We start from the raw sequence: 67790 nt of genomic DNA, 5'->3' as shown, positions 1-67790 counted from the left end.
TGTGGAAAGATTGATAGAATAAATGAGGATCCAGGAGACTTAGAGAGGTGATAAAAGACACAAAGAGGAGAAATAAAAGTTATATTATAAGCAACTACTGTGGATAATTACAAACCATATCAGACAGCAGACTGAGGGGCTTTTCGGTTGCAATAACTGGACAAACTGAGCCTTACTTGCCCAGGGTAAGTGACTCTATACACTGTGTCCAACATGGTAAATAATAGATGCAATGCAATGGAACTCTGCCACAGTAACCTAAATAGAACAGTGGGAAAGCAAGAAGTAACCATTTATCCCCACCATTCCAATAAGAGCAGTTTTATAAGGAAAAATTAGTGATTAGAGTTAAATAAGGAAATCTATATATGTAGGAACCAAGAAGAAGAATAACAGAGGAATTGAATAGAAGTTAAAAGATAGAATCTATGCTTTAATTAAAGACTTAGAAACAGGGAAGATATACACTCTCCACTAGAAATTTGGACTTTAGGAAATTGGGCTATAATTTTGTGTCACAGTAAATCTCAAGGCATGAATACTTGCACAAGATCAGGAAACATATCCAAGGAGAGACCATCAATCTGCTATGAATTTTATTTGGTGAGCAATTTAACTATAAATGGAAAGATCTGGTGCTCCTCAAGTATGATCGATACTGAAGGGTAGCTATTCTTCCAAGTAGAACTTTGGAATATGAACTTTATGATGATTCCACAGCAGATTAGTGTGAGCCTGTTAAAATTGTTAGTTGTAATGAAAGAACAAAATCAAGCATACTTACTCAGGCAAGTCATCAAAATATATCAAGCGAAATCTATGAGACTACTCCAGACATTGAAACAAGATAAAGCTTGAACCAGCCTATAAAACAATAGTCAAACATGGTCCTTAAGTGTCAAACAAGAAGCTGCTACAACCTTGTAATGTGTGGAACTGTCTAGCCTCCTGGCTACATGGGTCACCTGGAAAGATTATACCACAATGGCACCTCAAGATTAGATAAAAATACATTGCAATGTTTGCTTTGATTGTGTGATTGTATGTGTTAAGATGTGGGCTTCCCTGGTGGCTCAAGACGGTAAAGAATCAGCACGCAATACGAGAGACCTGAGTTGAATCCCTGTGTTGGGAAGATCCCTTGGAGGGAGGCAATGGCTACCCACTCCAGTATTCTAGTCTGGAGAATTCCATGAACAGAGGAACCTGGCAGGCTCCATGGGGTCACAAAGAGTTGGACACAACTGAGTGACTCACTTTGTTTTCAACCCTGCTCCAAGCAATGGATTGTTGTATTAAGTATGTTTGCTCTTATGGGGCAGAATTAGAATTAAAGTTAATAGTGATAAGAAATAAGAGTAAGAAATAAGAACATACTTAAGAATAAGAACTACTAGGGAAGATATTTTCAGAAGACAGAATTAAAGTAACAAGTTTTCAACAGTTATGCAGCTCTTGGGGCTTTTCCAGGTGGTGCTAGTGGTAAAGAACCTGCATGGAAATTCAGGAGACATGAGAGATACAGGTTCAATCCCTAGGTCAGGAAGATTCCCTGGAGAAGGAAATTGCAACCTGCTTCAGCAGTTTTGCCTGGAGAATCACATGGACAGAGGAGCCTGGTGGGGTACAGTTCATAGTGTTGCAGAGACGGACACAACTGAAGCAGCTTAGCATGCATGCAGCTGTTTATGGTGGCTTTGTCAGATAGATAGTCCTCAACAAATCTCTGAAATATACTCCATTCTTGTTTGTTAAATGATAGTTGCAATAACTTTTCTGCCTACTTTCAATGATGATAAGGAACACATAAAATGATACATTTTTCTAAGCTTTTGGTTGATATATCTGACAATGGGAAAGAGTATATGAAATCAGGACTTTTTAGGAAGAGTTACAAAATGTCTATATGAAAATACCTAAAAGTCCTATGTGACATGTAAATATTATCCAGTAGTTTTACATTCATTTTCAAAGAGATTAAGCTTTCTCATTTCATTGCTGCTGCGGCTAAGTCGCTTCAGTCGTGTCCGACTGTGTGACCCCATAGACGTCAGCCCACCAGGCTCCCCCATCCCTGGGATTCTCCAGGCAAGAGTACTGGAGTGGGTTGCCATTTCCTTCTCCAATGCATGAAAGTGAGAAGTGAAAGTGAAGTCACTCAGTCATGCCCAACTCTTAGCGACCCCATGGACTGCAGCCTACCAGGCTCCTCCATCCACGGGATTTTCCAGGCAAGAGTACTGGAGTGGGGTGCCATTGCCTTCTGCGTCTCATTTCACTGGATATCAGTAAATACACTGTTATAGTTGGAATAAGTTTTTGTTTCATTATTTTGAGCATTTTCTTCACCAAATTAAATTCTTCTTGGGAGTCTACTCAGTGCTGCTAGGAATAGTAATGAGGGAGAAAAAAAAAACAACAATGAAAAAGCAGCCTTTCAAGAAATAGTGAATTATATGCCATTTAAGGCTAAGATTTTGTTCCCAAGGGAGTTATGTAACTCTGTGCATTATTAACCCACTACTATCCAACTAGATTCATTTTTTACATCAAAGCTGGTGACTGTACTCTTGTATGGACAATCATATCTTAACACACTAGAGATATTTAGACATTTTCTCTAGGGTATATGTCTTATTTTCTCAAGGCTCCTATCCCTCCAGGTGCCCTGGAGGAGGGCATGGCAACCCACTCCAGTATTCTTGCCTGGAGAATCGCCATGGACAGAGGAGCCTGACAGGCTACAGTCCATAGGGTCACAAAGAGTCGGACATGACTGAGTGACTAAGCACAGCAAAGCACATCCCTTCAGATCACATTTAAAACTTGTTTTTCTCCTAACAGTATAACTCTTAGCTCACAAACCAACCAACCAACAAAATTGTCCAAAAAGAAAAAATAACCTCTAGTTCCTGACATTACTTGAGAGTTATTTGTATTGACAGATACAACTGTCGGTCTCAAGGGTCAAATCTCTTCAGGGTAGTAGTCTTTGAAGGTGATCTCCATTTATACCCCCGAGGAATGAAACTGCATTTTAGCAAGGTAAGGAAAACCATTGAACTCTTTACCCTTGTCACAGTTCCATCTTAACAACCCTAGTAAAATGCTGAAAGCATCTCCAAAGGTATTGTTTAGTTTAACACAAGTATTCATATAAAGTAGACCAGGCAGTCACAGGAAAAACAACTTCAGTGTTTCAGATTCCTTTAATCAAAGATGCCATTAACAAAATGTGTTGTTTAAAACACATGAATACACATGTCTCTAGATGATAAATTCTGGTAATACTAATCATTTTTAAATAGTTTTATTCTTAGTTAAACTTGGGGAAACTGGCCTTTCTTGAAACCATTATCTTCTCAATTTTTACTGTTGGCAACTCCTAACTTCCAGTTTTGGAAAATCAGTTGTGTTGCAGTTCATTTTATAGAGGAAAAATTGTTTGTTTGTTTTTTTTGAATAAAGCTTTTTGGCTCCAGGTTTAAGAGACATAGAGACATATTTTCTGTTTGAAAGTTTTGATGTGAGCAGGCTTATCTTTGGGTACTTTTTCCTGGTGTATGAGTCTCTGATACTACTCCCTTATAATACATCCACGTGTTGAGAAAAGTTCCATTAATACTGGGAATTTCTGCCCTCTTGGAATCACAGCATGCTTTGAAAGAAGACTGAACAATGTGTCAGCAGGCATGACACTATAAAGTGGAGAAGTGGTAGATCTGCTTTTTCCTACTCTTGAGTATAGAGACTGAGAAGTGACCTACCTGTTCTTAAAGATAGACTCCCCATGGTCCAACTGGAATCAAGCATGGAATCAAGTATGGAAAAGAAGACAAAATTTCTCTTTTAGCTCAGTTGTCCCATTCCCATCTAGAGGTTGTTTCTCCTTTGAACAGTTCTGGTCGTGGGAGATAATTCTTGTCTAGCCTTCCTCAGAGCCTCAAGGTTATCTGGAAAAACTGGCCTTTAAAAAAATGTCAATTTGTTTGGGGGCTTGCAACATGCAATTCTCCAATTGAATGTGTCCCATCAGACCCTGGAGGGTGACTCACTTAAGATATGAATATATTTTTCTTCTTGATGAGTAAGCATATATAAACTATATGCCTCTAAGGAATTTGAGGAATTTTATACAACCTAGAAAAGCTGAATTCATTTGCTATAGATGTAATAGAAGGGTAAAGTTTATATTCATTTATTTATGTCTATCGCATTCTGCATAAGGAGAATTTGTATGGTGAAAATTGGTGATCAAGTGTAGTGTATACTGTGATAAATTATCAAGACCATGACCTTTTTTATGCTTGTGGCCTAAGCACTGTATGTTTCACTTTTGTAATGACTGCTGCTGCTGCTGCTGCTGCTGCTAAGTCTCTTCAGTCGTGTCCGACTCTGTGCGACCCATAGACGGCAGCCCACCAGGCTCTGCCATCCCTGGGATTCTCCAGGCAAGAACACTGGAGTGGGTTGCCATTTCCTTCTCCAATGCATGAAAGTGGAAAGTGAAAGTGAAGTTGCTCAGTAAGTGTCCGACTCCTCCTGACCCCATGGACTGCAGCCTACCAGGCTCCTCTGTCCATGGATTTTCCAGGCAAGAGTACTGGAGTGGGGTGCCATTGTCTTCTCTGTCTTCCTTAGATCAAGAGCTTTTAAGGATGATGTGCTCACTGACACCTGAATTATTAGTAGCTCACCAGGTCTGTGTTCCTTCCAAACACACTAAACTTAAAATGATAAAAACACCCCAAAAATAAAGTCATTGCTGATTTGTTCAAGGTGAGAGTATACAGTCTTAAACTAGACACTGGATTTGAATAGAAAACAATTAGAGACTATACTCACTTGAGGCTCAATGGAACTGCAGATTAAGAAAAAAAAAGAAATTTTATTTCACAGATTGGGAAGGATTATAGAGTTGTTTAGTGGAAATCATAACTCAGAAGAGGTTTCTAGATTTTGATGAGTATAAATCATGTTTTACATTCTGGAAGCAGTGTCTTCAGAGTGCAAACCTTAAGATAGTGTCTTTAGAGTGCAAACCTTAAGATATATCTGAATTCTCAAGCTTAACCTGCTTTTGTAACTTTGAAAAGAAACTAAAGTAAAACTTATCTATGATCATTGTTAAGATAACTTACCTTTGAAAATGTGGAGTTAAATATATAAATTCTAAATTCTGAAGTCTCTGGCCATGGGACTAAATTTTGGGCCATATTTGAGTTTATAGACTCTATGAGGGTATATTTTTCATGATATCATTGACATTGAAGTTGAGAGTCACTCACTATCCTTGCTTTATTTGCCGCAAACCTGGAATTAGGGTTTGATGTGCTCTGACTGATATAGTTCAGTCTATCAAATTCCAAAGTTCTCACTGATTTGATTCACAATGATGAGAGAGTATCACCAGACCTAAAATTGTTTATCTTTGCAAAAATACAGTGCTTTTTGGATTACCTTTGTATTACTGCTGAATATCCATAATTTCAATAGCTAAAAGATGCTACTTTGCCAGTATTATGGATGAAAACTAATGTGGTCTGCAAAATATGAAACTCTGTATGGGCTCACTATTGAAAGAAAAAGTAGACACCCCTAAACTTGTCCATCTTCAAAAAATGACTTGTAATGGTCATGATTGCACAAGAACCTGAATGTACTTAATGTCACTGAACTGTAAACTTAAAAATTGGTTAAAGTAGTAAATTTCATGTTATGAATATTTTACCACAAGTAAACAAATGATACTTTCTACTTTAATGTACATAGCAAGTAGACCCTGAGACCAGTTTTGGGGTCTCTGATGCTTAACTGAGAGAGCAAAAAGAAATGTAACCTTTTGCCATATTCAGGTTGGTATAAGGATAGTTGAGAAATATATCATATGAATGTATAGAAACATGGAGGTATTCTGTAATAATTTAATAGTAATAAGAGAAATTATGAAATAAGGGATATAGGGGACAAAGTTTTAGAAAAGAAAAAGGGCTAAAATATGAGGGAAAAAATGATGAGATGGCTAATAAGGACTGGAGGACAGTGAATGTAGAACCCAAGGGTGATACCATGGGTATATGCTAAGAAGATTCCCAGGAGAGTGAGGAAGTCATCACAATGGTTTCCAAATGGAGCAGTAACTAAAATTGGAAAATGAAGATAATTATATGAGCAGAATGGATCAAGTGATAAAATAGTTGGGAGATGATCTACTAATACAAAATTGATAAAATATTATAATGAAACTGAAAATGCTTTGTCAATTTTCAGGCGTATGAGGGCCTAAAATTATGAAGTTTATCACTATCTAGTGAGGTAAGGAGTGCAAACTTTAGGTATATTCTGTAATATCTTGTTTTAACACTTCTATTCCCACTATCCGTCCATTTTGCCATCTGGAAGCAATTCATACTCTAAAAGTACTTGTGGTTTTTCTTCTTAAAGTATTATAACAATTTATGTAAAGTGAAAACTACACTGAAACCGTAATATACATCATTAATGGAAATACATATATAAAAGTGAAGAAAAGTCAATTTGACCTTACAGCAGACAACTGCTATTACATATCAATAGTAGGGCAATGAGAGGGAGGGGTAAGGAAGAGGATGACCATTACTATATCTATTACCTACAATTTTAGTACATAGAATCAGATCATATACCATGGGTACACAGTGTGTAACAATGAAAATTAATAATAATATTTATTGAATACCTAATATATACTGAATTTTGTACTATGCATGAGTACATTAGCTGTCTTATTTTACTTAAACTTTGTATTTCTCTAAGGAGGTAAGTAATCTATTATCCTATTTTTCAGAAGAGAAAAGTGAGGTTGAGTCACTTCAGGCTTAATTAAATAACTTAAAGCAAGTAATTGCAAAAACAGGATAAGGAGACTCAGGGGTGGGTCTATCCATTTACTGTCCCACCCAGTGAAGCCCTTTCAATCTCCCATGTTGCTCTTTTGTCATATCTTGTCCCCTTCAAGATCACCCCGGTACTCATGTCTGCCTCATTTCAGAGGGAGAGTATCTTTTTTTCTTGTCTGAGAGAAAGGGACCAAGTGAGCACACATGTAATTTGCCTCAGAGCCTGGACCCATGAAGGGATGGCTCTACTGACTGCCCTTCAGATAAGCACTTCTTGGTTCAACCCAATTGAATCTGACTCCAGGAACCATTGGAAGAGAGAGAGAACTGGACATTAAAGTAGATTTATTTTCATAATAGCCCTGTGAAATGGAGGAACAATTGTCACATCCATTTTATGAGAAAACTAATGTCCTGAAATTTGAAAGAGTTTCTTCAGGTCATAGAGCTGAAGGCCACTCCATCCCCGGCTGCTCTGGTTACACAGCCCCTGCTCTTTCTACCATGTTTCCTCCTTAAAGAGCTAAATGAAGCCTGCTAGAAGTCTTCCCCAAATTGTTTGATAAGATGGCAAAGAACTGCACTGGCTTGACTGTGAATGTGGCCAAGCTGGAAAGCAAAGCCTCTCTTGATGTGATCTGCTTGACCTGACCTGCCTCAAAGAGGTCAACCCTAACAGTTTGGAAGTCACACCATCAAAGATGGTACTCAGCCTTTTGTAGAACCACACACCCTGAGTGTGACTCCATCTTTCAAATGTGGATCTCAGTTTTCCTGCCAAAGGGCTGCCAAGGACTTAGTTCTGTTAACAACTACCAGCATGCAGACAGTGAGCCCTCTGTTATGACTGTTGCCCTGGTCCCAGTATATAGGGTAGGGTTCCTTTCTGTGTGTTCTCAGAAGTTCTTCCTCAGAGCCCTTATGTTAGTTTGTAATTATATATTCACCAACATGATCATTTATGTACTGTCTACTGCTAGCTTGTAAGTTCCATGAAGGTAGGGTTGTGCTTGTTTTATGTATCCTGAACCCCTAAAATAGTGCTGAATAAGCTTTTGTTGAATGAATGAATGCTTTCCCATCATAGAATCAGATTTTCCCCTAATTATCTGGCCATAAAGAAAATACTCAGAGGTTGTATGTGTCTTGGATAAATATGGACCTCATTGTTTTTGAAGCCTGTCTAACTATTTGTTTGGTGGAGAGCAAAGCTATAGGACAATGCTTATTCTTGCTCTGCCACTCTGAACTCTGGAGGACTTAAGCTTCTCCAAAAGCAGAGAAGAGCTCAGCTTACCTCTTTCTGGTGGTATTTGATGGCCACCTTCAGCTTGGCTAGATCATGGTACTTTTGAGGGTCAAGCTCTTCACTGTGGTCATCTCGATGGTTGAGGATGATCTCCAGTTCCCGGGAGCTCCGAGCCTGGTCCAGCAGGTCTTTGGCAAAGAGCTTGCACTGCTGGGAGAGCTCCTCGTACTCAGCCTTGAACTCATTCTCCACCTTGCTAAGCTCCTTGAGCTCCCAGCCCAGGCGGAAGGCAGTTAGGATGGGGTCCTCACTTGATAAGGCGATGAGTGAGGGACTTGCCAGGGCTTTATAGATGTTCAGTCGGGAGCGGGAGTGGCGCAGGCTGTCTACCTCTGAACTGGACACACACTCCACACAGTTGCAGCGTATCTGATGGGGCCGGGGAATAGTGACCCGTTTTTGGACGAGCAGTTTGATGATCTCATAGTTGTTGGTGTGGGCAGCCAGCATGATGGGAGTAATGTCCGGTGTGAACTCAGAGAACTGAGTGTCCATCATAAGAGTGGGGACCTAGGTACATGAAAATGAAAACAAACAAACAAACAAAATAGTGTAAGATTAAGGCTTGGAGCACAGAGCCCATCAAATGTTAATGATTCAGGAACTGGGGTCACCAGTTTTTCAGACAGTTCTTCTTATAATAGCTAGTTGTAAAATCCTTACCTGGTGGCTTAGATGGTAAAGAATCTGCCTGTAATGCAGGAGACCTGGGTTCAATCCCTGGGCTAGAAGATCCCCTGGGGAAGGGAATGGCAACCCACTCCAGTATTCTTGTCTATAGAATTCTACAGACAGATGAGCTTGGCGGGCTACAGTCCATAGCATCACAAAGAGTTGGACACAACTGAGTGACTAACACACACACACATGCCAGGCATACTTTGGATATATTTACTCATTTAATCCCCACAATGACCTTATAAGGTAAATATTCTCCCCAAATGAAGAATTTGAGGCACACCGAGTTTAAATAAGGTTATTCAGCTTTACATGCAGAGCCAGGATTCAACCTCAGACAATATGACCCTAGAGCTTGGCTCTTAAAATATGCCAGTTCTGTCTGAGGCACAATGAGAGATATGGGGCTTCCCAGGTGGCACTAGTGGTAAAGAAGCCACCTGCCAGTGCAGGAGATGTAAGAGACGTGGGTTCGATTCCTGGGTTGGGAAGATCCCATGGAGGAGGGCATGGCAACACACTCCAATATTCTTGCCTGGAGAATCTCATGGACAGAGGAGCCTGGTGGGCTACAGTCCATGGAGTCACAAAGAATCGGACATGACTGATGTGATGTAGCATACACATGCATGCCGGGAGCCATCGTGAGGAACTCCGCCCGTGGCAAAGGTCATGAGGAAGGAGGCTCGGCATACACAAAGGTGGGACTGAGCCTCAGAAGTCCCCCTGGAAATTCTCGAGCACCTACCCCCAAAACCAGAGTCTGCCTACTTTACTGTTTTGTGCTCTCACCTACACCTCTGACTCTACAGGGGGCTGTCCCCCACCACCTCTCTCTGAAAAAGAGTTAACTTACAGCTCCAGTTGATAAAGTTCCTGGGTGTGACAAGAATGTTTCAACCTACAAACTCCTTTGGAAGTCCTCTAGCCTGCCTGAACAGGTTCTTCCGGCCACATGTGATTGTTCACAGCCTCCCAACCGTGAGAGGTATTGAGATGTTCTAAACTGTCTAAATACAGATTTCTTTGAACAGGTAAAAGATTGATTAGAAATTGTATTGGTGAAGGGTTTTTCACTTTTTGGGCCAATGTTTGCTGCTAAGTTTCCATATCCCTTACCTACTGTGTCCCTGGCAGTGTATTGATTAATATAATTGGTGTATAGAAATGTAAGTAGTAGCTTTAATGTTTGTAACTTGGACCCTTGAGTTAATTCTTTTTCTTGTTATAGCCCACCACACCTTTGCCCTATAGGAATGCAACTTTATCTAATGCTTTCGGAGAGTGGTGCCTGACTTTAGAATAATCACCTTTAGAGAAAAATAAGTTTTCTGAAGAAAGGGTCATAAAATGTTAACAGGCCTCTTGGCCAGAAGATGATGTAAATCACCTAAATTTTGCATATGATAAGTTTGCAGGAAGAAAGCCTGGCTTACTGCTGACTCTACCCCTTCCCCCATTATACTCTATGCACAACTTAAGGTATAAAAATTACTTTGGAAAATAAAGTGCGGGCCCTGTTCACTGAAACTTGGTCTCCCCATGTCGTTCTTTCTCTCACCTTCTGGCTGAATTCCCATCTGGAGCGTGGAGGCTCGTCAAGCCTACTAATTATGCCTGGGCTTCTAAGATCTGACCAGGGAGGCCTTAGTGTCTCCTCTCCTTCAGGAGAATGGGAGGATGTCTGCGGCCTATGTAGGTGACATAAATTCCTTGCCTTGGAATTTTATTAGCTTTCCATGTAAACCAAGTTATTCAGCCTCTTTTCTCCACTGAATATTCCTGCTGAGCTATCCTTATTCTATTACTCTTTATATCTCTAATATTTAATTAAAGCTATTGTATCCAGTTCGCCGATGCCGTCCCCGCTTCAAATTCCCTGGATCCACCGGGGCTGGACCCCGGCACATGCATGCACAGAGAAGTGAAGGACATTTTTCTTGGAACTGGTTAGGTAGATCAGACTTACATATATTGGTAAGTAGGAGTATGTGTTCATTCCAAATGAGCAGTAGAGACTGCAGAAATATTTGTCTGAAAGGTTAAAGACAACCAGTGATCTTAAAGACTATGTCACTAAATCAAGCCCTGGGGGCTGAAGAGAAGACATTCCCAAATTGTGACCCTGACTTTGTAACTTGAGTGGATCAAAGACCAAGGCCAGACAGTATTCCTCCAGCTTCCTGTAGACCCCAGCAAAATAGAGAGAATCTGTTATTATCAGGGAGAATTACTCTGTAAATGAGGACCTCTAGGCTGGAGGGATGGGATGAAAGTGAAAGCCGCTCAGTCATGTCTGATTCTTTGCTACCCCATGGACTGTAGCCCTCCAGGCTCCTCTGTCCATAGAATTTTTCAGGCAAGAATACTGGAGTGGGTTGCCATTCCCTTCTCCAGGGCATTTTCCCAACCCAGGGATTGAACCTGGGCCTCCTGCATTGCAGGCAGATTCTTTACCATCTGAAGTATGAGTTACCAATAGCAAAAAGAGATCTGATAAAATTGGTATGTCCATGATGTGAGGCTTGGTGTAAATAGCAGCTATAGGTGAAAGGCATGGGGTTCTTTGGGTATTCATGATCATATACTTCTGGGTGAGTGTACAGATCCAAATCAATGAATTAAAAAAAGAATCTTTCAACTTGAAAATGTGCCTTTTGGGATATGCTACACCCAACAGAAGAGTCTCAGTGTTGTAGAATCTGGATCTAAATCACAAGGAGGACTGGAATAGTCTGAGAACATTTCATGGAGGGGTGGAGGGTCTGAGGATGCAAAGCATGGATAAAATTCCAGGATATTGTAAAATATTGATCTGAATACATTTTTTTTTTAAAGCAAAGCTCCAAATACTCAGTTTAACTGCAGAGAACAAAAGAATGTGGATAATGGAGATTCTCATAGAATAGACAAATACTATTTTAATTGCTACTTTCTTTTGATTCTTAAAAATAATTTTGGAAACCCATGGTTGCTGGCAAACTGACAAAAGGATGGGTTGTAATTTTCATCATCTTTGCCTCCTTCCCACCTTGGATGCGGCTTTCCCAAACAGGGCAGTGGCCAGAAACCTGGGAGTGGGAGAAAAATGGTCGAGAAGTTTGCCAGGAATCTGTTTCCTTCATGGGGTGGTTGCATCAGCCTTTGAATAGTAGAGAATTGGCTGCACATTGATCATCAATTGCTTGGATGGAGCAGCAAGTAAACATTGTTAAACATTTAGAGGGAGCAGCTACCAACAAGATAGCAGGAAGTGAGCAACTGGCTCATAAAGTAAATTGGACACAGGAAAGAATAATCTCAGAAATTAACATAAGCCTGCAGGCTAAGGAAGAAGTAGGTCTGAGTGGGCCTAGTAATGAATGTAAACACAACAACCGGCATAAAGCCTAGAATTGGGCCAGATGACAAGTGAGCCATGTATCATAGACTGCCTGGGAAGAAAGGAGCTCAGACCCAGAATCTGTCCCTCCTTGGTGCACAGGGGCATTTCTTAATCTCTGTCATGATCTCAAGGCTGGAGATGGGGGGTGGAGGGAAGATGGCTGGCAGCACAGAATTCCCTGGGTTAGACTGGAGGTACGAGTCTATTCCTTCTCACGATGTTCTTTCTGTTCACTCCCTCTACCCACTTCCTTGCTCTTTCTTTTCTTACTCTTTTTCCTTCTCCTCTATGTCAATGCTGACAGACGTGTCCAAGACACACAATGGTACTTGTGAATAATGCTTAGCCCCATTTGTGTCATGGAGCTGAAAGGTTGCTGTCTATGCCTAGAGTATGACATGCTTTCCAGAGCCATCTGAATCCATTGTCGTTGACTGGGTGCTCAACAAGGAGCCTCTGATTATCCATTTGTCTTTCTGGGTACAAAACAACAGAGAGTAAATTTTTTCAAAAGAAATTGGTCTTCAGTGGCCAACCATGTCCTCCTACCAAGATTGCCTTTTCTCCTCCAGTCAGCCTTATCATTCACAGATTGCCACACCCACCTCATTCGTTGCTCTCTGTATGTATATCCTTGAGGGATCCCCTGTGTGGATCACCACTTCTCTGCCAGTGAAGGGCCATTGTAAGCCCTGACTTCTTCCATAGATCTTCCCCTTAACTTGATCCCATCCCTCATTGACCACCCAGATGTTGTGGGCACTAGGTTACATCCAAGATACCACTCTTCTGAGGTGGGCTTATATTTGTCTATATTTCATATATGTATTTTTTGCTTCCTCAATAAGGTTGTGAGGTCTCCAAAGGCAGAGCTGTCTTAGTCTGCTATTGTTTTCCCCATAGCATCTAGAACAGTATTAGACATACAGCAGGCACTCAGCTAAAAGGAAACTCAGTGTCCTATTCTCAAATTAAGAAGCCGACTTTTGTTTACAAGCCTGGCTCCCACAATTGGAATCAATGTGAACTAGTGTCCTTGGGTCTTTTCTTTCTATGTTCAGCTAAGAAGGAAGACATTTTAAGACTCTAAGGAAGGTAAGTAGATAGGCTCTATATGGATGAGTCTATGACTTTCTATATGAATACCCCGAGGTTACAAACACCTAGGACAATCCCTGCTTGTCATTTTCACAATGCTATTACTCTAAGATGGAGCCTCTGATCCAAAGACTACAGATTTCTACTCCTCTTCCCCCCTCTGCATCTTCTCATTCTGCTACTCATCCCTCTCTAGACCGTGCAGGTACCATGGATTATCACCAGGACAACCATGTAAAGAGAGAGTCTATAATTAGGATCAGAGGTTTCTGATAATAATCAGGACTTTGTAATATGGTCTGCAACAAGGGCCAAAGAGATAACAGGTAACAGAATTAAGAGCTAAGTGAGGGTGCAGATGCATAATTTGCGTGAGTGAATGGTAGAAACGGGTGAGCTGTGGAGCACATGCCCTCTCAAAGGGGGCATCTGCCGCTCCATTCCTTGCTCCCATATGCATGAATGAAGGGCTGGTGTTGTAATTTTTCAAGAGAAGTCAGAAATGTGGATCTGGAGGTAGCTTTTCCTACAGTCTTCAATGTTGGCTCAAAAAAGTTAAAGATAGTGTGCAGGCCAAACAAAATACATGTATGATGCAATTTAGGCCAGAGTGAGCCAGTGTGTGACCTTTAAGCTAGCAGAGAAGTTGTGAGACTAAGGAGGGATGGGAGAGAATGCTAGACATTTAGGCCAGGGCCAGATAATAAAAGGCCTCATATGCTATGAGAAGGAACTTAATATGATCTGTTGACCATAGGGAGCCATTGAAGAGTTTTAATCAGGAAAGTAGCATGGTTGAACAAGTGTTTTACAAAGATCAGTTTGGCTAAAGTGTGGGGAATTGACAGAGGTATATGTGCTGATAAATATTTAACAAGTAGCTTTCCACTTTAAAAAATCTTGATTTATAGTGTTTGCCAATTTTTGTGGTGTAAATACTCCCACTGTGGCCAATTTCAAGCTACCAATATGACATCCTGGAAGACAGAGTTGGGAGAGATGCACACAACCAATCCTTACCAGCTGGTATAAGCCAGCTCCAGCAAATCATTGGATAAGTTTCAGAAAGATAAGACTAGTTAAAAGATATCCACAGACCAGGTGAAAAGATGGCAAGATCTTAAACTAGACAGTGATTCCAGAGATAGAAGAGATTTTAAGACATTCATTGGATGTATCAGGTAATACTGCAGGGAGCAGAAATCAAGGATGTCAGGTTCAGCATTGCATGCCTGATTGAATGGTGGTGTCACCATTGGAGATAGTGAATACAGGAGAAAAGACAGGTTTAAGGTTTAAGGAAAGTTCAATTTTAGACATGTTGAGTATGAAATACTTATTGGGAGAGTTGCAGGGAATTGTATAACTCTAGCATGAATGTTGAAGGAAAAAGGTCAGGGCTGAAAATGTAGATGTGACAGTTTTCAGCCTATAATAGTAGTTGAAACCAAGAGTGTGGGGGTTAACCTCTGCCCACCTTGGCTCATTTACACCTGGACCCATTGGTCTTCCCCAAGTTTCAGCCCTGCCCCAGTTTCCAGAGCAACCAGGCCTAAGGAAGTTTCCAAGTAACCAACCTCGGCCTCCTCCATTCCAATTGCCAATCTTTAAGGCTCTGCACTAGGGTACTTTCCCTTTTTGGATAGTTTCTGATTTCCAGCTTCTTCTCTACCTGTTCATAAAATAAGATTTCTCCCTAGATCCCTAGTCTTGAGTTTCTGTTTATATAACTGACCTAATAGCCCAGGTCTAATATATTTTCTGGATTATCTGTGTTGTTTTTGTCTTATTTTACAACTCTGTAAATTTTAATGAAAATAATTTCTGCCTGGAAAAATACAACTGACCTGTACATCTATACATCTATAAATTTCTTTGCATCTGTTTATAAATTTCTTTCATCATTCCCAATGGCTTATATCCAGGGTTAGCAAACTTTTCCAGTAAAAAACCAGATAGTAAATATGTTAGGGTCTGTGGACCTTACAACTCTGCCACTGTAGTAAGAGAGCAACCAAAGGCAATATGCAAATTAATGGGTGTGGCTGTACCCCATAAAATTAACTCACAAAACAGTTGACAGGCTGGATTTATCTTGCAGGGCATAGTTTGCAGATTTCTGACTTCCTGGTTTCCTCACTAATTAATGAGTTAAATAAAATCTTAGACATGTGTCCACTTGTGTTACCTTTAAATTTGTATGAGGATCATGATTTAACTTTTTTTATTTTTAAATTATCCTTTAACAGCCATTTTGTGTTCAGATTGAGGTTAGGTGGAAAATTGAATTTTATTCTTATCAAGTTTTGCCTTCACTTTGAACTCCAAAATTATACTGAATGATCTTGAGCTTCCCATTAAAAATCATGTTTTTTTTTTTTTAACAAAGTGAAGAAGGTCAGGGGTGGGGGGAGAAAGAAGAAGGAAATTAACACACCAATAAATTATATTTGGTTCATATTATCTACAACTGTATTTCTAATGAAACCTGGTACATGAACTGACTGGATTGAATTTTTAAAATTTGTAATGATGTGGGCTTAGGGCATGGCCACTAAAGCAGTTACATTGCCTGCATCTCCCTGGGGCTTTACCTTCAGGCCCTAATGAGTTTGCTCCTGGATTTGCCCTAGGTCGTCCAGTTGAGAAGCTGGTGTTACAGTCTAGGGCCCTTTTGGATTAATGAGCATGAGACAGAGTCACTCGGCTCAGAGCTCATCACACAAAACACTTGCAGTACAGTGCACATTGAGAAAACGCCAGCTTCTTTATATTTCCAGCTAAATTCCATTGCCAGAGGACACAACAGAGGAACAGCTGATGCTCTACTTTACCCACTCCCAGGACTGGCCAGGACTTTTGCAAGGTTATTGTTCTCAAGGGACCCAAATGATACATTCATTTCCATTAACCTCATCACTGGACACAATCTGCTAATTGGAATTTCTGATTCCTATTGTTACCAGCTTTAAGCACCAGCCCTTGCTGGAGTTTATCATAGGCTTCTGAAATTAAACCCCCCATTTGTAATTAATGGGCAGACCCTTATCAGGAGCCACCTCATTCATACCCACAATGCTGTTTGGTCATAGGCTGAACCTCTCAAATTGGCACTTCCTCATACTGCTGGCCTGATAGCATCATGTTGGAAATGAATCTCCCATCTGTGCCAGGATTTAGTGAAACTGCAATACCTCTCTTCAACCTGCTAGGTCTCCTTCTCCTCACCCTAATATGCCAGTTAAAAATCAATGTTCAGTCTTTTTCAGTCCAAGAGACTGTTGAAAATGAATTTCATTTCCCTGTAGTACTCAGAAATGAAGAACACTAGCATCTAATCACGTCACATTACCAGCTGCCCACTCTGCTGTACCTACAAGGTCAGTTAGCTAAGTAATGGTGATGCATGGGCTACTTTGGAGCAGCCATTGGCATCAGATGGGAAACAATTTGTTTCCCAGACTGTGCTAAAAACAGAACCATTATAATCAGAATTTGCTGGATCATCTCAGCTGATTTCAAGGCCAAAGTGTATATAGATTGGAAGGCTAAAATGGACAAAACTTATTTGGGTACAATATCACAGAATGCACCTGATGTTTTTTAGAAAGTCAATATTTATATGTAAAAAATAAATAATGTATATAACAATGGCCAGCATTAGCCTGATTATTCTAAATGGCTAAATTTAGATAAATTCTAATGGCTATTGGTTACTCAGCACTTCCATATGCTAGGCACCATGCTGTAGTATCTCATTTAGTCCTCACCATGGCTCTATGCTGTGGGGTTCCCAGGTGGCACTAGTGGTAAAGAACCCGCCTGCCAATGCAGGAGACATGAGGCAGGTTCCATCCCTGGGTCAGGAAGATTCCATGGAGGAGGGCATGACAACCTTCTCCAGTATTCTTGCCTGGAAAATCCTATGGACAGAAGAGCCTGGTTGGTTGCAATCCAAAGGGTTGCACAGAGTTGGACTGGCCTGAGCAACAACATGCATGCATGACTCTATGCTATAGGTGTAATAATTATCCTCATTTTACACCTGAGGAAACTCAGCCTTGGATAAGCTAAGTACCTTGTCCAAGGTCACATATCTAGGAAGAAGGGTGACCAGAACTTGAACACAGGCAGTTTGGCTCCAAAGCCTGTATTGTTAACTATTATACTACTTGACCTCCAACCAGCAAAACACCAACTATTTATTACATCAATAAAGAAATCTACAATCCCAACACTGCATATTCAGACACATAAAATTGCAGATTTCATTGGATATTGATTAAACTCGTCAACTAATGTTCTACCTTGTGTATGTGCTAGGTCACTTCAGTTGTGTCCAACTCTTTGTGACCCTATGGACTGTAGCCTGCCAGGCTCCTCTGTCCATGGGATTCTCCAGGCAAGAATACTGGAGTGAGTTTCCATGCCCTCCTCCAGGGGATCTTCCTGACCCAGGGATTGGACTCGAGTCTCTTATGTTTCCTGCATTGGCAGGCAGGTTCTTTACCACTAGCACCACCTGGGAAGCCCAGTGTTCTACCTTAAACCCAGGTAAACATCATATAGTACTGCTCAAGGTGTGTTGTTGTTCAGTCACTAAGTTGTGTCCTACTCTTTTGACCCCATGAACTACAGCACGCCAGAGTTCCCTGTCCTTCACTATCTCCTGGAGTTTGCTCAAACTAATGTCCATTGAGTAGGTGATGTTATTTAACCATCTTATCCTCTGTCACCCTCTTCTCCTCAAGCCCTCAGCCTTCCCGAGAATCAGGATCTTTTCCAATAAGTCGGCTCTTTGCATCAGGTGGCCAAAGTATTGGAGCTTCAGCTTCAGCATTTATACAGTTAAGATATGTAAGAAATTGTGAAAAAGATGTAATGGTTTGAAAATCAAGTAAACCAGAGGATATGGAATATTATTTTTTAAATTTGGGTTTAGTTGCTTTACAATGTTGTGTTAGTTTCTGCTCTACAGCAAAGTGAATCAGCTATACTTATACATGAGGATATGGGTTATTATGGGGGTAGAAAAATGTCAGAATTAAAGTTCTGGCCCTTGTGTCTATAGGGCTACACAGAGGAATGGAGCCCCAATGTGCGAGTTTGAGTGTAGTTAGCTTTGCAGGTAGCCCCCTGGTGGAACTTGAAATAGAAAACTTTTTTTTTTAAATTTTATTTTATTTTTAAACTTTACATAATTGTATTAGTTTTGCCAAATATCAAAATGAATCCGCCACAGGTATACATGTGTTCCCCATCCTGAACTCTCCTCCCTTCTCCCTCCCCATACCATCCCTCTGGGTCGTCCCAGTGCACCAGCCCCAAGCATCCAGTATCGTGCATCGAACCTGGACTGGCAACTCGTTTCATACATGATATTTTACATGTTTCAATGCTGCCATTCTCCCAAATCTTCCCACCCTCTCCCTCTCCCACAGAGTCCATAAGACTGTTCTATACATCAGTGTCTCTTTTGCTGTCTCGTACAGAAAGCTATTGTTCTTGATTCTTTTTTTTTTTTTTTGTATAGGTCATCATGTAATTTTTAAATTAAATTTCTCTTGTAGATGGCTTTACCGGAAAGAGGATGCTGCCAAGCTGGTTTGCAGTTTTCCATGTCATTGTTCATCACATGACTAGGGGGAGTTCAATAAAGGTTTATGGAAAGGGCTAAGAAACCACATGCAGAAACCTTGGTGATCCAACCAGGGCACAGGACCATGTGCAGGCTAGGGTGACCAGACTGACATCAAATCTATTGTGGGATTCAATAAAAATGAAGTCTTATTATTGTATATTTTTTCTAGTGGGTAACAATCTTGCTAGGAGCATATTTTCCAGCAACACAAAATTAGAAGGAACATAAAGAGGATCTTTCATGTAAAAAGAGGAATTGAGAAACTCTGTTTTAAGTAGTTCATAGCCATAGTCCATTGAAAGTTCATATTTTTCAATTGAAAACTATGTTCATTGCCATAAATTGAAAATTGATAGGTATTACCATGAGTCTCAGTTTAGGTCTAGAAGAGCTTGAGTGACAAAAATTAAGCTCAGTTGGTTCTCAGAGTGTTAAAGGAAAGTTAGAAAAGGGTAATTATCACCATTATTCTCAAAAGCTGAGTGAGATAAGCCTGAATAAAGAAAATGACGTAATGTCAGCTAGTAGTAGGTGAGAGACCTTTTAAAAAGGTATAAAGAAAACCAGACCAGAAATCTAGAAGCAGAATTAAACAATATCAAGTATTCCCTTTGCTGATCATGATTTTCATATCATGCTCCATACACATGCCAAATGTTGTTTTGCTTTAAAGTTGCTCAGCTCATATGCAAGTGTCAGACTGAAGGGTTATATGACTGCAGGATGAGGCTTGAGGGTGGAGATTGGGTCATATTCATAAAGCAGTTATTGAGCCCCACCTTCCTGCTTCTCTCAGTTATCCATACCCTTGGCAAGCCAAGTGGCTGGCACCAGCCTCCAGAAGTAGACTACTACTACTCAACAGCTATTTAAACTGTGAGCATAGTCCCTGAGGAGGGAGGAAGTTAATTTTTCTTTACATGAGTATCCTTGATCTTTTCAGCAAAGGAAACTGTATAATGTCATCAACTATCTTCCATTTTCCAAATTTCCAGATAGGGCTAAATCATCTATCAGTTCAGTTCAGTTCAGTCACTCAGTCGTGTCTGACTCTTTGTGACCCCATGGACTGCAGCACGCCAGGCCTCTCTGTCCATCACCAACTCCTGGAACTTGCTTAAACTCATGTCCATTGAGTTGGTGATGCCATCCAACCATCTCATCCTCTGTTGATCCCTTCTCCTCCAGGCCTGAATTTTGCATGTCTGGTCCTGCTGATTGCTGCTACATAGGGGCACTTGGTGAATAGTCAGACAAAGGGCAATGAAAAGTAGGGGATCATTATGTAGGCTCTTTAGAGTTTTCCCAAGCTCAGAGTTAGGAGAAGGAAAATTGTTTTATGATCTGAATTTTCCAGTTTGGCTTTCTGGAACGACCAGATTGGATTTTGAACTTTTCTCCTGAAGACAACACGTGAGAAAATGTACCTAAATTGCAGCACGGAGAAATGTTAGGAGCCCTGAAATATAAAATATAAGCTCTAGCCCAGTGACTGGCTGTGGCCTGTGGGCCTCATAGCCCATATTTCTGTCTCTGAGGCTCAGGAAGTGTGGCTGGGGGAGAACATGAGTTCCTTCTATGCTATCGACTTCAAAGAAGCATGGTCCTAATATTTCTGGCTCTTCTAAATAGTCCTTATGATTTTGGAAGCTGTATACACACCTAAATTTAATTCCTTTTGAGAATGCCTTTAGTTTTTACACTGTACCATCTTTTGGGGTAATGAGGTTAGCTACTTTATTACAGTCTGTGGAAATCATAACCTATCATTCATCTTAAAACTTGGGCAGTTTCAAAGACTCTTCTTTCAGATATCCTAGCCATTGGTGAACTAGAGCTAGTTCTCCTTCTATGGAGCCTGCATCATCTTAGATATTTCTCTTCTTTGCACTTTTTTTTCCAGATTGAAAAGTTGTTGTCTTAAAAAATTCGATCCCAAATTTGGAAAGGAACTGTTTCCTTCCAGGTGATTTAAAGGGAGTAAACTGGGGGTAGTGTAAAAATTGTACTGAATTATTCAGGGAGGTTAGAGACCCTCTGCATTTGAAGGCTTGTAAGGGGGTGGCAGAGGATGAGGTGGTTGGATGGCATCACCAACTCAATGAACATGAGTTTGAGCAAACTCTAGGAGATAGTGAAGGACAGGGAAGCCTGGCATGCTGTAGTCCATGGGGTCACAAAGAGTCGGACATGACTGAGTGACTGAACAACAAAGAGCAGGACAGATGCTTCCTTGTCTAAGATTGTTTAAGAATCCTTCCAGGGCAGAGTTTCTCAACTTTTGGGGCCAGATAATTCTTTATTGTGGGGTGCTAACCTGTGCACTGTATCATGTTTAGCAGCACCTATAGGCTCTCCCTTTCCACAGTTTTCACAACCAAAAATATCTCCAGACATTGCCAAATGTCCCCTGGGGGTATGAGGCTTGTTTGGCAATGGGTAGACTGGAGCAAGGAGAGACAGAAGTAGCTAGAGTTAGTCGTGCCTGTCTTAGGCTTGTCTTCTACCTGAGAATTGTGACACAATCCCATCAGTACACTGACCCACTAGGACAATGATTCTCAACCTTGGGAAGGGAAGGAGTAGGAATGCCCTTCCTTTCCCCAGGAGAACGTATTGATATTGAATTTTTGGTGAAGTATTAATTTTGAGCAGGTCTAGAATTCTGTATTATGAGAACTAATAACCATATTTGATTATTTCATTTGTATTTATTTATTAAAACTATTCATTTGTTCATTTGGCTGTGCTGAGTCTTGGTTGCAGCATGCAGGATCTTTTCATTGCTGCATGTGAACTCTTAATTGTGGCATGTGGGATCTAGTTCCCTGACTAGGGATCAAACCCAGGGCCCCTGCATTGGGAGCATAGAATCAGCCACTGGATCACCAGGGAATTCCCCATTTGGCTCTTTGTTTTAAACATTTATTTTATTTTTTAAATTTATTTTATGATTAAAGTTAAATGATATTTAAAAATTCAGTTCCTTAGTCACTCTGTGTGTCTACATTTCAGCTACTCCGTAGCCATATGATGGCTACCTTATTGGATGGTATAGATAGAAAACATTTCCATCATGGCAGAAACTACTGTTGGATAGTGCTGCTCTAGGAGGTTGATAATCACTGTACAAGAGAGCCCCACTGAAGTCTCTAGAGATGCTTTAGCAGTGGGTAATAGTTAACATTTGCCAAATTATTTAAAACATGCTAGAACTTTGCCAAGCATTTGACATGTATTATCTCTTGTTTTCTTTCCATCTCTTCTTAATCTCTTAAGCGTCTGCTAGGTTTCTACCATTTTTATACTTTATTTTGCCCATCTTTGGGCAGAATGTTCCCTTGATGTTTCCAATTTTCCCAAAGAGATCTCTAGTCTTCCCCCTTTTGTTGTTTTATTCTTCTTCTTTTTTTTGTGTGTGTGTAATAAAGTTTTATTAAAGTATAAAGGAGATAGAGAAAGCTTCTGACATAGGCATCAGAAGGGGGCAGAAAGAGTACCCACTTGCTAGTGTTAACAATGAAGTTATATACTCTCCAATGAATCCAAAGAATGTCTGGAGGGTTGTTTTCTTCTATTATTAAACAGTGTTCATTGAAGAAGGCCTTCTTGTCTCTTCCAGATAGTCTCTGAAACTCTGCATTTAATTGGATGTATTTTTCCCTCTCTCCCTTGCTTTTCAATTCTCTTCATTCTTCTGCTATTTGTAAAGTCTCCTCAGATAACCACTTTGACTTCTTGCTTTTCTTTTTCTTTGGGATGGTTTTATTTACTGCCTCCTGTACAGTATTACAGACCTCTGTCCATAGTTCTTCAAGCACACTGTTTTCTAGATCTAGTCCCTTGAATCTATTTGTTACCTCTGCTGCAAATTCATACAGGATTTGATTTGTCATATCTGTCTGGCCTAGTGTTTTTCTTGGTTTTCTTTACTTTAAGCCTGATTTTTGCTATGAGAAGCTGATGATCTGAGCCACAGGCAGCTGCAGATATTGTTTTTGCTGACCGTATATGGCTTCTCCATCTTTGGCTACAAAGAATGTAATCAATTTGATTTTGGCAAGAGTTAGAACCCTGTATGGAACAACTCATTGGTTCAAGATGGAGAAAGGAATATGACAGAGCTGTCTGCTATCACCTTGTTTGCTTAACCTATATGCTGAGTACATGAGAAATGCTGGGCTGGATGAGTTACAAGCTGGAATCAAGATATGTCTCAAGATGGCAGAGTAGAAGGATGTGTGCTCATCTTCTCCTGCGAGAACTCCAAAATTACAACTTGCCTCTGACAAGAGAATGTTGGATCTCACCAAAAAAAGATACCCCACGTCCAAGGGCAAAGGAGAAGCCCCAGCAAGACAGTAGGAAGGGCGAAATTGTGATTAGAATCAAACCCCATACTTGCCAGAGATGCTCAGGGGGCTCAAACAAAACCTTGTGTGCACCAGGACCCAGATACCCCACAAAGACTGAGCCAGACCTGCCTTTGAGTGTTTGAGTGTTTCCTGCAGAGGTATGAGTCAGCAGTGGCCTACCGAAGGGGCAGGGGCTCTGGGTGCTGCAGACTTGGGTGTGGCATAAAGGCTCTTGGAAGAGGTCACCATCAATCCCACCATAGAGCCGCCAAGCAGACAACCTATAAACTGCAGAACAATTATACCAAATAAATTCTTGCACTGTTAAGAAAGTTCTAGGACCCACAACAGATTTCCCAACCTGGGGATCTGGAAAAGGGACTGAGAACCCCCAGAGAATTTTACTTTGGAGGCCAGTGGGATTTGATTACAGAACTTACACAGGACTGGGGAAACAGACTCTTGGAGGGAACAAACAAAATCTTGTGCACACCAGGACCTAGGAGAAAGGAACAGAAATCCCATAAGAGACTGACCCAGACTTGCCTGTGAGTTTCTAGGAGTCTCCGGACGAGGTGTGGGTTGGCAGTGGCCTGATGCAGGGTCGGGGGCACTGAGTGCAACAGTGCATGCTTGGGACCTTTTGAAGGAGGTCGCCATTATCTTCATTACCTCCACCATAGTTTGGTCTCAGGTCAAACAACAGGAAGGGAACACAGCCCCACCCATCAATAAAAAGTTGGATTAAAGCTTTACTGATCATGGCCCTTCCCATCAGAACAAGACCAGGTTCCCCCACAGTCAGTCTTTCCCATCAGGAAGCTTCCATAAGCCTCTTATCCTTATCCATCAGAGGGTGGAATGAAAACCACAATCAGAAAACTAATAAAACTGACCACATGGACCACAGCTTTGTCTAATTCAATGAAACTATGAGCCATGCCATGTAGGGCCATCCACAACGGTTGGCACATGGTGGAGAGTTCTGACAAAACGTGGTCCGCTGGAGAAGGGAATGGCAAACCACCTCAGTATTCTTGCCTTGAGAACCCCATGAATAGTATGAAAAGGCAAAAAGATAGGACACTGAAAGATGAACTCCTCAGGTCAGTAGGTGCCCAATATGCTACTGGAAAAGAGTGGAGAAATAACTCCAGAAAGAATGAAGGGATGGAGCCAAAGTAAAAACAATACCCAGCTGTGGATGTGACTGGTGATAGAAGCAAGGTCCGATACTGTAAAGAGCATTATTGCATAGGAACCTGGAATGTTAAGTCCATGAATCAAGGGAAATTGGAAGTGGTCAAACAGGAGATGGCAAGAGTGAACATTGACATTCTAGGAATCAGCAAACTAAAATGGACTGGAATGGGTGAATTTAACTCAGATGACCATTATATCTACTACTGTGGGCAGGAATCCCTTAGAAGACATGGAGTAGCCATCATGGTCAACAAAAGAGTCTGAAATACAGTACTTGGATGCAATCTCAAAAACGACAGAATGATCTCTGTTTGTTTCCAAGGAAAACCATTCAATATCACAGTAATCCAAGTCTATGTCCCAACCACTAATGCTGAAGAAGCTGAAGTTGAATGGTTCTATGAAAACCTACAAGACCTTCTAGAACTAACACCAAAAAGATGTCCTTTTCATCATAGGGGACTGGAATGCAAAAGTAGGAAGCCAAGAGATACCTGGAATAACAGGCAACTTTGGCCCTGGAGTACAAAATGAAGCAGGGCAAAGGCTAACAGAGTTTTGCCAAGAGAACACACTGGTCATAGCAAACACCCTCTTCAAACAACACAAGAGAAGACTCTACACGTGGACATCACCAGATGGTCAACACCAACATCAAATTGATTATATTCCTTGCAGCCAAAGATGGAGAATCTCTATACAGTCAGAAAAATAAGACCGGAGCAGACTGTGGCTCAAATCATGAACTCCTTATTGCCAAATTCAGACTTAAATTGAAGAAAGTAGGGAAAACCACTAGACCACTCAGGTATGGCCTAAATCAAATCCCTTACAATTATACAGTAGAAGTGACAGATTCAAGGGATTAGATCTGATACTGTGCCTGAAGAACTATGGATGGAGGTTCATGACATTGTACAGGAGGCAGTGATGAAGACAACACCCAAGAAAAAGAAATTCAAAAAGGCAAAAGGGTTGTCTGAGGAGGCCTTACAAATAGCTGAGAAAAGAAGAGAAGCTAAAGATTAAGGAGAAAAGGAAAGATATACCCATTTGAATACAGAGTTCCAAAGAATAGCAAGGAGAGATAAGAAAGGCTTCCCCAGTGATCAATGCAAAGAAATAGAGGAAAAGAATAGAATGAGAAAGACTAGAGATCACTTCAAGAAAATTAGAGATACCAAGGGAACATTTCATGCAAAGATGGGCACAATAAAGGACAGAAATGTTATGGACCTAACAGAAGCAGAAGAGATTAAGAAGCAGTGGCAAGAATACTCAGAAGAACTATACAAAAAAGATCTTCATGACCCAGATAATCACGATGATGTGATCACTCACCTAGAGCCAGACACCCTGGAGTGCGAAGTCAAGTGGGCCTTAGGAAGTATCACTATGAACAAAGCTAATGGAGGTGATGGGATTGTAGCTGAGCTATTTCAAATCCTAAAAGATGATGCTGTGAAAGTGCTGTACTCAGTATGCCAGCAAATCTGGAAAACTCAGAAGTGGCCACAGGACTGGAAAAAGTCAGTTTTCATTCCAATCCCAAAGAAGAGCAATGCCAAAGAATGTTCAATCTACTGCACAATTGGACTCATTTCGTATGCTAGCAAAGTAATGCTCAAAATTCTCCAACTGAGGCTTCAACAATACATGAACCAAGAACTTCCAGATGTTCAAGCTGGTTTTAGAAAAGGCCAAGGAACCAGAGATCAAATTGCCAACATATGTTGGATCATAGAAAAATCAAGAGAATTCCAGAAAAACATCTACTTCTGCTTTATTGATTATGCCAAAGACTTTGACTGTGTAGATCACAACAGACTGGAAAATTTTTTAAGAGATGGGAATACCAGACCACCTGACCTGCCTCCTGAGAAATCTGTATGCAGGTCAAGAAGCAACATTTTGAACTGGACATGGACTGGTTCCAAATTGGGAAAGGAGTACATCTGCCTGTATATTATCACCCTGCTTATTTAACTTACATGCAGAGTACATCATGTGAAATGCTGTGCTGGATGAATTACAAGCTGGAATCAAGATTGCCGGGAGAAATATCAATAACCTCAGATATGCAGATGACACCACCCTTATGGTAGAAAGTGAAGGGGAACTGAAGAGCGTCTTGATGAAAGTGAAAGAGGAGAATGAAAAAGTTGGATTAAAATTTAACATTCAAAAAACTAAGATCATGGCATCCAGTTCTGTCACTTCATGGCAAATAGATGGAGAAACAATAGAAACAGTGAGAGACTTTATTGGGGGGGGGGGGCTCCGAGATCACTGCAGATAGTGACTGTAGCCATGAAATTAAAAGATGCTTGCTCCTTGGAAGAAAAGCTGTGATAAACCTAGACAGCGTATTAAAAAGCAGAGACATTACTTTGCCAACAAAGTTATGTGTAGTCAAAGCTATAGTTTTTCCAGTAGTCATGTATGGATGTAAGAGTTGGACTGTAAAGAAAGCTGAGCACCTAAGAATTGATGCTTTTGAACTATGGTGCTGGAGAAGACTCTTGAGAGTCCCTTGGACTGCAAGGAGATCCAACCAGTCCATCGTAAAGGAAATCAGTCCTGAATATTCATTGGAAGGACTGATGCTGAAGCTGAAACTCCAATACTTCGGCCACCTGATGTGAAGAACTGACTCATTTGAAAAGATCCTGATGCTTGGAAAGATTGAAGGCAGGAGAAGGGGACGACAGAGGATGAGATAGTTGGATTGCATCACTGGCACAATGGACATGAGTTTGAGTAGGCTCCAGGAGTTGGTGATGAACAAGGAATCCTGGTGTGCTGTGGTCCATGGGGTTGCAAAGAGTTGGACACGACTGAGCGACTGAACTGAACTGAAGTGAATCAAGATAGGCAGGAGAAACATGAACAACATCAGATATATGGATGATACCACTCTAATGGCAGAAAGTAAAGAGGAACTAAAGAGCCTCTTGAGGAGGGTGAAGGAGGAGAGTGAAACAATTGCCTTAAGACTAAATATTAAAAAAAAACAAACCTAAGATCATGGCATCTGGCCCCATTATTGCATGGCAAATGGAAGGGGAAAGAGTGGAAGTAGTGACAGATTTCCTCTTCTTGGGCTCCAAATTCACTGCAGATGGTGACTGCAGCTATGAAATCAGAAGATGATTGCTTCTTGGCAGGAAAGTGATAATAAACCTAGACAGTGTGTTGAAAAGCAGAGGCATTACCAACAAAGGCCCATATAGTCAATGCTGTGGTCTTCCTAGTGGTCAAGTATGGTTGTGAGAGCTGGACTGTAAAGAAGGCAGAATGCTAAAGAATTGATGCCTCTGAACTGTGGTGCTGGAGAAGACTCCTCAAAGTCTGTTGGATAGCAAGATCAAACCAGTCAATCTTAAGGGAGATCAACTCTGAATAGTCACTGGAATGATTGGCACTGAAGCTGAAGTTCCAATATGGTCATCAAGTTGGTCGACATAGGAGAAACATCAAGTTGGTCATCTGATGCACACAGATGACTGATTAGAAAAGTCCCTCATACTGGAAAAGGTTGAGGGTAGAAGGAGAAGTGGGCACCAGAGGATGAGATGACTGGATGGCATCACCAATGCAATGAATATGAACTTGGGCAAACTTTGGGAGATGGTGAGGGACGGGGAGGTCTGGTGTGCTGCAGTCCATGGGGTTGCAAAGAGTCCAGTGACTGAATAACAACAAGAATCTCATGTATGAGGTAGGAAGTGCCACTATTTTTATTTTATAGATAAGAAAACTGAGCCTCAGAAAGCTAAAGTAACTTGTCTGAGGCTATGCCGCTACCAAATGGAGGAGCCAGGACTTTTATCCAAGCACTTTGGATCCAGATCTTGGGTTTGTTAACAAGCATGTGGTATGGACTCAAGTGGTCAGGTGGAATTATGGCTTTCTGGCATCAGAATCAGCTCAGATATGCTGCTAGTGGATAAGAGAGAAGTTTCTTAATATGTGGGTAGAACACAGTATCTGGAGAAGGTGGATGTACAGAGGTCTAGAAAGCAGGTGGTTGGTAGAGGTCTAGCAAACTGAATAGGGATGCTGGGCAGGATATAAGACAGGGACTCAAGTTACTGGAATTAGTCTAGGCTATCTCAACCTTGGCACTCTTGATATTTTGGCCCAGCTGATTTGTTGTTGTTGTTGTTGTTGTTGTGGGGGACTATCCTGTTCATTGTAGGATGTTTAACATTATTTCTGATTTCTACCTGCTTAATACAGGTAGCACCCCCTCCAGAAGTGTGACAGCCAAAAACATCTCTAGACATTTCCAAATGATTCCCCTGGGGTGCAAAATTTAGAACCATTACACTAGAATGTAAAGCGGAGGCTTGGATACATGGCAACAAGGCAGGGGTTTAGGCATAACTACCAAAATGCAAGACTCAGAGGGGACCAGCAGCTTGGCTGACTGGATACTGAAGTGCTGAGCTGCTGGCCTCCAGTTCTGAGAGTCCCTGTGACTAGGAACAGGATTAGTCCCAGAGCCAGTACTCGAAGAGTCACCCCATGAGAATGAAGGGTCTTTGTCTGGGGGTGGCTGTACTGAATGGCTACAGTGGCAGGAAACTGGGCAGGTGATCATGGAGATGACCTTTCCATGGTATGGTGCTATTATTCTGTTATTTTCAATCCCACTAAAAAGGAGTCAAGGCACATGCACCTCATGGAAGTAACACAGTTCCCTTGGTTATCATCAGAATGCAAACTCTATGAGTTATGGACGTTTTGGGCAAATATGAGACATCTACCATGACCAATCATGGCAGGAAACATATTTTATTGGTTGACACTGCTAGAGGCACCTTGCGGGGACTTTGTATTTAAGTTCTTTCTTCTTGAACTCTCTACTTGGAATTTCTGAGTGGTTTCTCTAAGAGACACCCATGCAACAAGGAGCCTCTTGCTCTGCAAAAGGGCTTGACTAGAGTTGGGAAGCCTTTGAGAAAAAGAAACTTGAGACCAGACAGTGCCAAGAAGCTTAAGATCAACTAGCACAGACATCTCACTGGGAAGTCTTTCTTCTTTAGCAGAAAAACAGGCACCTTAATAGCACACTTCATAACGAGCAGTTGATTTTTCAGTATTCAATGGCCAGGAATAAGTTCCCGGGTTATTATAATAAATGGGGCATCTTTAAAAAAAATACATAACTTTCAATTGACAGGAAAAGTAGCTTAGATTATTTTGTGATTGAACCTATATCTAGCATGTGAACATCATCAATTGCAAGGAAGTGTTTTCCAAATACAGTCTTTGATGAGCAAAGACTAATGCCCATACAACGCAGTGCGTTTACTTGTATAGTTTCCCTCTATTACATTTTGAGAGGAAAAAACTTAAGAAAAATGCCACCCCCCACCATAATTTCTTCCTCTTTCAGACATTTCTTTGAATTGTTTTGCTTTGAACTGGGAGCTGCATTGTCAATTGTGTCTTCTTAAGTGGAATGCCTTTTGTTCTTATCAGAACAGACCAAATGTTAAAAAGAAGGAGCAGGAGCCTGGTTGCCTCCAGCTGGAAATGGGAGAAGGGAGAGCTACTTTGAGTTCCTTTTTTAAAAGATTTTTTTGATGTGGATGATTTTTAAAGTCTTTATTGAATTCGTTATAATATTGCTTGTTTTAGGTTTTGGTTTTTTAGCCACTTGGCATGTAGAATATTACTTCTCTGAGCAGGGACTGAACCTGCAACCCCTGCATTGGAAAGGGGAGTCTTAACCACTGGATTGCCAGGGAAGTGCCTACTTTGGGTTTCTAATCCTACTGCTACTGCCTCTTGCCTCTCTTTCTCCCAAGTATGCGCACAGGCTGAGTGTGGGATGTTATCTTCCCTCAAGAAGAGTGAGCTGTATGCTGCTCACTGCTGAATTAGGAAAACATCAGCTGTCTTGTCCTTATTTTCCTGAAGTCAAACATGCCCCAAATCTGAAACTTGGAAAGTCAAAGATATTTTCCAGGGCAGGATGACCTTTCAAACATTTGCCAAACATTTCCCACTCTTTGAAAGACACACATAACCGGATTACCTTAGTGCTTCAATGAAGTCTTTTACTCTGTAGCACTTTTTCAGGAATGCAGCCCAGGGCTAATGGAAAGGAAGACTTAGAAAGACAGTGTTCCAAACTAAATTTGCTACTGCTAAATTTTCTCTTTCATATTCAGTCAACAGGGAATGAGAATCTTAGAGTGATGAAAAGTTGCAAGAGTGGTAATGTTCGAGATTCACAGATGCTTGCTGATTCTACCCCCAATTTCCAGTTGGGAGGAAACAGGACCCAGCTCTTGGAGGGCTCCATAGACCTAGAGGATTGTTTGTCTATTGTCAGAAAAGAGCAGCAAAGGTGATCAGGTATGCAAGGAGGAGGCTTAGCTTCCAGCAAACTCTCCTTTATCTGTGGTCTCATAACACCATTTGTTCATAAACTCGAGACTCCCTGGAGGCCCCAGACACATATTTGAGAATTTGGGGCAACCGACACTTGCACAGAATTGTGTTGGGGCTTCTTCAGACCTTGCCATGGTTCTGTTCCATCAAATTAACATAGGGATGTTTAACTCTTTTGGAGCCTAGAGGTTACTATGTCTTGGATTGGTTGCAGTAACAAAAGAATGACTAGATTGCCACTGTGTTGCCTTTAATCCTGAGGATTCTATGATTAAGTGGACTATAGCCAAACAAATATCCACCAGAAATCCAGAGGTTTGTTTGTTTGTTTTTTTCCCTAGAAATGCATCATTGGGATCACTCCCTGTGGAGTTATTAGTGAACTCCTCTGTGGTTTTTATATATACTGGGGCTTTGTATTCTTGCCTCTCTGCTAAACCATTTAGGGTCAGACACCATACCTATTTAATGTGGTTTTGTAATGTAGTTTTTTAATAATTTTAAAATACTTTTCGTTTCTTTAGAGCATCCCTGTGAGATTATTTAGCATTATCCTTTTGCTTTTCAATGGTAAGAGGTTAAACTGTGAAGAAGTTGAGTAATTTGCCTAAGGCTACATAACAGTTGGGGCCTCCCTGGTGGCTCAGATGGCAAAGAATCTGCCTGCAATGCAGAAGACCTGGGTTTGATCCCTGGGTCAGGAAGATCCCCTGGAGAAGGGAATGGCAAACCACTCCTGTATTCTGGCTGGAGAATTCCACGGACAGAGGAGCCTGGCAGGCTACAGTCCACAGGGTCGCAGAGTCGGATATGACTGAGCAATTAACACTATAACACACTACATCACAGTTGAGGGATGAAGTCAACATGAGAACTCTGCTCTCAGACTTTTCTCATCATATCATGCCCTACACCTGATATACACATTGCAAAATCACAGGATTGGAAGAGCCCTTGAGATGATAGTCCAGCTTATAATAGATGTTAAGCCTCCTTTGCAACATTCCTGCCCAATGGCCACTCTACCTCTGCTCAGACATGCCATGTGGTAATAGGTCATTCTATTTCTCTCCACTGCTGAGATGTGGTTTTGAAACTGGGTGGCCACATTTCCTTCTTTCCCATCGAATGTTCCTCAACACCTTTGAGCTGCTCTCTCTAGTATGGAATTCTTTATTAAGAATGCTTTCCTAGGTAGTGGCGTGGCTCACAGCAAGCTGTAAAGATGTACTCCTTCCCATTTATGACTCCGTCTTTGTGGCAGCAGCAGTGGTGGCTGCAGTGGTTTCAGTAACCAGTATACAGTTCTCTGTCCATGTCCAGGAGCTACATGCTCTAGCGTGGACTGGCCAGGAGACAGTTACTCAGACCAAAGCTTGTGGAGGCTCACTGGAGGGCAACGCCTTGGAAAATCAAGCAGTGCTCCCGGCAGGCATGCCTATGGAGGCGACTCTTGGCCAGTGTGGGGTGGAGACCTTGACCACTCTGGAAGTAGCTGGCCACATGCTTGGAGGTAAAGCCCATTGTACTGTATATTCCTATTTGCTGGAAATACAGACTCTCAAAGCAGCTAGAAAGTATGAAGAGGAGGGGTAGTGAGAGGAGGAGGAGACACTGATGGCTGAGTTAAGTGGCAGATGTAGGACAACTGTCACTTCACGAATGTTGTATCCACTTTGGGCAAGAAGAAGGGTGCCAATTTTAACTCGTAAATCCTTTGTGATACTGTTTTTTTTTTTCTAATAAAGTCACTTGATGCTTGCTAAGTCACTTCAGTCATGTCTGACTCTTTGTGACACTATGGACTGTAGCCCGCCAGGCTCCTCTGTCCATGGGATTCTCCAGGCAAGAATATTGCAGTGGGTTTCCATTTCCTCCTCTGGGGGATCTTCCTGACCCAGGGATTGAACCCACGTCTCTTGTGTCTCCTACATTGGCAGCAGGTTCTTTACCACTAGCATCACTTGGGGAGCACAATAAAGCCACTTGGTCTGTTTAAAAAATGATTTACTATTGAGAGGGTAACAGGCAGGAAGGCCAGGGGTCTCCAAATGGAGGAAATAGCCTGCAAGTGTCAGACATTTTTATCTCTCTTAAGCGGCAGGAGGAAACAAACTAGCAATATTTTTTTCCTTCTCTATACAAATTTAAAGAGAGGTTTCTCTTAAAATACTGTGTTGCCATAATGACACCTGGTTTTGCCTGAAGTTAGCTATTCTTGAGCCTAGAGATAACCAATGCCTTTTTCTTATGGAAATGTTTGTCTTAAGCCATGCTAATGTACTACGCCTTTACCCCAAACTCTGTCTCCAAGTCGGTTCAGCCTCTTGGCCCAGAACCTACTTGACAAACCAGTATGTTATACTCAGATATTGTTCCCCTAATCTATGTAAATGAAACTATTTGTATGGTGGTCTGCCCTTCTTTAGGATTCAAGTTAATCATTTTATGGCCCAGGATAAACCATTTGGTGCCAAGATTATCCCAAAATGCATCTTATGGGCGAGGGGCCTGGTGCTATTCTGAATTATAAGACATTCCTTTCTTTCATTAACAGACTGCTAGTGACTATATAACATCCAGCTGAAGACTAGCAAGGGGGTACTCTTTCTGCCCCCTTCTGATGCCTATGTCAGAAGCTTTCTCTATCTCCTTTATACTTTAATAAAACTTTATTACACAAAAGCTCTGAGCGATCAAGCCTCGTCTCTGGCCCCGGACTGAATTCTTCTCCTCCAGGGGCCAAGAATCCCGGTGTATTCACGTGATTCAGCAACAACCTTTCACTATCTTACAGTTCATTCCCTCTAGTTACAAGGTGGCTCCTCACTCATCTGGCCAGCTTATGTTGGTAGGCTCAAGGGTCTTTCAAGACATATTTCAATCTGGCTTTAAAGAAGTAGCTCAGGATTGAGAGGGCTAGCTCAGTGTTCTCATTACACCACAGTTTTCTGTCTGGTTACCAGATCTCTGATCCTGAAGACCACGGGGGATAGAAATGCCTTGGAAGACCAAGGCTACCACCTGAACTGTTTAGTTGAATTTATTCAGGCTTCCTCCTAGGTAGTTTAAATACAAAGTAGTGGAAATGACCAAATAATGATCTCCAGTTAAAGACAGCTTAGCTCATTTAAGTATCTCCTCCCAAACAAGACCTATGGTATTATCTCTCAAGTAAGTTCCAGGATCCGAGAACACTTCTTGTTCTAATCTGACAAGCTATTACCCAGAAAAGCTTAGCACTGACAGCAGAATATGCAAGCCCACCTTGTTGGAATTACTGGTTTACCAGTGGGAACCAGCTAATTTAGAAATCAGCAGTCTCTTATATATAAAATGATGGGAACTTTAACACTGGAGGAAAGAAATCAGGTTCCCAATAGGGAAGGCAGAAAAATAATGATGCCAAGGACAAGTCAGTGCTCACCACTGTGTACCTCCTCAGATGTCCAAGGGAAGGCTATTTGGCTAGTGAAAGCTGTGAATTATGACCACATGATAATAGTCAGAGGGTGTTAGTTACAAACTAAATAGGTTTGGTTTGTAGACACATGTGTTTCATTTATAGAAGACATTTTAACACTGTCCTGTCTATGGTGCACTAATCTGGAGTCAAAAATATTGTCACTTAGACACTCATGTGACCTTCCTACCTTGAATCTCTAGATCCCTGTCATCTAAAAAGAGAGACTTGTCTCACGGGGGTGATGGAAGTCTTTTGGGGCACCTTGGATCAGAAACCTTGGCCTGGGTTTTTGTTTAGAGCAAATATCAGCTCCTTAAAGTAGAAAATATTTGACTGAAAGAAGGTTTGTAAATCTTTAGACTGTCTTTCCTCTCTACTAAGAGCGGAAGTAGAGGTAATTATTTAGTCTATAACATGCAAGATTTAGGTTAGATGTAAGGAAAACAGTTCAGAATGGGTGACCATGGGTTGTCACAGAATTCACTCTGTGTGGCTTTCAAGACAGAAGAACTAAATTTTTATGTATTAATAGTAGAAGTGACAATTGAAAGTCAGAAGTTGGCTCTGTTGTAAAAGTCCCTCCATTGAGCTTGGACAAATCACTTCCCCTTTGTGAGTCTCACTGTCCCCATCTATAAATTGGGAGGAAATGGAGTAGACAATCTTTTCAGGTTTGACATTCTATGAATTTCACTTATTCATGTGACAGCATGGTTGGACCTTGAGGACATTATGCTAATTGAAATAAGTCAGACAGAAAAAGTAAATACTGTGTGATGTCATTTACATGTGGAATTTGGAAAAAAAAAAAAACAAAGTTCAACTTCCTAATACAGAGACTGGATTGGTGGATATGCCAGAGGTAGGAGTAGGGGAATAAGGGGAAAAAGTGAAGAAGGTCAAAGGGTACAAACTTCCAGGTATAAAATAAATAAGTCCTGGGGATGGAATGTACAACATGATTATTATATAATCATGTTAATATATTGTTAATAATATTGTGTTAAATATTTGAAAGTTGTTAAGAGAGTAGTCTTAAAATTTTCATCACAAGAAAGAAAAACAATTGTATGTAATTATGTGTGGTGATGGATAAATTGGGGTTTCCCAGGTAGCACTAGTGGTAAAGAACCACCTGCCAATGCAGAAGACACAGAAGATGCAGGTTTGATCCCGGGATCAGGAAGATTCCCCCAGAGGCTGGCATAGCAACCCACTCCAGAATTCTTGCCGGGAGAATCCCATGGACAGAGGAGCCTGGTGGATTCAGGCTACAGTCCATAGGGTCACAAAGATAATATTGTGTTGAATATTTGAAAGTTATTAGAGTAGATCTTAAATTTTTCATCACAGGATAGAAAAACAATTGCATATAATTATGTGTGGTGATGGATGTTAACTAGACTAACTGTGGTGATCATTTCACAATGCATACAAATAGCAAATCACTGTTTTGTATACCTGAAACTAAATCACTATTATAAATCAATCATATCTCAATTAAAAAATTACAGGGTAGCTGCTGCATTCCAAAAGCTGTTGTGAGGATTCAAAAATGAATAAAATAGGCAAAGTCCTCTGAAGAGGTGACACAGACAACAAACATATATGTCAGGAAGTGCTCAGTGCTATGAAGAATCTTGACACTCAGCAAGAGATAGGGAACAATGGGGAGGAACTATTTTTATACAGAGTGATCAAGGAAGACCTGCCTGATAAGGTAGCATTGTGAGGATAGATCATTCCTGTAAAAGGTGAGTGTGGCTGGAGCAATCGAGTGAGGTGAGAGTGGTAGATGAGGGGAAAGAACAGGAGCCTACATCATGCAGGGCCTTGAAGGCTTTGGAAAGGGGTTTTGGAGGGCTTTGGGCAGAGAGACATGGTCTGATTTAGGCTTTAAAAGAGTGACTCTGGCTGTTCAGTTCAGTTCAGTCACTCAGTAGTGTCTGACTCTTTGCTCCCCATTGACTGAAGCACACCAGGCTTCCTTGTTCATCACCAACTCCTGGAGCCTACTCAAACTCATGTCCATTGTATTGGTGATGCCATCTAACTATCTCATCCTCTGTCATCCCCTTCTCCTCCTCCCTTCAATCTTTCCAAGCATCAGGGTCTTTGCAAATGAGTCAGTTCTTCACATCAGGTGGCCTAAGTATTGGAGTTTCAGTTTCAGCATCAGTCCTTCCAATGAATATTCAGGACTGATTTCCTTTACGATGGACTGGTTGGATCTCCTTGCAGTCCAAGGGACTCTCAAGAGTCTTCTCCAGCACCACAGTTCAAAAGCATCAATTCTTCGGCGCTCAGCTTTCTTTACAGTTCAACTCTCTAACTCTCATACATACTGGAAAAACCAAAGCTTTGACTAGACAGACCTTTGTTGGTAGAGTAACGTCTCTGCTTTTTAACATGTTGTCTAGGTTTGTCATAGCTTTTCTTCCAAGGAGCAAGTGTCTTTTAATTTCATGACTGCAGTCACCATCTGCAGTGATTTTGGAGCCCCCCCAAAATAAAGTCTTTCACTGTTTCCATTGTTTCCCCATCTATTTGCCATGAAGTGATGGGACCAGATGCCATGATCTTAGGTTTTAAAAGAATGACTGGCTGTTAGAATACTAGATTATATGAGAGATCAATTAGAAGGCAGCTATAATCATCTGGGTAAGAGGTAACTGTGGCTTTGACTAGGGGGAAGTGGTGGTGGGGAGAGGTGGTCATATTCTAGGGTTGTCTGGAAGGATTCAAGGCTTGAAGTCTCTTCTCATGGACATATCATGGTTTCCTCTATTCTTTGAGCTTCCTTTAAACATTATGAGTCTCTAATTGCAGTTCACCTACTTCAAACAGAGGAAAGCTTGATTTATCCTTTTTGTGAATTCTCCAAATGAGTAGCCCTTCTCAAATCAAAGTGGGAAAAAATAACCTAAATAGGCAATTGATAAGAGAAGGCTTATCCTCCTTGAGCTTGTTAAGGCTATTCTATTCCAAGGCTAAATGCCATTTTATTGGGTGCTAGACAAGAAGACACTAAAAGCCTCTGCATTATCAAGAATCTTTCCGGCATATCAGTCAGGGCTGCCTGATCATCCTACTTGACACTGGTCTTAGACTACTCTCTCAGTGTCCCAAACACATTCTCAATCTAGAGGATTATGTTAGCACAGCGTCAAACAAAGTTAAGTGTTTGGAAAATATCCTATGTATCAGATCAATGTAGACAATTTGGAGAGTTTGGATCAGAAGGAGTATATATAGATAACCATGTCACGTTTCCTCCCTTTTTTATGTTTCCTCCCTACGAAGGAAATCTAGGAAAATGATTTGCCGTATAATTTGATACTTGCCATCTTTTCTGAAGTAACAACTTTGCTGCCAACAAAGTCAGGGCAAAGGATGAATTTTATGGATTTTTGCCGTTGTCTTGATAATAGAAGTCACTCCTCTGCTAAAGACCCACTTCTCTTTCTGTTTCTGTCACCTTTCGACTTCTCTTGTACATAAAGTGTAGGCCTGTCTTATTCTTTTCTGTGCCTCCAACTTGTCAAACTCTAGCTAAAACAGCCATATAGACTTTCCTTCCTTTGAACAAAGATACTTAAGCACTAACCTGGAAACTTACGAATAAAAGTGATGAAGCATAAATAACCTTTAATACAAGCTCTCTTACATCAGAGACAGACACTAAGACATTTAAAGCATCACTTCAAACAAACCTATACTTTTATGCAGAAAAGTTAAATTGAGAGTAGAAACGAGCTCTGCTCTTTGCTCCAGAGTTGCTGTAAAACTCAGGGTAGATTGCTTTTTAATAAATCAAGGTGAACATTTTTGAAGAATGAATAAATTGCTAATGACCTTAATATACAAAGAGTTTAGATTAAAAACAGTAAGAAAAAGATGACTCTAGTAGAAGAATGGGCTAAAAAAAATTAACAGTTGATTCACAGAATACAAATTTCTTATCATATGAAAGGATGTAAAGCACCACTTACATGAAAAAGAAATTCCAAAGTAAAACAGTAATGAGATAGTAGCTTTTACCTGTCAGATTGGCAAAGATTTTTTTTGCAGTCTGTGATTGTAAGGATGTGCAAACCAAGCACTTTCACATGATGTTGGTAGGAGAGCAGTTTGGCAATACGTATCAAAATTAAATAATGCACATACTCCATGATTCCAAAATCTTATTACTATGAATTTACAGATATAATCACTCAAGTGTTCAAAAACATAGACAGAAGGATATTCATCACAGCATTGTTTAGAAAAGTAAAAACCAAAACCTAAATACCCTTGAAACAATTTAAATGTTCATTAAGAGAAGACTATTTAAATAAATAAGATACGTTTTTTTTTTTTTGGTCAGTCACATGGCTTGTAAGACCTTAGGTCCCCAACCAGGGGTTGAACCTTCACCCTCGGTAGTGAAAGAATCAAGCCCTAATCACTGAACCACCCAGGAGTTCCCAATAAGGCAAATGTGTATTGAAAGTGAAAGTCACTCAGTCATGTCTGACTCTTTGTGACCCCATGGACTATACAGTCCATGGAATTCTCCAGGCCAGAATACTGGACTGGGTAGCCTTTCCCTTCTCCATGGGGATCTTCCTATCCCAGGCATTGAACCCAGGTCTCCTGCATTGCAGGAAGATTCTTTACCAGCTGAACCACCAGAGAAGTGAAAGTGAAGTTGCTCAGTCATGTCCAACTCTTTGCAACCCCATGGACTGTAGCCTATCAGGTTCCTCGGTCCATAGGATTTTTCAGGCAAGAATACTGGAGTGGGTTGCCATTTCCTTCTCCAGGAGATCTTCCCAACCCAGGGATTGAACCCAGGTCTCCTGCATTGTAGGCAGATGCTTTACCGTCTGAGCCACCAGGGAAGCCCGAGCCACCAGGGAAGCCCGAGACACCAGGGAAGCCCGTATAATATAATGTTGTCATTAAAAGAATACAATAAAGATAAATATCCTCATAGGAAAAGATGTCACAATGTATTGTTAAGGAAAAAGAAACCAATTGCACAACATTTGTGAAGAGAAGTCTGTGTGTGTTTGTGTATATTTGTTTCTGCTTAATATGCAGATACCTAGGAGGACACGGCTATATCATTCATAGTGGACTTGTGAAAGTGGGAAATAGGATGTTTTCCTTCACATGCTTTTATACTGTTCTAATCAAATCACTGCAGATGGTGATTGCAGCCATGAAATTAAAAGACGTTTACTCCTTTGAAGGAAAGTTATGACCAACCTAGACAGCATATTGAAAAGCAGAGACATTACTTTGTCAACAAAGGTCCATCTAGTCAAGGCTATGATTTTTCCAGTGGTCATGTATGGATGTGAGTGTTGGACTATAAAGAAAACTGAGCACCGAAGAATTGATGCTTTTGAACTGTGGTGCTGGAGAAGACTCTTGAGAGTGCCTTGGCCTGCAAGGAGATCCCACCAGTCCATCCTAAAGGAGATCAGTCTTGGATGTTCATTGGAAAGACTGATGTTGAAGCTGAAACTCCAATACTTTGGCCACCTGATGCGAAGAGCTGACTCATTTGAAAAGACCCTGATGCTGGGAAAGATTGAGGGCAGGAGGAGAAGGGGACGACAGAGGATGAGATGGCTGGATGGCATCACCGACTCAATGGACATGGGTTTGGGTGAACTCTGGGAGTTGGTGATGGACAGGGAGGCCTGGCGTGCTGCGGTTCATGGGGTCGCAAAGAGTCGGATACAACTGAGCGACTGAACTGAACTGAATTCTTACATTATTACGTTTATATAAAAAAACTCCAAAATAAACAAATGGATGTGGAGAAGGGTGCTGATGACCTTGGATCTTGGTACTAGAATAATTTGTTACCTCAGAGAGTTAAGAAAGAAGGGAGCAAAGAAAGTAAAGATGACAAATATTCATTTTGGTTGGGTAGACAAAGCCCAAACTGTCTTAAACACCAGCTGTCTCAGCTGGGTTAGAAGCCTTCCCTGTGCAGGCCCACTGGGAGAAAGGGAGACAACAATTTGCCTATTTGATGACAACAGGATGGATTGGAAGATCAGGAGAGGTCATTTTTAGCCCCCAAATTCTATGCACTATTCCATTATGGAAAATGGAGCTGACGGAGTTACAAACATCAAATCACTCCAGGTTGTCCTTGAAGATCAGAAGGGGACTTAGAAATTACACTCTCCAGCTTCAGAGGTGTTTATTATGAGTCATAACATAATTTTCTTTTCTTTTTTCTTTCTTTTCTTGGGGAACAGGTGAAAGTGGGACCAACTTCTTCTCCCTCTCTGATCTGACTTTTTTGGAAGGTTCTTTCAATGCTTTTTTCTCATCTGGCTCGCAGCCCTCCTTTCTAATGGACAGGTAATAACAATTCACTTGATAGCGAGGGGAACCAGGAAAATTTCCCTTATCCAAGCTCCTGGTAATCATGTGCTAATTACCTTCTATCTACCAAGGACTTCAGAGGGCTGACATACTTCTTAGAATAGAGACCAACTGCTAGATTGGGGTCACTTAAACGTGCCAGAGGTCACGAAGTATGCATTTATTGCTAGGTCTCTGAATCTGGGATGAATCACCTGAATCAGTGAGGTGACTCTTCTTCTGACTCCAGAGGCTTTCTGCTGATACAAAAAACCATTTTGCTCATTCCGTTTTGTCTGGTGGCTTCACTATCCTTCCAAGCCTAGGGCTCAATTTATCAGTGACAATTCGGCATGGTGTGAGGGGGTCATTAACCAGCCCTCTTTTCTTAAGCTATCAACCCTGTGCCTGTATTTTGAACTTTATTCTACAGGAAGTAAAGAGCAAGTGTGGTCATTTGAGTGAGGTGATTAGATACGTCTATTCCCACATATACAGCACTTTCTTCTCTCTCATAGCATGATGTTGCATTGGCCAAAAAGTTCGTTCAGGTTTCCTGTAACATCTTTCAGAAAAACCTGAAATAACTTTCTGTCCAACCCAGTACTTTGACTCATTGTTTATATGTTTGCCTCCTCACTTCAATTAAGTTATTCAAAGGGACTTCATAACCAACTGTGTGTGGATGGCTGAAGGAGAGAATGAAGATGAAGACATTTGCACGTTTCAAATCTAGATAATTGAATGGATAAATGGAAGGGTAAAAGGTTCCATCACCTGAAAAAGGATTCACTGAATGAGGAAGAGGATTTGAAGGGCAAAATGAGGCTGGTCAAGGATTAAGAACACAGGCTCTGCTGCCAGACTGCCTAGGTTTAAATCTGGGTTTGCACTTACTAGCTGTATGAACTTGGGAAAATCATTTAAGCTCTTTGTGCCTTGATATCCCCATTTGTAAGAATGGATAATAGTATTATCCTGTACCACAGGATGGTTTTATCGAATAAGTTAATGTAGGTTATGTACTTAGATTCATGCCTGGCACATAGTAAGTGCTAAATTGGTATTTTTACTTTTATTATTTGACATAGGGGATTTAAATGTTTGTGGTACATTTAAAATGTATTCTGAAATTTGGAAAATAAATTACAGGTTTCCTAATAGATAATGGGCTAGAAAGGGAAAAGTCACAGAACTATGGACAGCATCAATATCAAAGGGATAAAAAGATAAGGATTTGTAAAAGAGACTGAATTGCAGCGGTCAGAGAGGGAGGGAGAATCAGGTAGTCATGCTATTCTGGAAACCAAGAGAGTTGTTAAGCTAAGAGATTAAAGTGGGACAGACACTGGACCTGCAAGTACAGGGAGGGGGTGGAAGAGAGGAGGGAGAGAGTGCCATTTTGGGAAGAAGATAAAAGAAGAGGGCCAAAGACCAATATGTCCAGCTCCTCACAAATATTTGTTGAGGGGCAACCCTGTCCAAAAGGCCCCTGGGTGGCCATAGACTCATTCTCCTTAACTACAACTAGGATCAGAGGATAAAGAAGGAGGGTAGATGAGAAGAGGGACTCAAGAACTACTGTGTCTGACAAGACTGAAGACCCACCTGGCCAAGTGTCCTGACTCTGAGTGAGGTATCTGGGGCCTTCCCCCATGAGGTTAATCCCATGAGGGTAACGAGACACCCAGGCATGGCTTTGATCTCCAGCCCTTCACTCCAGAACCCACTGTGAACTGGCCAACATCATTCCCACTACCCACGTCATTGCTCATTCACTTCTTTCTGACAAATATCCCATCCCCTTCTTTCTTCCTTTCCAGCTTAAAGCCTATTTCTTTTCTGAAGTGCTCCTCCCCTGAAACCTCTTTGTCTACTTGTAACCAGATTGGCCTTCCGTATCATCCACATCACACATTTTAGATAATGTAACACACATTTCCTTGCCCTGTTCTATTTCTGTGCCGTGTTTGTTGTTGGCGTATGGAGAGGAATCAGTACAAGGCAATGTTTGGTGCTCTGGGATAGGACAGCTGGGAGGAGAGTGCTGAGTTTTAGTTTTGTGCTGATATTTCACCCTTGAACTGAGTTTGCGACAAGAACCATAGGTTGAAAAAAATGAATAACAGTGAGGAACCTGGGGTGAAAAGGAGACAGAAGATGACTGTCCTCTAGATAACTGTGCAGGTGATGTGAAGGAGGAGGTGGGGGATAATATTATACATGTGTGAGACACAGCACAGGGACAGAGGAGAACAGGAAAGTCCCTAATTAGACATGTGTATGTGGGCCACATACAACCATGAGCTTGAGGCTACAGAACGAAGCCCTGAGTTGGTGGGAACCCTGAAAGGGGTGGGACAGGGGGTGTTAGTCATGGCTAAAAAAACCTCATGTGTTTTTATTTAGTGACTTGCTCTTGAGATACTTTCAGAGTTCTTCCTTGTGAAGTATTATGCAGCTAGCTCCCTTGGCTTACTTGGGACCAAATTTAATTACATTTTTCTTTCTGAAAGGCAAACATCACTAGCTTAAGTCTTTTGTGTCCCTTGGAACACAGGAGGCCAGGCCCACTGGGAGGGGTGGATGGGTTGGACAGCCTGTGCAGATCTTTTCTCCCCATGAGACTATCCATTTCTTGAGGGCACTCACTTTATCTTTCAGTTTTATCGTGAGGCATATGATTAGTACTCAGACATACTTAGAAACTTGAATCGAACTAAAGAGAATGAATCATTTGCTGGAATTCTGTCATGAATGAGTTGTTTTAGATAGACACTATGGGTAACTGTTTTGGTGATTTTCAGCTTTGTTGTAAATGTTACTGCTTCTGATGATTCTTTGGTGGTAGCATAGGGGAGTAGAAATAGTGGCTTGGGAGACAGGAAGCTTTTGTGCCAGTTTTGGCTCAGCTGAGGGACCCTGGGCACATCACTTTAGACCAAATGACCTCTAAACTCTATGATTCTGCTCTGTGAGTGAAGTAGACTATGTCTACAGAAAGCACAGATAACGGGAGAGGAGAGAATTCACTTCATCAGTTTGGTTAATATGCTGCCATGTGGTCATTCTGACATTTTCTTCCAATAAAGTGGCTGATTTATTTTCTTGACTTGATTGACACAACCCAGGTTTCTGGCCTAGCTCTTTGACCTTGGAATGAGACTCATAGAATTAAAGCTTTAACTCAGATTATAATAGTGATAAATACCTACTGTTATATTGGGCAATTCAGGTACCAAAGGGTTAATAATATTTTGTATTAATTCTAATGATATGAGTATCATTATTGAATGCTATGTGCCACAAAGTGTATCAGATGTTAAAAAATAATTCTCATTTAAATCTTGCAACAACTGATGCTGCTGCTAAGTTGCTTCAGTCGTCTCCGACTCTGTGCAACCCCATAGACAGCAGCCCACCAGGCTCCCCCGTCCCTGGGATTCTCCAGGCAAGAACACTGGAGTGCATTGCCATTTCCTTCTCCAGTGCATGAAAATGAAAAGTGAAAATGAAGTCACTCAGTCGTGTCCGACTCTTAGCGACCCCATGGACTGCAGCCCACCAGGATCCTCCATCCATGGGCTTTTCCAGGCAAGAGTACTGGACTGGGGTGCCACTGCCTTCTCCGAACAACTGATGAGGTAGGTAATATTAACCTCATTACACAGATAAGGAAACATGCTCAATTAGGACAAACAACTTTCGTAAGGTCTTGCAGTCTGAACTCTTAGCCACTGTGTGCTAGTATGTGTTTTATATATATTTAAAAATGAATAAATGAGGCACTTCCCTGGTGATCCAGTGGCTGAGACTCTACACTCCAAATGCAGGGGGCTTGGGTAAGATCCCTAGTCAGGGAACTAGATCACACATGCTGCAACTAAGAGTTCGAATGCCGCAACTAAAGATGCTGCATGCTGCAACTAAGACATGGAGCAGCAAAATAAATATTAAAAATGAGTAAATGGCAGTAGAAAACATCAACCTAGTTTCAACTAGTAGGAACAGGAATAGTACAACTGCCCATATATTGAGTATTCACTATGTCAAACATTGTTCTAAGTAACATACATGGATTATTTCATTTAGTTTTCACTAGAACTCTATGATTGGAGAAGGAAATGGCAACCCACTCCAGTGTTCTTGCCTGGAGAATCCCAGGGATGGGGGAGCCTGGTGGGCTGCCATCTATGGGGTCGCATAGAGTCAGACACGACTGAAGTGATTTAGCAGCAGCAGCAGCAGCAGAACTATGAAGTAGGCTCCATCATCATTCCCATTTACAGATGAAGAAACTGAGATTTGGTGAGATTAAGTGACTTATCCAAGGAAGCACACCTACTAAAACAACTAAGACTCCAAAGCTTCTGATCCTTCTACCATTCCAAGCTGCCTGTAAATAGCAGGGTGACTTTTGCCATTCTCTCCTTTCCTTTCTTCTCTCATATCGAGTGTTTGTGATTTATAGGTCAGAAACTGTAGGACCCCTCTCTATGCATCAATTGCCTTTTCCCAGGCCCTCAGTGTCCCTTCTATGCTCTGCGATCTCTCCGTGGGACCAAGGATCAGATAGGGGAAGGGAGAAGCGAGTGCTTTGTTGCTGATTTTCTATAATCTCAACACAAACAACTTATTGTGTTGTTGAGACTTAATCTCGCTAACTCATCTTTGAGACCAATTTTAATTTGAAGCCATATGCCACAGACAAATGAGTCATTATGGCAGAGCCCAGAGGGGTGGGCCATGGGGAGAAGGTTGGCTTGGCCTCTTTCCACCTGCCTGCATTGATGCAAGTGACCAAGATAGAAAATGACTTGGGTGGGCTGTTGAGGCAGAGGACAGCAGCTCTACCTCCCTGTTGCTCAAACCCATAGGCTCCAGTGAATGAGGAGTGATGACCCGAGGTCATTGCAGCAGAAGGGAGACCACTGTCATCAAGGCCAGGGAGAAGAGGGTAATCTGTGAGCTGGGCCAGCTCGCTCACCAGCCTCTCCCTTTCACTGTAGTACTGGCAGTGCCCAGTGGTGAATGCCGCTTACCAGCTGGTCTCTCCACACAGCATCACAGGCTAAGTCAAACTGATGGAGTGAAGCTGGAAATAATAGTCACTGAACTCTATCTGGCATGAAATTTTGTTTCAAAAAAACTTTTATATATCTTTATCTTATTTTTTCCTCACAACAGGCCCCTATATTAAGTAGGCATAGATATTGTTAGCTTCATTTTATAGATGAGGAAATTGAGCTATAGGATGATTCCATAACTGGACACTTGGAAAAGACCTTAGGACTTGCCCAAGGTCAGTCAGTCTGTTAGCTATAAGCTGGCTAACATCTCAAACTCAGGAATAGAATCTGTCATTCTGTCTTCTAGAGCAGTGGTTTTCTAGTTATGCTTGCTCTTCAGGGATTGAAATGTTTGAAAAACACTTGTCTAGACTAATATTTCTCATTGAAAGTGTAGTGGGTTGGATTGTATCCCCCTCAAAAGATATGTTCAAGTCTTAATACCTGGCACCTGTGAATGTGACTTTCTATGGAAAAAAGGGTCTTTGCAGATGTAATCAAGTTACAATGAGGTAGTTCTGGATTATGCTGCTGATACTGCTGCAAAGTCACTTCAGTCGTGTCTGACTCTGTGTGACCCCAGAGACAGCAGCCCACCAGGCTCCCCCGTCCCTGGGATTCTCCAGGCAAGAACACTGGAGTGGGTTGCCATTTCCTTCTCCAATGCATGAAAGTGAAAAGTGAAAGGGAAGTCACTCAGTCATGTCCGACTCTTAGCGACCCCATGGACTGCAGCCTACCAGGCTCCTCCGTCCATGGGATTTTCCAGGCAAGAGTACTGGAGTGGGGTGCCATTGCCTTCTCTGAGTTCTGGATTATGGTGGGCCCTTAATTGAATGACTGCTGTCTCTATCAAGAAGACCAGAAGGGGTTTGGACACAGACACACAGAAGAAGGACACCGAGGAGAACTGCATGTAATGATGGAGGCAGAGATTGGAGTGATGCAGCTACAAACCAAGGCATGGGACAGATTCTTTCTTAGAGCCTCCAGAAGAAACCAAGTCTGCCAACACGTGCATTTTGGACTTCCGGCCTCTTGAACTGTGAGAGAATACTTTTACTTTAAGCCACCCAGTTTGTAGTAATTAGTTATGACAGCTGTAGGGAACAAATCCAGGGAGGCACATAGACCTCTTTCCTGGATATGGGTGGGAGTGGGCTTATTAAAATGCTGGTTCCATTTGTATCATTTCTTACTTACAAAACAGAAAGAAACTCACAGACTTAGACAATGAACATATGGTTGCTGGGGGTTGGGGAAGGATTGAGGGAAGGGATAGTTAGGGAGTTTGGGATGAACATGTACACACTGCTATATTTAAAATGGATAACCAACAAGGACCTACTGTATAGCACAGGGAACTTTGCTCAATGTTATGTGGCAACCTGGATGGGAGGGGAGTTTGGGGGAGAAAGGATACATGTATATGTATGGCCAAGTCCCTTTGCTGTTCACTTGAAACTATAACAACATTGTTTGCTAATCAACTATGCTGCTGCTGCTACTGCTGCTGCTAAGTCGCCTCAGTTGTGTCCGACTCTGTGCGACCCCATAGAGGGCAGCCCACTAGGCTCCTCTGTCCCTGGGATTCTCCAGGCAAGAATACTGGAGTGGGTTGCCATTTCCTTCTCCAATGCATAAAAGTGAAAAGTGAAGGTGAAGTAGCTCAGTCGTGCCCGACTCTTATTGACCCCATGGTCTGGAGCCTACCAGGCTCCTCCATCCATGGGATTTTCCAGGCAAGAGTACTGGAGTGGGGTGCCATTGCCTTCTCCGCTAATCAACTATACCCCAATACAAACTAAAAAGTATAAAAATGCTGATTCCAGGCCCAAACCCCCAAGATTCTGATTCTGTAGTTATGCAACAGGGTTTAGGCGTCTTCATTTTGACGAGTTTTCCATAAGCACAAAGCTTGATCTTTGAGCCAGTTTTAACCATAGACTGATTCAAGGCTCCTCTTGGGACTGCAACTGGATTTGCTTCCCCTGCTGATGATGCTACCCTGTCAGTTCCAAGATTCAGTGGGTAAAGGGAGCAGGTTTGATGGACAAGAAATAGGTTGTATTAAACCTTCTGTATAAACATTTTTGAGAGACTGCAGAGAATAATGAGAATTATTTCAGAGTGTTCACCCCCAAGGAATCCCAAGTCCCCCAGGTGGCCAACATCTATCCCTAAGGGAATAGGCTGTAGTGGTTAGGGAGTGGATGCTGCCAAGAGGGTTGGTTTTCTAGAGTAGCAAGAAGACCACAGAATAACACACACACACACACACACACACACACACAGTCTTCTACTTATTGTCTGCTTCAGGAAATTCTATCTGATAGAGCATTACCATTTTAACTTTAAGATTTGGTCCCTATTAAAGATGCAGGTGTCCATGTGAGTGCCAATACTTGAAGCCAGTATCAGCCATTTACAGCCAGCCTCTGGTCTATATTTGAGAGCAGTTTTTGATAGGCTAGAAGAGGAAGAAGAGCATGATGGTCTGGGGCCAGGGTCGAGCAAAGGGTGTCTGGTTGCCAGCCTGAAGGCAAACTTCTTTGTCAGTAAATCTATAGAGGGCACTAGTTTATCCAGCCAAGACTGAGGGAGCTCAGCTGTTCCCAGTCCTTTAGTGAGCTAGGGGAGGGCCTCTGTGAAAAGGGTCAGGTGTTTGGATTCTGTGTAGAGGAGAAGTGCCTTCCTGAGAGTCACCTGCCCAGCTGGACCTGAGGCCCTTTAGGAGTCCTGTGTTTGCTCACGTCCCTGACTGCTCCCAGGTAAACAAACCTTGTTTCTATCTCCCAGAAAGGCAGAGCTCCAGCACTGTGGCAGCCTGTTGTTATAGATACTGACATATGACTTATCACAGCAATTGTCAGAGCAATGGAAGAAAATGCAATTTAGCACCAGCTGCTCGTAGGGGTTGTGTGAGAAGAGAAAGCTGCTCAAGAGACCTGGAGAGGGAGCTGATGGCTTTCTGGATTTATATATATAGTATGATATTCGAGTGTGGACAAAGAAGGTCTTATATTCTCAGTGAGTCTGGAAGAACCTTGGTGAAAAACAGCCTGTCCCAAATAGCTTCACCCATGTTTCATATCCCTGACATTCCACCAGGAGTGCTTCATTTCTGTGAGTTAAGCACTGCTTTTATGAAGGGGAAGATCATGCCTGAAATTATATTGTGTTGGCCAAAAAGTTTGTTTGCTCAACGAATACATTGTTCAATAAATTTCTTGAAAAGGAAAATGTCTTTTATTTTAACTTAAAACTAATGAACTTTTTGGCCAACCCAGTACTTTAGAATGAGTTTGCCAGGTGCCTTTCTTCCTCAGGGTTTCTAGAGCAATGGGGACAGATGGGAAAAGGGAAAGTGGAAGTGTTAATCTCTCAGTCATGTCTGACTCTCTGTGACCCTATGGACTGTAGCCCACCAGGCTCCTCTGTCTATCGAAAACTTCAGGCAAGAATACTGGAGAGGGTTGCCATTCCCTTCTCCAGGGGATCTTCTCAATCCAAGGATCGAACCCAAGTCTCCTGCACTGGGGCAGGTGGATTCTTTACTATCTGAGCCACCAGGACGAGGGGGAGCCCATCAAGTTAAGATCTGGCCTACTTTCCAAACTCAGAAATAGGGCTGCTATTGGTAGTGCCCTCTTTGGAAACTCTTCTGTGTTCTGCACTCTTTCAAAACAGTTATGATGCTAAATGGGATTGAATATGAAAGTCCAGGGTGTCTTGTTCAAGCAGCTAGCTATGTGCTTTTCCAAGAGATACACATAAGCCCTTCTTGCTCATCAGTAAGTATTTATCTGTCACCTATTATATACCAGGCACTGGGTCAGGTGCAGATGGCGGATACATGAAAACAAAGGGGCATAATTAGATTATGCCTCCCATTTAAGAAACCATCTAATTACGATGTCTAGTAAGGCTAGCTTCTTTCCACAAGTAAGGCTGACCTTACATATTTACTATGTGCTTGGCATCAAGTGAAAGGTAGAGTCAATGGCTACATCATCTCAGAGGTGGGCAGGATCATCATGGAGGGGAGTAGCTGGGTAAGCCTTAGTTGAGATTAGCACATTAAATCACCCAGACACTTAGCAGGGCTCTAGAGAAAAGGGGCCCAGAACAAATCCGTTGTGATGGGGATGGTGATGTGGACTGGGAGTGGTCTGCTTTGCTGTATATCCAAATCCTATAGACCTGTCCTTTCCAGAGAGATTATCCATCCTCCACTGGTGTGTGTGTGTGTGTGTGTGTGTGTGTGTGTGTGTTAGTCACTTAGTCTGTCTGACTCTTTGTGACCCCATGGACTCCTCTGCCCATAGGATTCTCAAGGAAAGAATACTGGAGTGGATTTCCATTTCCTTATCCCCCTCTACTGATGTACCCTGTCTCAAAACTCCTGTGCTGGGAGTTCTCAGACTATCTCAGACAGCCAGGGGAGCAGTATAGCCTAGTGCTTAAGAGGGTGGGTTTAGGGGCCAGGCAGCCTGGGTTTGAATGCTGGCTCTGACATTTATACCATCCTATGGCTCAATTTGTCTCATCGGTATCATGGGGACAATCAGAATAGTGCCTGCCTCCCAGAGTAGCTGGGAGGATTAAATGGTGTGAGATGCTTAGCACAGTGCAGTTGCCTGTGATTCATTCATAAAATAAATATTTATTGAGTGCCTTTGATATTGCAGGTACTCTCCCAGTGCTGGGATATAGCAGTGGAGAAGAGAGATAAGGCCCCTTCTCTCTTGGCACTGTATTAAATGTTGATTCAGGCTCTTTACCCAAGGAACTTTTAATCTAGCATCTTGTTTTCTGCTCTGTCAATTCCAATTCCTGGTCTGCGAGTTATCAGTTAGCTTATTTTCATTCCTTTTTGTTTAACTGGGCAAGTATTAAAGCTATGAATTCCCTTTAAACTCAGCTTTGGTCATGTCCCATAAGATTTGATGTTGAGTGTTTTCATTATCAGTATTTTTTAAGCACTTTGCAAGTTGGGTTTCGGTTTGTGCTGTTTGTACTTTTTAGTGTATTGTGGTATTCCATGTTGATGACTGTATATTTTCTTTGCTACATGCCTCTATGAACATATGTGCTAAATCATATCCAGCTCTCTGCAACTGCATGGATTGTAGCCTGCCAGACTCCTCTGTCCATGGGATTATTCAGGCAAGAATACTGAAGTGGGTTGCCATTTCCTCCTCCAGGGGATCTTCCCGACCCAGGGATTGAATCCCAGTCTTCTGCATTGGCAGATGGGTTCTTTACTACTGTGCCACCTGGGAAGCCCACTACATACCCCTACTATGCTCTGAAAGAAGAGAGACAGTGGAGACCTTCCTGACTTGTGGCGTTTAGAAGGGCCTAGAGGGAAACAAGACTAGAAAAATCATTAATGAAGGATACTGAGTGCTAGGCTTTATGGGTTGGCTTCTCTTCTAGTGAAGAGCCGTTGGAGTCACTGAAAGGATGAAAAGGAATGAGAGGATTGTTATGTTATTTGGGGAAGAATAAACCATGTCATTGCTGAGGACAGTTTGAGAGAAAGAAAGAGAGTCCAGATAGGAGTCCAGATAGAAGCTTTCATGCTAGTCTAGTATAGGGATTCTCAAACATGAGCAGCATCACAGTCACCTGGAGGGCTTGCTGGGCCCCATCCCCAGAGTGTCTGATCCAGTCTGATCCAGATCCAGTCTGATCTGGAGGCTTTCGCATTTGCGTTTTCTAACAAGTTCCCCTGGTGATGCTAATGCTGATGGTCTAGGAAGCACACTTGGGGAATTACTCATCTAGGAGAGAGATGATGAGAACCTGAGGCAGAGTGGTAGGAGATCGGTTAGAGAGGAAAAAAAGCACATAAAAGATATTGGGAAGGAAGAACTCAACAGGGCTTGGGGATTGAACATGAAGACAAGGGCGAGGAAGGACTCAAAGGTAACTCCAAAGTATTAAATTTTGGTTCCTCGGAAGATAGGAGAATCGCAGAGGCAAAACTCCAAACATCTAGGGGTGGAATGTAGTCACATGAGTGAAACTGAGAGATATGTGTAAGTTCCTGGATCCATCTGCATCTGTGCCACAACACTCAAGTTTAAAGGCCTCCTGTCCTTCAGGAAAGAGCAGGTGAGGAGAAAACTCAGGTCTGTGTTTCATCTCTCCTTCTCTCAAATGTAACCTTTGAGTAGAGGAAGGAAATGAAGATATAGAGCAGGAGGTAGGGAGCATAGAAAGAGTTAGAATATTCTGGAAACGGAGAGCACAATTTTAGGTTGTGTGGATGCTCAGTTGCTCAGTCGTGTCCTACTCTTTGTGACCCCAAGGACTGTAGCCCACTAGGCTCCTCTGTTCATGGGATTTCCCAGGCATGAATACTGGAGTGGGTTGCCATTTCCTCCTCCAGGGGATCTTCCCTACCCAGGGATCGAACCCATGTATCTTGCATCTCCTGCACTGGCAGGCAGATTCTTTACCACTATGCCACCTGGGAAGCCTGAGTATTGAATATATGTCAGCAAATACTAATAAGGAAAAAGCAAATGAGTAAAACTCAGTATGGGCCATGTGGGGTGGCTCTACGATCCCACGGGAGACCACTGGCACTATTTTGGAGAGGAGAGGGTTGCCATTATAGGGCTTCCCAACTCCAGCCTACCTAACCTTCCTGAGTTTCATGGCTTCTGACCCTGTGATGCTGTGTTGTCCCTGGTTATTTCCCAGGCTGTAGGGAATTCTTACCTGCTTCTCTCCACTGGGCCTCCTGTAGCTGAGCAGAAGCTCCACAGCACCCACCACTTCCTTGCGGATGGCATAGAGCAGTGCATCACCGACATACACACTGTGGTTCAGCAGGAGCTCCATGATCTCCAAGTTCTCATTCTCAATGGCAATTAGCAGGGCGCTCCGGCCCAGTGGGTCCATGCAGTTGATGTTGACATTGTAGTAGATCTCGGCCTCCTGGAGGGCCTGCTTCACAGTGGCGTAGTCCCCCTTCTCCACAGCATTGAGGAAGGCCTTCTCCTCAGCAGAGAGCTCTGTCTCTGCCCTCACAATCTGCAGGGGAATGCGGTCTCTGTATGGTGAGTAGTTGACCTTTTTGTAGTACAGTTGGGCCATGGTTCATAGCAATTTTGAAACCTAAATGAGGAGATAGAGGGAGATCAAAGATGTTGTTAGATACCTGCAGCTCTAAAGTGGTCAGTTATGGAGGCAGCCTTGCTAGGGACTTGAAAAATCCTTAGCTGTTTTAAAGCTACAATCTTTCTCCTCTTGCAAAGGAGTATATAGAAGAAAGAGCCTGGGCTTTTGGGTCAGAAAGACCTGGGTTCAATCTCTAGCTTTACCAGGTCTGTGACCTTAAAGAAGTTACTCAAGCTCACTGTGCTTCAGTTTCTTATTATTAAGCTTGTTTGTGTAAGTCACTCAGTTGTGTCCAACTCTTTGCGACCCCATGGACTGTAGCCTGGTGGGAAATCCATGGGATTTCCCAGGCAAGAGTACTGGAGTGGGCTGCCATGCCCTCCTCCAGAGGATCTTCCTGACCCAGGGATTGAACTGGGTCTTCTGCATTGCAGGCAGACTCTTTACCATCTGAGCCACTAGGGGAGCCCTGTAAAGCTTATCAATATTAATAACATTAACAGCACCAGGCCCCATGCTAAAGACTAATTCCTATCTCATAAAGCTATTGTGAGAGTTAAATGAGATAATGACTGATCACAGTAACTGGTAAAGAGTAAACCTCCTGAGACATGGCACAAGTTAGTTTTTTCCTTCCCTTCTGCTGTCTGGAAATACTCATGATAATACTTCTGATTGCTGATGCAAAGTTGGACCTCATTTTTGGCTACTTTTCTTTGGACCGTGGGCCTCTGCTAATTTGTAGGATTACATTTGCAGCTGCCCTGGATGCAGATCCTGGATTGAAATCCTGTTGGAATGCTAACTGAAGCCTTCTTCTGACTGCTGCTCACTGGAAAGAGGGTACTGACTCCAACAGACTACAGTCATGTATCGCCTCTAGCCCCTCCTGATGTTTTTCCTCCACCATCTAAACCAAGCAGTTGACATATATGAGAATCTATCTGATTCAATTCTGAGAAGTGACTGGTCTGTTTTACATGCACTATATCTAAAGCCAGATTGTAATAGAAGTGATTTCAAAGCAAAACCTATTAATGCATTCCTACAATATGTTTAACTTTCTCTGGGAGACCAAGAATAAAAGATAGTCTTTGCCTTTAATTGCATAGAATGAATCACAATATAGAGCTCTGCCTTGTAGTTTACAGATTGAATTCATACACATTTCTCACTGACTCCTTGTACTAGCCCTATGAGATGGGAATGCTTATCCTCCCCAGGGCAGATGAGGCTCAGACCCATGAGGTGATTGACTCCCCTTTCCCTACCATCCCTGGGACCTCCAGGACTCTCTGGAGGCTGAGGTTGGATGATCTTATTTAAGTGTCTTTCACTACTGAACTGTTTTGCCAGCAAAAAGAAATGGAAATGTGATAAAGGGCCTCTTGTCTTATCTTCTGGATGTAAGAGACGATGAAGGCATGTGGCTTCCACAAACATTTGCCTTACTCTTCCAGGTAATTACATCTCTGCTTTGGCAGAGTGAGCGGCATATATTATACCAAGTGGCATTTGCAATTCATGCACTTGTGATCTTCTGGGAAGTTAGTGTTTGAAGGTTAGTGTTGCCTCTTGCCCTGAACGGGCCCAGATGACAAATTTCTCTCTGCATCCAAATCTCAGGAGAGCAGACTGCTGCTTGGCTGTCTTGAGAAGCACTGATATTTTCTTGTGCTACTTTCAAGTAACTCAGCAATGACTAAAGGAAAGTGGCATTTAGAGGAAGCATTTGTCACTAAACAGCAAATTACTTTAATAATACTAATTGTAGAACGCCTCCCTGCCTCCCTGTCTCCATTATAAAGAAAAAGGGAGGAGAAAGAAGAGACAGTGAGAGCTCCTGAAAAGAGACTCAACAGCCCAATTCAGTTTACATTTTTTAATTAATCAACATGAACACAGTGGAAGCCTTCAGCATGCCTAGCACTTTACTAGTCACCTTTGGAACAGAAGAAAGAAAAAGGTCCCTGTCTTCATCATCTCCCACTTGGACCATTCCACACACTTACAATGAGTCATTCCAACTCCATTCTCTCCCCTTTCAGATTGTCTTCCACACCACCCCCAAGTTATCCTGTGAAACACAAAGCTGATCCTATTTCACTCTCCTTGGTTTGTATCCCTCTGCTTTTGTGATGAAATCAACACTCCTTTCTGAGATCTACTTACCAGGTCTTGGCTTGTGTTTGTTTACCTATCTAATGTCATTTGAAAGCACTCTCTCACCTTCATCCACTGTTGTTTAGCCCTGTAAAGCTTCTTTTGATTCTTCCAACATGCCAAGTATTCTCCTACCTCAAGACCTTCGATCATCTCCTGAAACACTGTCCTCCAACTTTTCATTTTTCAAGCCTCAACTAAATGTCACCTCTTCAGAGATGCCCTCATCAACTGCTCTCTATAAAGTAGTTCCTTCATATTCTTCTCTCCATTGTAGCCATAGCCTTTTCTCTTCTTTCTTGACGTTAATCAAAATTTCTAGTAACACAGACATATGTCTTTGTCTTCCTGAGTAATCGTCTGTTCAGTCCAATTTGCTTTAAAGCTCAAGTGCAGAGGTTGCATCTGTCCTGATTTTTTAGCATTCATTCAAGCCCAGTTCCTGGCATACCCTGGATGCTGGATATATGTGTGATGAATGAATGAGTAAACCTTCCATGATATTCTCTCATCTCTCTCCTTCTCACCCCAAATTCTAGCCATACTGAGCCATGTTCTCTGAGTTACCCTTTCATGATCATGTGTTTGCACATGACTCCATCCTACTTTCTCTATTTAACAAACTCCTCTCTACTTCAGTACCTTGCTAATAGGTCCCACCCTTCTTTGTGAAGCCTTCCCCTGATACCCTCAGAATCTGCCTCTGGGCTCCCCACTGGCACTCAGATCACATTTGTTCTACATCATTCAACTGCATCTTTGTCTTCCTGCTGTTTGTGCAAGGATACCAGATAATCACGATAGTGTGATCACTGACCTAGAGCCAGACATCCTGGAATGTGAAGTCAAGTGGACCTTAGAAAGCATCACTACGAACAAAGCTAGTGGAGGTGATGAAATTCCAGTTGAGCTATTCCAAATCCTGAAAGATGATGCTGTGAAAGTGCTGCACTCAATATGCCAGCAAATTTGGAAAACTCAGCAGTGGCCACAGGACTGGAAAAGGTCAGTTTTCATTCCAATCCCAAAGAAAGGCAATGCCAAAGAATGCTCAAACTACCGCACAATTGCACTCATCTCACACGCTAGTAAAGTAATGCTCAAAATTCTCCAAGCCAGGCTTCAGCGATATGTGAACCATGAACTTCCTGATGCTCAAGCTGGTTTTAGAAAAGGTAGAGGAACCAGAGATCAAATTGCCAACATCTGCTGGATCATGGAAAAAGCAAGAGAGTTCCAGGAAAACATCTATTTCTGCTTTATTGACTATGCCAAAGCCTTTGACTGTGTGGATCACAGTAAACTGTGGAAAATTCTGAAAGAGATGGGAATACCAGACCACCTGATCTGCCTCTTGAGAAATGTGTATGCAGGTCAGGAAGCAACAGTTAGAACTGGACATGGAACAACAGACTGATTCCAAATAGCAAAAGGAGTATGTCAAGGCTGTATATTGTCACCCTGTTTATTTAACTTATATGCAGAGTACATCATGAGAAATGCTGGACTGGAAGAAACACAAGCTGGAATCAAGATTGCTGGGAGAAATATCAATGACCTCAGATATGCAGATGACACCACTCTTATGGCAGAAAGTAAAGAGGAACTAAAAGCCTCTTGATGAAAGTGAAAGTGGAGAGTGAAAAAGTTGGCTTAAAGCTCAACATTCAGAAAACGAAGATCATGGTATCCGGTCCCACCACTTCATGGAAAATAGATGGGGCAACAGTGGAAACAGTGTCAGACTTTATTTTTCTGGGCTCCAAAATCACTACAGATGGTGACTGCAGCCATGAAATAAAAAGACGCTTACTCCTTGGAAGGAAAGTTATGACCAACCTAGATAGCATATTCAAAAGCAGAGACATTACTTTGCCAACAAAGGTCCGTCTAGCCAAGGCTATTGTTTTTCCTGTGGTCATGTATGGATGTGAGAGTTGGACTGTGAAGAAGGCTGAGCGCCGAAGAATTGATGCTTTTGAACTGTGGTGTTGGAGAAGACCTTGACAGTCCCTTGGACTGCAAGGAGATCCAACCAGTCCATTCTGAAGGAGATCAGCCCTGGGATTTCTTTGGAAGGAATGATGCTGAAGCTGAAACTCCAGTACTTTGGCTACCTCATGTGAAGAGTTGACTCCTTGGAAAAGACTCTGATGCTGGGAGGGATTGGGGGCAGGAGGAGAAGGGGACGACAGAGGATGAGATGGCTGGATGGCATCACTGACTCGATGAACGTGAGTCTGAGTGAACTCCGTGAGTTGGTGATGGACAGGGAGGCCTGGAGTGCTGCAGTTCATGGGGTCGTAAAGAGTCGGACACGACTGAGCAACTGATCTGATCTGACCTTGATTCCTGCCTTCCTAGCACTTACACAGGGTCTGGAACATGATGAGTGCTCAACAAATGGATGTTTAATGAACAAATACAATCTAGCTGAGGGGGTCAGCACAGTCACAAATGAGTACTAGATTTTGTGGTACTGATTTGATGCTTGGGGTTTTCAGAAAGGGCTCTGTGAGGCTGGAAGTCTCAGAGGTTTCATGGAGAAGATAGCTGTTAGCCAGTCGTTGAAGAATTAATATAGTGTGAAAATGTGAGGGTAGTTCAGGTATCACAAGAACAAATGTGGTGGGCTTGATCATAGTCTAGTTAGGATAGTGTTGTGGGCATATTTTTAAGGCTATAATAGAATACAGGGATTAGAGGTAAACAAATTATAAGGCAGCAGCTCAAAACTTGTTTCACTATATTAAAAATGATCTTAAACACTTGACATATATACACTACCATGTGTAAAATAGATAGCTAGTGGGAAGCTATTGTATAGCACAGGGAGCTCAGCTTGGTGCTCTATGATGACCTAGAGGGGTGGGATGAGGGGGCAGGTGGGATGGGGGGGGGGGTCCAAGAGTGAGGGGATATATGTGTACATATAGCTAATTCACATCAGTGTACAGCAGAAGCAAATACAACATTGTAAAGCAATTATACTAAAAAAAAAATTACACACACACACACAAACCAAAAAAACAGAAAATCCACTTGCTGCCCATTTGCCACTTAAGAGGCTGTGCTATGATGTGCTTAGTCCCTCAGTTGTGCTTGACTCTTTGCGACCCCATGGACTGTAGCCCACCAGGCTCCTCTGTCCATGGGGATTCTCTAGGTAAGAATACTAGAGTGGGTTGCTATGCCCTCCTCCAGGGGATCTTCCCAACCCAGGGACCAAACCCAGGTCTCCTGCATTGCAGGTGTATTCTACCATCTGAGCCACCAGGAAAGCCCCTTAAGAGACTACTATGAAAGGAAAGGCTAGATGTCTTTTCAGATGGTGTCACTAGTGGTTCTGGGCTAAGTACTCTTGCTACAGGAAGGTCCGTGTCCATGTTAGCAAGACACAGCTATAAGGGAAACTGAAGACAAATGTGTCCCAGGGAAAAGTGAAAACACAGGGAACTAACTCAATCAAAGCCCTGTTGAGTGCCAGGCACTATGCCAGGAGCCAGAGTGATAAATTATTCCACTTTGGGGATAATTCATATGTCCTGGGCACTGTGCCAGGTACTGGGGCAGCATTAATACTACTACTGCTTCTAGTAGTAATAGTAATGAAAGCAACAAGAAGTACATTCACTGAACTCTCACTCTATGCCAGATGTGTGAGTTATAATAGTAAAGAGAGAGGACAGTACAATCACGGTCAATTTGCAACTTGAAGTAAGTATAATTGGATGATCTATAGTCAGTTCAGAGTCTAGTGTTACTTTTCATCTCTTGCATTTGAAATTAACCTGGTCTATTGCATTTCCAGTGGGCTGTGCTATGAGAAGCTTTGTGATATTCCCCTGTAGAGAAAAAAACCTCTCCTCCAGAGGTTGCCTGAGAAATACTATGAGAGTGATTCCTTCACTTTAAGGCACTATATTCCTAAAAACTACCCCTGGAAGGGACAATAAATTACATGGCCAATAGCCGGTAACACTTTAAGGTGAATTCCTTGATTAAGAAAGTTGCTGTGGCCTTGGAAGTAAAGAGATGTATATTTAGAAGGATATGGAAGATATGATGGAGGGGAAAGGAGAGACCTGGATGTCTCTTTTATGTATCCATGCCCACCTCTATACTATCCAGGATATAAAATGGGTTCCCCATATAGTCTGAAAAATTGATGCTTTTGAATTGTAGTGCTGAAGAAGCTTATTGAGAGTCCCTTGAACAGCAAGGAGATTAAACCAGTCAATCCTAAAGGAAATCAACCCTGAGTATTCATTGGAAGGACTGATGCTAAAGCTGAAGCGCCAATACTTTGGCCACCTGATGTGAAGAGCCGACTCCTTGGAAAAGACCCTGATGCTGGGAAAGATTGAGGGCAAGAGGAGAAGGGGGTGGCAGAGGTTGAGATGGTTGGATGGCATCACTGACTCAATTGACATGAGTTTGAGCAGACTCCAGGAGATAGCAGAGCACAGAGGAACCTGGTGTGTGGCAGTCCATGGGGTCACAGAGTTGGACATGACTTAGCAACTGAACAACATGTTAAGTGTCTACCTGTAAGCTTATAATATGTCTAATGACTTTCCTAGTTGCCTGCCCTCTGCCAGTCCCCAAAGCTGGTGCCATTTGACCCTCATTGACAGCTTTTAGCCTCATCCTCACTCTAAGCTCTGAGATCAATTCTTTCTCCATATGCTTGCTGTTAGTCCTACTCTGCCATTATTCTGGGAATAAGTAACTAATGATGGAATTTCTGGCACTCTTGAGGATGGGTTATAGGGAAGGTTCCTTTCCATAACCCTTTACCGTTATAGTTATGCTTGGCAGATTGTACTCATCTGCCACTAACCTAAGCCAGGAAGTGAGGTTCATATTCCCATTATTAGACACTGGTTTTGAGATGTATTCTTAATTGAATGAAATAAAACCAGCCAGCACTTCATCCTATTCTACAAGTGAACTCCCACTGTAGTCTCCCAAGCAATGAAGATTAAGAATGGTCAATCAGGCTGTCTCAGGGTGCTTATCATGTTCCCTCTTTCTGGTTCTGCTAGCCAGAGGAGTTTGTCTAATGGAATCTGTGACATCTGTGGGTTCAAATGATGCAATTTAAAGAGCGATTTAGCCCATTGATTTAAATGGGCTGGGCAGAAGGGCAGGACACAAAATGGTCTCACCAAATCCCATCCCAGATCATTGCCCAGCTCAGGCCTTTGTGAGGACGAAAGCTTCCCATCTCACTAAAATTTAGTGCCTTTGGAGGGACACAGTATCTGTGTGTGGCTTGTACTCTGTGCCATGAGGATTGAGCTTGAATGGTGAAATCCTTGTGACTTCTTACCCTTCTCCTTATCTGTCTAGCTGTCCATCGCTTCAGAGTCCTTTAAGGAAAGTAGGTTTAATTTGATAAACTTATACAATCTCAAGGGTAAATGGCAAATAATAAATACATTCAATGAATATGTACCAGGCACTGTGATAGAAGCTGATTGTAACAGCTGAGTGGCTTAAAGCCATACCTCATCTAGAGAAAAACTGCATTTGAACAAGAATCTTGAATGCCCAATCCAATGAGTGATTAGAATGGCAACTTCATGTACATAGCCACAGAGGTGGGCTAGTGAGAGGAAGCTTGTGTGTGTGTACATGTGTATGTACATACGTGTGTCTGTGTGTGTGTGTGTGTGTGCATGTTGATTTTGAGAGCATTTTGACTCCTTTAAGAGAACCACTTAGAGAACTTCCTAATTTTAATGTAGTTACACTAATCTTAAAGGAGCAACCCCATGTCCAAGGAGCAGTGGCTGCTCGGGCACAGGAGGGCCTAGAGGAGCTACTCCACATTCAAGGTCAGGAGGGGCGGTGGTGAGGAGATACCCATTGTCCAAGGTAAGGAGAAGCAGCTGTGCTTTGCTGGAGCAACTGTGAAGAGATACCCTACGTCCGAGGTAAGAGAAAGCCAAGTAAGACAGTAGGTGTTGCAAGAGGGCATCAGAGGGCAGACACACTGAAACCATAATCACAGAAAACTAGTCAATCTAATCACACTAGGACCACAGCCTTGTCTAACTCAATGAAACTAAGCCATGCCTGTGGGGCCACCCAAGACAGGTGGCCTTGGTCATGGTGGAGAGGTCTGACAGAATGTGGTCCACTGGAGAAAGGAATGGCAAACCACTTCAGTATTCTTACCTTGAGAACCCCATGAACAGTATGAAAAGGCAAAATGATAGGATACTGAAAGAGGAACTCCCCAGGTCGGTAGGTGCCCAATATGCTACTGGAGATCAGTGGAGAATAGCAAGAAGAACAGCAAAGAATACCAAGAGGAGACAAGAAAGCCTTCCTCGGCGATCAATGTAAAGAAATAGAGGAAAACAACAGAATGGGGAAGACTAGAGATCTCTTCAAGAATATTAGAGATACAAAGGGAACATTTCATGCAAAGATGGGCTCAATAAAGGACAGAAATGGTACGGACCTGACAGAAGCAGAAGATATTAAGAAGAGGTGGCAAGAATACACAGAAGAACTGTATAAAAAATATCTTCATGACAAAGATAATCACGATGGTATGATCACTGACCTAAAGCCAGACATCCTGGAATGTGAAGTCAAGTGGGCCTTAGAAAGCATCACTATGAACAAAGCTAGTGGAGGTGATGGAATTCCAGTTGAGCTCTTTCAAATCCTGAAAGATTATGCTGTGAAAGAGCTGCACTCAATATGCCAGCAAATTTGGAAAACTCAGCAGTTGCCACAGGACTGGAAAAGGTCAGTTTTGATTCCAATTCCAAAGAAAGGCAATGCCAAAGAATGCTCAAACTACCACACAATTGCACTCATCTCACACGCTAGTAAAGTAATGCTCAAAATTCTCCAAGCCAGGCTTGGAGATACGTATTGCTCCAGGCTTCAGCAATACGTGAACTGTGAACTTCCAGATGTTCAAGTTGGTTTTAGAAAAGGCAGAGGAACCAGAGATCAAATTGCCAACATCCGCTGGATCATCGAAAAAGCAAGAGAGTTCCAGGAAAACATCTATTTCTGCTTTATTGACTATGCCAAAGCCTTTGACTGTGTAGATCACAATAAACTGTGGAAAGTTCTTCAAGTGATGGGAATACCAGACCACCTGACCTGCCTCTTGAGAAACCTATATGCAGGTCAGGAAGCAAGAGTTAGAACTGGACATGGAACAACAGACTGGTTCCAAATAGGAAAAGGAGTACGTCAAGGCTCTATATTGTCACCCTGCTTATTTAACTTATATGCAGAGTACATCATGATAAACGCTGGGCTGGAAAAACACAAGCTGGAATCAAGATTGCTGGGAGAAATATCAATAACCTCAGATATGCAGATAAAACCACCCTTATGGCAGAAAGTGAAGAGGAACTAAAAAGCCTCTTGATGAAAGTGAAAGAGGAGAGTGAAAAAGTTGGCTTAAATCTCAACATTCAGAAAACGAAGATCATGGCATCTGGTCCCATCACTTCATGGGAAATAGATGGGGCAACAGTGGAAACAGTGCCAGACTTTATTTTTCTGGGCTCCAAAATCACTGCAGATGGTGATTGCAGCCATGAAATTAAGAGACGCTTACTCCTTGGAAGGAAAGTTATGACCAACTAGATAGCATATTGAAAAGCAGAGATATTACTTTGCCAACAAAGATCCGTCTAGCCAAGGCTATGGTTTTTCCTGTGGTCATGTATGGATGTGAGAGTTGGACTGTGAAGAAGGCTGAGTGCTGAAGAATTGATGCTTTTGAACTGTGGTGTTGGAGAAGACTCTTGAGAGTCCCTTGGACTGCAAGGAGATCCAACCAGTCCATTCTGAAGGAGATCAGCCCTGGGATTTCTTTGGAAGGACTGATGCTAAAGCTGAAACTCCAGTACTTTGGCCAGCTCATGTGAAGAGTTGACTCATTGGAAAAGACTCTGATGCTGGGAGGGATTGGGGGCAGGAGGAAAAGGGGACGACAGAGGATGAGATGGCTGGATGGCATCACCGACTCGATGGATGTGTTTGAATGAAGTCCGGGAGTTGGTGATGGACAGGGAGGCCTGGTGTGCTGCAATTCACTGGGTTGCAAAGAGTCAGACATGACTGAGCTACTGAACCAACTGACACTAATCTTTTCCAGAAAAGTCCAGGTATTATGCCTCCTACAAGGGACCTCAAATGTCATCTAGAATAACCCCCTGCTCAGTGAAAAAAAAAAAAAACAAACAAAAAAAAAACCTGACAATATCCTTTTTAAGTGATGGTTCAGTTAATGAGCACCTCCACTGATGAAAACCTCACCCCTTTCTCACCTTTATGGTGAGTGCTGATATTCAGCAAGGGCATCTCTATGTCTATCCAAAATCACCTGCTTCCAGCTTCTATTCCATGGCCCCAGTTTTGCTCTCTAGAGCAGTATCAGGCAAATCTGTCTTTTGTTCTATATGACAATCCTTCATGTATTTGATTTCATTTCTCATGTCTCTCTCTGCCCCAGGAGTCTCCCCTTCTCTAGAATTAAGAGCATCCTAGTGGTCTGCTTCTAGTTATTCTATACTTTACTTTTCTTGAAGTATGTTGTTCAGAAGTGAACACATTGTCTACAATGGTCAGGCCAGCACAAGTTACACTGTGGCTATTTTTTCTTCATTTCTCATTCAGCAATGCTTTGCTAGGGTCAAGACACCATAATGTCTCATTTCAAAAGATACTTTAGACCATCCCGCATAGTGGTATATTATGCTTTTCATTTGTACAAATCATACCGATCCAAAATTTCCTTGATATATAAATAGTAATAAATTAACATTAAGCACTTATGTGCCAGATACTGTATATGCTAAATGCTTCACATACATTATTTAAATTATTCTTTACTTTCAGACAGTTATGATTAGCATCTCTCTCATCCCAGATAAGGAATCTGAGGCACAAAGAGGTTAAGTAATTTGCTTCAGTTCACACACAGTTTAAGTTCACACACAGTGATGGGAATGGGGTAAGAGTCAAGCTCTGACTCTAGAGTCTACATTTTGAACTACTTCAATGAAAGTAGATTCTTTTGTAATCTCCATAATGCCTATAATAGTGCTAGGCATAGTGCTGCAATTCAGTACTTGTTATAGCTAGGACATTTGGCAGTACGGAATACAAAGATACATATATAAATGACATATCTCTTGCGTTCAAACATTGCCAGGTCCAGAGACAGAGAAAAAAATTAAAGTAAGTTAAATGTACTACAGTCTGATATAGAGTCTAATATATAATAGGGACACAAAGGAGGAAGTATTTAACTCTACTTGGGGAGATAATTGAAAAGAAAGCAATATTTGAACTATGTCTTTTCACGATGGTGTGATCATTTACCTAGAGCCAGACATCCTGGAATGTGAAGTCAAGTGGGGCTTAGGAAGCATTACCATGAACAAAGCTAGTGGAGGTGATGGAATTCCAGTTGAGCTATTTCCAATCCTAAAGGATGATGCTGTGAAAGTACTGTACTTAATATGTCAGCAAATTTGGAAAACTCAACAGTGGCCACAGGACTGGAAAAGGTCAGTTTTCATTCCAATCTCAAAGAAAGGCAATGCCAAAGAATGCTCAAATTACCACACAATTGCACACATCTCACATGCTAGTAAAGTAATGCTCAAAATTCTCCAAACCAGGCTTCAGCAATACATGAATGATGAACTTCCAGATGTTCAAGTTCGTTTTAGAAAAGGTAGAGGAACCAGAGATCAAATTGCCAGCATCTGCTGAATCATGGAAAAAGCAAGAGAGTTCCAGGAAAACATCTATTTCTGCTTTATTGACTATGCCAAAGCCTTTGACTGTGTGGATCACAATCAACTGTGGAAAATTCTGAAAGAGATAGGAATACCAGACCACCTGACCTGCCTCTTGAGAAACCTGTATGCAGGTCAGGAAGCAGCAGTTAGAACTGGACATGGAACAACAGACTGGTTCCAAATAGGAAAAGGAGTACGTCAAAGCTGTATATTGTCACCCTGCTTATTTAACTTATATGCAGAGTACATCATGAGAAATGCTGGGCTGGAAGAAGCACAAGCTGGAATCAAGATTGCCAGGAGAAATATCAATAACCTCAGATATGCAGATGAAACTACCCTTATGGCAGAAAGTGAAGAGGAACTAAAGAGCCTCTTGATGAAAGTGAAAGAGGAGAGTGAAAAAAGTTGACTTAAAGCTCAATATTCAGAAAACGAAGGTCATGGCATCTGGTCCTGTCATTTCATGGCAAATAAATGGGGAAACAGTGGCTGACTTTATTTTTTGAGGCTCCAAAATCACTGCAGATGGTGATTGCAGCCATGAAATTAAAAGACGCTCAACATTCAGAAAACGAAGATCATGGCATCTGGTCCCATCACTTCATGGGAAATAGATGGAGAAACAGTGGAAACAGTGTCAGACTTTAATTTTTGGGGCTCCAAAATCACTGCAGATGATGACTGCAGCCATGAAATTAAAAGACGCTTACTCCTTGGAAGGAAAGTTATGACCAACCTAGATAGCATATTGAAAAGCAGAGACATTACTTTGCCAACAAAGGTCTGTTGAGTCAAGGCTATGGTTTTTCCAATGGTCATGTTTGGATGTGAGAGTTGGACTGTGAAGACAGCTGAGCACCGAAGAATTGATGATTTTGAACTGTGGTGTTGGAGAAGACTCTTGAGAGTCCCTTGGACTGCAAGGAGATCCAACCAGTCCATTCTAAAGGAGATCAGCCCTGGGTGTTCTTTGGAAGGAATGATGCTAAAGCTGAAACTCCAATATTTTGGCCACCTCATGTGAAGAGTTGACTCGTTGGAAAAGACCCTGATGCTGGGAGGGATTGGGGGCAGGAGGAAAAGGGGACGACAGAGGATGAGATGGCTGTATGGCATCACTGACTGGATGGATGTGTTTCCGTGATCTCTGGGAGTTGGTGATGGACAGGGATGCCTGGCATGCTGCAATTCATGGGGTCTCAAAGAGCCAGACACAACTGAGAGACTGAACTTACTTACTTACTTACTCCTTGGAAGAAAAGCTATGACAAACCTAGACAGCATATTAAAAAGCAGAGACATTACGTTTTCAACAAACATCTATCTAGTCAAGGCTATGGTTTTTCCAGTAGTCATGTATGGATGTGAGAATTGGACTATAAAGAAAGCTGAGTGCTGAAGAATTGATGCTTTTGAACTGTGGTGTTAGAAAAGACTCTTGAGAGTCCCTTGGACTGCAAGGAGATCCAACCAGTCCATCCTAAAGGAGATCAGTCCTGGGTGTTCTTGAAAAGACTGATGTTGAAGCTGAAACTCCAATACTTTGGCCACCTGATGGGAAGAGCTGACTCATTTGAAAAGACACTGATGCTGGGAAAGATTGAGGGCAGGAGGAGAAGGGGATGACAGAGGATGAGATGGTTGGATGGCATCACTGACTCAATGGACATGAGTTTGGGTAGACTTTGGGAGTTGGTGATGGACCGGGAGTCCTGGTGTGCTACAGTTCATGGGGTTGCAAAGAGTTGGACATTACTGAGTGACTGAACTGAACTGAAGAGTTTGTTAGCAATGTAGGAATGGTCATTCTAGATAAGGGACACAGCAGGTGCTCAGGTGTGAGTATATAAATCACAGTGGTATTTTAGAGAACATTAGCACTCTTCCTATTCTAACTTCTCAAGCATGTGACCACCTTGGGACCTTATCACATGTGGTTCACTGCCTATAATCCTATTCTACTAGTTCATCAGTTTTCTTCTTATGATGTAGATTTCAGATCAAATGTCATCTCTTCAGTAAGCCTCCAAAGAACACATTTCCAATGGAGCAAGCTCCTTTGTGTCACCCTCTATCTCATTATCCAGACTTGCTTTTCTTGAAAAATTTATTACTACTTGAAATGCTTATATTTTTGTTTAGTATTTTAACACCTAGCTCCCCCAAATTTATTGTAAACTCCATAATAGCAAACTTTATCTGTCATGTTTACTACCCTATATCCACAACCTGGCACATAGTAGGCTCTCAATAGATATGTATTAAATTACTACATGAAATAGTGGTAGGGGTAGAGATGTAGGGATGCTCTGTGAGAAGAGCTATGCTTTTTTCTTGTGTGTTTAACCACCTTCCCTGCATGTGGCCAAGTGCTTAAGCAAGAAGCCCCCCTTTTTACCTCAAGGAAAGAGTCTTAATTAGTCTAAGGTGGCTCAGACGGTAAAGCATCTGCCTACAATGTGGGTAGACATGGGTTCGATCCCTGGGTCAGGAAGATCTCCTGAAGAAGGAAATGGCAAACCACTCCAGTATTCTTGCTTGGAAAATCCCATGGATGGAGTAGCCTGGTAGGCTACAGTCCACAGGGTCACAAAGAGTCGGACATGACTGAATGACTTCACTTTCTTTTCAAGTAAATATTGGTAATTCCATTTCTTTGATTGACCTAGATTTGAGCATTGGTACAGTTCTGCCCAATGAGATGTGCTAGAGGGCTTCTAGGAAAAGTTTCTTTGTTCTTAAAAAGAGATGTAAAAATAAGAAATATTTCCCCTTTTTGCCTCTGAATGATGTCATTTGCATATGACACCAAACTTTGGTAGCCATTT

At 42.0% G+C, this 67790-nt stretch overlaps 1 protein-coding gene across 1 annotated transcript; it reads right to left on the bottom strand.

The window, feature by feature from the left end:
* Positions 1 to 8166: 8166 nt before the first annotated feature.
* LOC123331692 (short transient receptor potential channel 5-like) lies at positions 8167 to 52983 on the bottom strand. Its single transcript, XM_044936488.1, has 2 exons — positions 52598 to 52983; positions 8167 to 8697 (listed from the first exon to the last, which is right to left on the bottom strand). The coding sequence occupies exons 1-2, from the start codon at positions 52973 to 52975 to the stop codon at positions 8167 to 8169; spliced, it is 909 nt and encodes a 302-aa protein (XP_044792423.1). The 5' UTR covers positions 52976 to 52983.
* Between the last annotated feature and the right edge of the window lie 14807 nt (positions 52984 to 67790).

This window comes from Bubalus bubalis, chromosome X (assembly GCF_019923935.1).
Source record: "Bubalus bubalis isolate 160015118507 breed Murrah chromosome X, NDDB_SH_1, whole genome shotgun sequence".
Lineage (NCBI taxonomy): Eukaryota > Metazoa > Chordata > Mammalia > Artiodactyla > Bovidae > Bubalus > Bubalus bubalis.
The sequence above is the reverse complement of the archived record's forward strand: the minus strand, read 5'-3'. Positions and strand labels throughout refer to the sequence as shown.

Excerpts from the sequence above, each read along its gene's own strand:
- LOC123331692 (XM_044936488.1), bottom strand. The coding sequence starts at position 52,975 with ATGGCCCAACTGTACTACAAAAAGGTCAACTACTCACCATACAGAGAC. Across the intron at positions 8,698-52,597 it reads GGCCCAGTGGAGAGAAGCAG|GTCCCCACTCTTATGATGGA; the intron begins GTAAGAATTCCC and ends TCATGTACCTAG.